Source organism: Anopheles arabiensis, chromosome 3 (genome assembly GCF_016920715.1).
Source record: "Anopheles arabiensis isolate DONGOLA chromosome 3, AaraD3, whole genome shotgun sequence".
NCBI classification, from domain to species: Eukaryota; Metazoa; Arthropoda; class Insecta; order Diptera; family Culicidae; genus Anopheles; species Anopheles arabiensis.
This window is the reverse complement of record NC_053518.1, coordinates 28,814,455-28,876,679: the sequence shown is the minus strand read 5'-3', so window position 1 is coordinate 28,876,679 and position 62,225 is coordinate 28,814,455. Positions and strand designations below refer to the sequence as shown.

The window sequence follows — 62,225 nt, the reverse complement described above, 5'->3', positions numbered from 1 at the left end:
ACCTGCTCTACCCCGCATAACCACCAACGCACACACAATTAACTGCTTGTTAGCAGCTTCATAGAAATTAGTTTATTTTTCAAATGCAAAGTATTCATAAAGTGCACTCTTTGCCAATTCCAGCCCATGAAATGCTTGTTGAGTAACTGGTTTATAATGTTTGTGGTAGTTCATTGCATTTCCAAGCACTTGTGTGCATTAAAATTAAATCAGGAAAAGTGTCCAGATGCATGCCTTCTCATCCTTTTCACAAAAGCATTCTCTTGGGGGCCATAAAAAAAGATGTCCACATTGATGCTACTCCATTGCATGTCGACTCGATAAGATGCAATGCTACTTGAATCGCTGCAACCAGTCACCGGGGAGCAGAGAAGAAGCAAATTGCATTGATCGCTTCCGCCCGTGATTGGCGAATGATTTTATGTTTCCTGCACGGATGGGCACCAATCCTTTCAGAGCAGATCCACCACTCGGTATGTTTCAAGTGCATCCACGCTCCGTCACATGTAAATGTAGTGAACGAGGAAGGCACGTAGTTCGTATTTTCTATTTTTCCCTCGCTCCTCATCATGCGCAACTGGTCCGACGAAGAGAAAGGACGAGGTGAAGTCTTTTTCGCTCGAAACGCTTCAAAGCCTTTCGCTGGCAGATGCTGGGTACGGGAACGCTTGAATAAGATGTTCAACATTAGCAGGTTCGTTGGCAAATTGGATTTTGAACTTAAAATGATTAAATTTCGACGAATCGCTCTATATTTTTTTCGCTACACTAAAACTGTCTGTCAGGATGTCAAGAAATGCAAATCTGTCATTCGGGTTGCATACCTTCAGGCGATTTTTCTCTGCATGAGCACATTCATTTCCGTAAAAACATCCAAAACGAAGTGAAACATAATTCATTAATATCCTGTTTTTTTTTTTGTTGATAATAACACGACTCACCTGTTTAACCTACACCCTGCGGCCACAAATGTTAACAGCTGTCCGCACCACACCACACTATGCGGGCCGGTTTTTTTATTCACAGCCCCAGAGGGGTAACGGGAGCAGAAAAGGAAATTAAATCACATCACGATTGGCTCATCCGTTTGATGCTTTTAAACGGCGTCCGATCGAGCGAGCTGTGCCGAACGAGTCCCCTTCAATAAATGATGAGCTCAGAAAGCGGAAAGCGAAGAAAGCTGGCTCGTAAATCTTGCATGGCAAGCGGTGCCATGGCAAAATAAAAAAAAAAGCTTGCCAAACGGTACAACCACTACTTCCGCCAGCGCTACAGAGCTACAGAGTTGCGAAGGAAAATCGATAAACTCCAGACCCAATGGAAGGGGCTTCACTAGAAAAATGATTGCAAACAGACACACACACACACACTGACACACATTGATAAATATAGTGAAATCGCACGAAGGCACACAAGGCGCCTCCACACAGCTCCGGCACTGCTGACAGCTCCTGTCCCGAGGCATTGCATTGGTTTGGGCGTTTTTTGAAATTCACCTGATGAATCATTCAGCAACTGCTGACAGTCATTTAGTACCGATCGCCACAATTGATTGGGCAGCGAGCCCGAAAACGCTACGGGAGCTAAGGTGGGCAAACCCGGCATCCAATCAATTTGTGCAGCGTTGTTGTCTTCGGCTACAACATGAAAACATAAATTCAATCCATTTTACAAGCGAACGAGCGGAATGGTGTCTTGCTGTTTAGGAATAATAAGTGATAATTGAATTGCTTGTGGAACAGTTTTTTCTTGGAAACAAGATTACAAACTAATCTACTTTCTCGCGCACACGAACTTTGAACATATCCTACAAAACATGAAAGTATTTTGCATCTCGCCTTTAATGTCGATCTCGTTTGCCCAAGCCTAATCCAATAGCGTAAATGCTTCCCAAGTTCAAGCAACCGCTGAACAAACAAACGGCAACAAAAACGAACTGTTATAAATTTAATTCAACTTGGGCCGGGAACGCTGCCCCATGTAAACCCTTCTTTGGTTTTTCATCTGATTGAGCCCGAGCCACAATTTATCCATCCGCACCACCTCTCGCACTCCCATCGTAGCTGGAAGGTTAATTAGGGAATGTAATTAAAAATCCTTTTCAACACCACACGGGCGGCGGGGGGCTTTTGCTGGTTAGCCACATCCATCCGGAAAGCCGGAAGAACGCATTTCGGCAACTAGTGCCCCCCCCCCACCCGAAAAAGATGAAGTCACCTCTTTTTTGTTGGCAGCATTCGAGTATTCAGAGAGCATCGGTACAGCAACAGCAAAAAAAAACCTCCAACAGCTATGAACCCTTTCTCCTAGGACGGCAACCTACAGCATTTGCAGCTTTTGCACCCAACGACCCAAGGGTTTCCCATTTTTCTTTGATATTCAATTAACACAGTCTTGAAGACTGGTTAATTGAATGAGGAAGATCGGAGCACAGGGCTTTCGGGGAGACGTTTTGGTGCAACAAAACATCAAATTGTAACTTAATTCTTCCGCTCTTTGAAATCAGTAAAGAAAAGGTATCATCCTAGGAAAAGGAAGGATGTAAAATCAGTGTCCCGTTTCTCGATGCTGGCACAATGTCGTAGGAAAACCAACGCGTTTAATCCGTTACCTTGCATAAAAGAGGATTAAGCCTTTATTTCCGTCGTCGATGGGAAGTATTACCAGGAAAAGGTCACGCGAAACATGGATTATCTATCGCCTCCATCCCCTAGAGAGTACAGTGATACACAAACTCACACACACAAAGGTTGTAAAGATCGGCAGAGAAATTAAGGGAAACATATTTAAACTGTCTTCCAACACAGTGAGTGTTTTTCATCTCCCCAGAAAACTGTTGCACATCGTTGAGCTGCTTATTTCCTTATGAAATGTTTCGCTCTTTGCACCGAAATTTCACAACCAACATGAAAGCAAACATGAAAGCAGGTTGGTAACATTCACGCTAAATGTAACCCATCAAAGTAAAATCAACCGAACAATGCGGTATACTTTGAACGCTTTCGCTGCTTTCTCCCATCGCTCGCACCGGTAATTGCTTTGCAGTGCTACCTTTGTCTGACAAACCCACCCACTTGCCGGTGAGCACACCGAAAAGACGCAAAAGAAGCAAAAGAAGAAGAAAAGCACGGTATTTTATGAAAAATATCTCAACAGTGAAACATAATATCACTACAAAGCGTTTCGATGCGCTGCCTCGCCGCCACCGGCATCGACGGAAGCGTACCCAGCGTGAAAAGAATGCATAAAGCAAAAGGGTTCGCAGCAAAGGCAGAAGCAAAAGCAAACAAAAAAACTACTCCAAAAGGATTACCAACCTTCCTACAGTCCTACAGTAGCAAGTGCCGGCTAAAAGTGGTGGGTTTCGATTTCAACTGAAATGCATCGTGAAAAGAATGAAAGAAATGGAAATGGGGGATGGATCCGTACCGGGCTGAAGGATGATTCCGATACCTCTTCTTTAACTCACTCAAAGCCACAAAGACGGGATGTGCCACAGCAGAGCTTCTACTGGCGGGTTGCGAACAAAGCTGAGAAACAAAATCACAGCCGGCAAAACGAAACGTGAAGTGCTTTTTGCGTTGTTATTTCACTAGCTAATGTCGTCGTGCTTGACGAATGGACGTGATGTGATACCTACTTACCATATATTGCCATTCATTTCCATTTCTTTCGCCTCGATTCGATTGGTCTATTTGTGTGTGATAAGTGTCCAAAAAAACAGAACACACCTTTTATTTATTTGCAGTTTATTTTCTTCTTTATTTTCACATTCTCCTTTCCGTATCGCCCGGTTGCTTCCCTTCTTTCGGTTTTTTGTTCCAGTACATTAGGATTCAAGTTTTTCTTTTACAGTTTTTCAATGTGTTGTGTTTTTTTTTCTCTTTTTTCATCTTCATCTTTCTCTTCTGTTTCATGTTGCTTGTTGCGGAATGAATTCAATGTAAAATATCTATTTTTATATGTATATACGTTCTACGTCCTTCTGGAGACGATTATTCCATGGTTGTTTTTCTCTCTTAATGCATTCTTTTATTATTCGTTACCTGTTCTTCATTTCTGGCTTTGCCTTATTCTAAACGAACAGTGTGTGTGTTTGCCCCCATTCAGAATGGACGCACACCGTCCACGGCCTTTGGCCAATCTCGGTCGGTCGCCGGCGGTCCCGTTTGCGTGAAAACAGAGGAGCAGGAGAAAATGAATATCAACCATGTGGCTTCATCAATTTTCTTCCTACCTGCTTCTATGAATAAATTTCAGTTTATCAATCTAACACTCTTGTTACATTCACCTTCGGTTTTCAAATGAAGAAATGGGCGTTCGATCCTTCGTGTTATTTTTTTTTTTTTGTTTATCCTATCGAGAGCCATATTTTACTATTTACAAGTGTTTATTCAATCATGTTGTGTCGTTTGGCGTGGATGACAAACAAGTTCATTTCTTCTTACGTTTAGTTGTCAACTGAATGGAGCCTTGCTTTCTTTGGAAATTAGAAGAGTTTCAGTTTTGAAATCCCATTTTGAAATATAAAACAAAGGGCTTGCTTCTCTCCTCTCAATACGGTGCGCACTTGTACACAAGAAAAATGTGCCTAGTTTTTCATTCCCAACTCTATCGCTGTTACAAAATCTTTAGTCATGGTTGCCAAAAATTTTAGCCAAAGTCATCCATTTTATACCTACGCAGCTTAGTACTCTGCAGCTTACCAGCGGCAGCACCAACAACAACAACAACAAAAAAGGTACAAAAGCACATCTCAAAACAACAAAACGACACAAAACCCGCCCAGTCCATCCAGTGCGGTGGACAAAGCGAAGGCCAGAACAACAACAAAGGAAAGCAAAGAAGAAGAAAAAGAAGAAAAAAATACTCACAACAGCCAAATACCTTCGCCGCACAAAGTACGCTACATTCATTTCGGAATAATTTATCTTCACGAGATTTGTTTTTATCAGCCCAGGAAGGGCTGGGTAGCTCAGGCTCTCCCCTGGCTTGAGAGGCGCACATCGATCGTCCTTTATGTCCTTGTTTGCCGAAACACGCTCGTTGATGTATTATTTTATTTTATTCAAACCTCCCATCGCAACAAAAGGATTCCACCGTGCGTGTGTGAGTGAGCCAGAGCGAGAGAGAGAGAAAAGGCAGGTGGGAGCGAGCGAAAAGTAACAACAAAAAAATAACCTTGACACGGAACAAAGGTTTGCAAAACCAGTTGGCCCGAAAAGCACCGGTGCCCACTTGCCACAACTCGGCTTGGCACGGCTTGCCAGTGAGGGCCCTTTGCGTGGCCCTCTTGCACTGTCAAAGATGAACGGACCTCATCTGTCTTGCTCTTCTGCCACGAGTTGGCGTGGGAGTTGCGTGAGTGGAAGAAGGGGGGGGGGAAGTATGCGAATCAGCACAGCACATGTAGTAGTTTGCAGCATGATGAATATGTGTATTTACAGATTCGCATGCCAAACACACAAACGGTGGTGCTGTGGTATGGGCGCTGTGTACACGTGCGTACACCAAACCAAGCGGCTAAGGAGGGCGGTTTATGTAATTTCCCGCAATCGTTGCGTAAACATACACAGGCACACATGAACACGGCACCGTGGGCTTGGTAATCGGTTTGCAAAGTAATGTCAAACGCGCAACATTGTGCAGGTTTGCAGAATAAATCAAAAACGTGAAGCGGGGAGAAAATGCCATTATTTGTAGATTAAGGTTACCCTTTCGCCCTTTTAATGCTTACTGTAGCTTCGGAATGTTTCCTCTCCTCGTGTTAAACTTATATTAGGAAGCAATTCAATGGGAAAATCTAATATGTACACAATTAGTTAGCTACATTACTCTACAACTTCAATCTCAAACAAAATGTCAATATTATTACCTTTACAATTTAACATTAATGCATATTCTACCATAAATGGCATCATTCGCGTCCAAGATAACATAACATAACAAATATTGTTTATTTCTTCATTTCGGTATCAGTTTTGGTTGGAGAGAGTGTAAACCGATACGCAATTAAAGCTTTTATTGTTATTTTAAACTTAATTCTGAGACTCCTTTTAAATCATTTTGTTATTCTTATCTGTAAAATTTATTTAATTTTAGTCCACACTGCATAATTAACAGTAAACAGATTTAATTTAATTGTTTGAAATGTTTGCAGCAAGAAACCCATTCTAATAAGTAGACAATGAATTCATGTTTGCATACATTTAGGAGTACCATGTACACGCTAACGTAAGCTCTAGCCTCGTTGAGCTTACGTTTCAAATTCAATTTCAAATTGTATTGTTTGGATTATTTAAAGAGAGCTCCTTTCAAACCAAAAACTTTGTACGACACATTAAGGTTATAAACGTATCAACACACACAATTACACCCTCGCCATTTTAAATTTATCTGCACATTTGCAACGAACACTCTCACGCACGAACACTTTTCTGTGAAATAAACTTAACAAATTTCAACTATCGAATTGCAGTAACCGTCGTTAGAACCCATCGGTGCATAAATAAACCTCTCTATCTAGCTCGCTCACACTCTCTCCCTTTCGTTCGCGATCTCTCACTCTCTCAATCCTTACCTTCGCTTGGGCAAATGACATCGATTGACATGCAAATGAATTGCTGCGGGACGAATCTTATCGCACTGGGAATGCCCGCACCGTCGCCAGCAGCACCAGCAGCAGCAGCGCGAACGTAACGACCACGGCACTGCTCCCCAATCCTTTGCTGCCCTGTATCGCGGCCGGATGTTCGCCTGCAGCAAAACGGTCGGAACGTTGAAGAACAGACCACCGACCAATCGAAATGGTGAAGAAAAAACGGGAAAGAAACACATTGAGCGAAACGATTTGCAACTGCGCAGCGCGCGCGACAAATGCAAAGATAGTAATTTCAATCAAGTAAATCTAGACGGCTTGCGAAGGAAGCGTTACCTAATCTTGCACCCTGCCACAGCATGGTGGGGCTAAGGAACGGGGGGAGACAGTCACCACTAGGCAAATTGCCACTTACCATTAAGCACATGGACGTGCACCGTCATCGGGTTGGCGGTCGAGGGCAGGCACGTGTACTTGCCGGAGTCGGTGCTGCGCGCCCGCTGGATCAGCAGATAGGAGGTCGTTATGTCGCCCTTTTCCGTGATCACCGACACACCGCCACGTGGCGAATCGTAGTTGATTTCCTGTAATGATCGAGTGAAGGATAAGGTTAGTGCGAAGGGGCCCGTTTGCAAGCAAATGAGCGCCTAACAGCCAAACAGGAAAGTGAAACCCAAAGCCGAGGGAGCAAACTCTTATCCGGCTTCTGCTGAAATTGTGCCCTTAAAATAGAAAGATTCATACATTTCCGCTGTGAAACGCCACAAACAAATGTGACACCGAAGAATGGCATTTTCCAACGTGGGAGTTGCAAAGTGTACAATGACAGCTAAGGCAAATGAACGAAAAAAGACTCCCACCTCTAGTTAACCTTGAAATCGTCATGGCTTCTGCGTCATCAGACAGAGGCTCCCCCGAAAACCGGCAGCCATAAAGTCACCGGAACAACTCGAATTCGTTTGTTCTATTTTGAGCGGCATGAAAAAACATACAATACCAGCGGAAGTGTGTTTGTTCCATTCAGGCTGCTCCAGAAATAGAACACACAAGGCTTTGATATTTTGCAAGACACATTTGCGGGGAGGGTTTATCATATGACCGATGGTTCTAAGCTACTGAACGTGATCATAAATTCAGTTCGAATCTAACGGCTGACCTCCGTTGAGGGAGAGTGCTCTCTAGAAATTACAAAAATTCTGACAATTTTACTCGGAGTAGGTGTTGCTTTGTAGAGGAAATTATATGGTTGTGATCCCTGAAGCGTTGGGTAAGAATCGATAGATGAGTTCTGTTAGTTTTATTCTAGCTAAAATATTGTTTCCTCGTGTAAAATAAAAACAAACATGCCTTTGATGTTTGGACCTACAAAAGTATTTCTAAACCTGACATCAATAACAATGTGTCTACAATTTAAGAGTGAATGATCCAACCGCTTGCCACAAGCGGCATAAATGATAATATTTGCATACACTCAGGCGTTTTAAACAATTCGCCTTCATTTCTGCAACGCGTGCAGCAAACGATTGATTTTTAAGAATAACTTATCAAAATTGTCATTACAGGGGTTTCCAGGTGTTCTCATAGCAGTGGGACACTTTTTTCACTCTTTCTCAAGTGAAATAAATTTCTTGTAATGGGAATTGGACTGTATAACACCCTTGTCTGATAAACCCAATTCGTTTATCAAGGAGCCTGTCCAAAACGGGTGCAATAGAGTGCAATTTCCAACATATGAAGTTCTTCTTCTTCTTCTTTTTGGCACTACAACCGCTGGCGATCAAGGCCTGCCTGTACCCACTAAAGAAGTGGGCTTGGTTTTCAGTGACATATTGTTACCATAGCAGGATAGTCAGTCCTACGTATGGGGGCACGGTCTATTCGGGGCTTGAACCCATGACGGACATGTTGTTGAGTCGTTCGAGTTGATGAATGTACCACCAGACCAGCCCTAAACATATGAAGTTCATTTCTCATAAAAAAGAATGGGAAGGAAGTGTCTAATAATTATGAGAACCCATATAAAACGCAGTATATCAACGACCTTTTATTCAATTATTTATCAACTAAACCAAACATAACCAAGTATCTAACAAAATTTTCATTTGATTCGTGATGCACGCAGCTTAAATAAACATTTACAATCAAAGCACACGATCAAACAACCAAACTGTACAATTTCTGCACAAATCGAATCAATTAACGCTCCGCTTGCTTCTAATCTAAGCCGTATAATTGGCAACAGCTCGCCGCAAATGGTGCGTTATTAAGCACTTGGCCCTATCCAATAAGCAAACAGGGTTTTAAGCATTTTAAAACTAAACACATAAACGATCGGCCTCGTTGCCTGTTCGCAAAAACCCCAATTGGCGCTGTCGAATAATTAACCATTCCATCGCATCACCAGCCGCTGACTCGGCCACTGGATGGAGTGTGTATACGTGTCTGTGTGTGTGTGTGTGTGTGTGAGTTGTTGCAGCACCTGAAACTGTAGCCCCGTGCAGCGGACCCGAACCGAACGCGCGTAAATTGCTTCATTTAGTCAGCCTTAAAAGCAAACATTGATCACACCCAATCGCATGCCTTCTCCTCTCTCGCGTAACAAAGTATCGTTTGGCCGTTCGTAGCGGCGAACACGAAACTGCACTCTTGGGGCTGAACAGAAATGCGCGCGTGAGCGAAAAAAAAAACACACACACACAACGAAAACAGAAACCAACATTAACTCAGCAAATTGGTGCAAATTATGCTAACGATGGGAACGCATTAAATCGAGTTTGCACTTTATGGGTAAAATGTATCATGGAGTGGAGGGAAAAAAGTGCAGCTTCGTGAAGTTCTGTTTCCTTTTTTGTTTTGCTTTGCCTATCATTTTGTGAAGAAGCACCGTATCGTTTTAAAAAGCAACGTGAATAGTTTGTGTGTTCTTCTCCAGCTTGAGATAAAGAAATTATAAAGAAAAAATGGTAAAATAATATGTTAAACGACTATTTTTGAATGTACAAGGTCATGTCTTCAGTTCATCCAGCTATTGGAGCAACTAAACGTTGGCTTATTTAAATTGTCATGAATTTAAGATAACTTTGTAAAAATCCATATAAATAAGTTCTATTGAGCTCTGTTTTAATTCATTCAATTAGTTTAATTTAATTAATGCTTACAAATTCATTTCCCAACAAACGCCACAAGCTGCTGCACTTACCTGCTCATTGTGGGTCCACTGTATCAGTGGCGGTGGTTCCGGAAGATGCCTCACAATGCAGGTTAGGTTCACGGTCGACCCGGTATCGATGTAAAGATCTGGTCCGCCGATAATGGTCGTTATGGGTTCTGCAAAATTCGAAACACACCAACATGAAAGCGAGATACAATTTAAACTCCAAGTAAAGCTCAAAACATTTTGGAGGGAAGGTCGCACGCTTAAGCTAAACGTTCGGGTCGACGGGCCACTTCATTACGAAACGCTTTACTGTTAATTATTTTCCACCTAAAGCCGTGCCCGTGCAGCCCTGCCCCGATGCGGAGCAATGTTTGCTCAAAGTGCATAATTTATCAATCACACAGGGAAGTGCAAAATGGCTGGCCGGTGCCCCGAAGCCGAAGCAGGAAGCTATAGATTACATCCAGCTGAGAGGTGTTTATTAATTTCTCAAGACATCCCCCACTTGTTTGTGTGGGTGTGTGTGTTCATGTGTGTGCAAAAGCTTTATTAGCTGAACGATGCAGATTTCCCGCTCCGGGAATGATGGCAAGATGGCTAGCCCGGCTAGAGCAGGCGATGTCGCAGTACGGTAATAATGGTGCCACCTTTCGATAGCGTCCAGACACCAGAATGTGAAGGCGAGTAAATCTTGCCGACCTGTTCCCCCACTGCTCCATTCTGCTCAGCCAGCCCCGATCCGATGAGATAATTTATGCGCCAGCCATGCAGAGGCGTGCCTGTATCCACCAGCACAGCCACCCAACCCAGCGTGCATCCCTGCGTGTACTGGAGTACTGTTTGGTACGCTTTCCGGGAAAACGGGCCCGGCGAGCAGGAATTCAAAACTGTTGACGCACACAACAATGATGCTTTCTGGCAGCGCGGCTGCTGGTGAACTTGTGGGTGCGTGTACACGCGTTCCCCTAGGATGCGCCTGGGAATACGCTCGCGTAATGAAATTCCACATCAGCAGTCGCGCGGCACATTACTTCGGTCCCGGCAGGACCGTGGCGTACTCCCTGCCAGCCACCGATGCGCGCATGATGGATGATAATGGTCTATGATTTCCACCGTGAAATCGCTTATCGCTTTTTATTAAGCCACTAAACGGTTGGTTTCTCGCCGCGTATGATTTGGACTTTGGGACGCAAAGCCAGACGGGCAGCGGGAGCATGGTTTCGATCGGTGCTGAGAGAAACTTCTTCGCCGTAAAGAAGTCGGAATTTAATGAACGTTTAATTGCTGGATAAACGGTACCGATAAGGTACCGCGGCATCTTGGCAGGGCACGTGGGTGCGTTCCAAAGGCACCAGCGTAAGCAATATAATTAGTCTGTCAATCTTGGTGGGATGGTTTTGCGTGTTAAGATATAACAACAACAACAATAAAAACATCCATCAAAGCAGGCGACGAACCTTGCGTTGGCAACAAAATGTGTGTGGATTGCTTGTTAGACTCCCCATTTCTGATGGTTCCAGGAAAGCATCACACTTCTTGGCGTCTACGAAAATACACCCCTCCCCAGACAGCGAAATGGAGCGAGAGAGAGAGAGAGAAAAATATCTAATCAACAAATGCTCGTGTGAAATTGGTTCTCGATTTCACTTTCCTCGTATCCCCATTTCCCACTCTACTCCCAAGCATAGCTACTTCCCTCGTTCTGTAATATAAATGGATACCCCATCCCGTGCCCTCTCGAAGGCAAACAAAGCTCCCCCTTTCAACACCCATCCAGCGCACCATGTTGTACTGCAGTTTCGGAGCGTGGGACCTCGGGAAATGCGACCAGAAAGTATTCATCACCAACCTCCCTCCCTCCCGAAGGGATCGAAGGGAAAATATCGATGTCGATACACTGCCGCCGCCGGTCGGATCCGCCGGGGGAACCTCGTCCGGCAAACCAATAAACAACTTACCGACAACCGACAGCATCATGGAGTAGCCGACCGGCGGTGTCGTGGAGATTTGACACTCGTACACACCGGAGTCTCGCTGCTGCGGGTACAGGACCTGTTTGTAGTTGGAAAAAGAAAGAAAGAGAGAAAAAAGAGAGAGAGAGAGAGAGAGAGAGAAAGAGAGAAAAAAGTTCATGAACAAAAAAAACAGCACTCTGTCACAATGTGTATGTGATTTTTGAAGAAAGCGCCACAGCAACAACATTCAACCAAACTAAGCGGGAAACGCTTCTCCACAAAATTGACGCATTCGGTCGAAAACAGAACACCGTTCACGCTCGCTTCAACAACACTGGGTCCCATGGATGGCAGCCAACAAGGGGAGGGAGTTGTTATCCGCATCCGGCGGTACACCGCAGGGACTCACCCTTCTCCTCCTCCGAGACACGAGCCCAATCGTCCACGATAAGCTATCAAGATTGCGTGTTTTGGGGTGGGGGGGGAGGTCTGGGGCGGCAAGAAACATGATACGATACGATCGGATTTCATCGGATTGGAAGTTCGGTTGTGGTTTTTTCAAAGTTGGAAGTTGGTCGCTTTTTTACCTTCTTTGGTTTGGGGGTGGTCTTCACTCTCCCCAAAGGCTTGTGTAGGGGTTTTTTCGTTGTGACGGAAGGGTAATGCTGGACGGATAATTGAGTTGCTGGGTTTTGTATGGTTTACTCAAAAGTGTGCCTGTGTGTGTTTGAGAAACTTTATCCTCTTTGCTGTTCTTCAGAAGCTACACGTGCGAAAAGAGATCAGGGCTTGTGCCGGTGCCGGTATATCTGTAGGCGCAGGCACGGCTTTTACAAAGCACACAATCCAATACACCCATACTGATGGCTTCGGGGCCAGATATGTTCAGGGTGTACCGCGTTGGCACCAAAACACGCAAAAGGAATCTAACCAGTTGGATGTGATTGTTTTTGGCGAGCAACAACTTTTTTTTTATTTAATGTTATCTGCTTTTCGACTGCTTTGAGTGAGATGTTTGTAAACGGGGAGGAAAAATGTTGATTTTATTCTTCTATACAAGTTTCATGCCGCTGACACATTGCATAACGGTAGGCGTTTATGGAATGGGTGTAAATATTCAGTGATTCAGTTGAAGGAAACAAATACGCCTACGTGTATGCAGTACAAAACACAAATATTCTAAACCTATGCAATCTGCGCGATAAAACACGCTTACTTGTCTTATTAAACGAATTGGATGTTGTTCATGCTCTATCAAATCGAATAAATAATAATAGTAATAACAAATATTGAACCCAGAAATTAATCAATAACATTAATACCCGTAGCAAACCCATTAGAATCCGTTCTAATTTCTGCCCATTCCGTTCCAAGATGCGGCTGACACTGCCAAAAGTTCGATTATGGACCGTTAATAAAGATTGCTCTATTAAAGTGCACGAATTTACTTCCCCCGAAGAGGGTGCGAAAACCTCGAAACGAGCGGGCATTAACCACATTACCACCCCATTGAATGACCAAATGTCATGTAACACGCTCCTAATCCATCCACTGATCGGATTTGAGACCGTCGAGCTTTACCCGAAAGTCCTGCCTAAACACCCCGGAACACAACCAACGACCCCACGACCACACCCCATAAACGGCCAGATTACCGACCGCGGGGCGAGGCGAGGAGGCCTAATGAAAATCTTAACCGAACGTGGCTCCGACGACCTTTGTCTTGCTCCAGCACATCCGGGAGGCGGCACTCGACCGTCTTTTTATGGCCACAGTGGGAACCATAATTTGATGCGGCATATTGGCGCCGGGGACTGCTTTTATGCCGTCAAATAACTTACATCTAGCTCATTATCATGAATAGTAATGAGCGTTGGGGGGGGCTGTAGGGACCGGGATACACACACTCTGGGGAGGGCCCAGTGTCGCCGAAAGCCACGCAATCTTTACTCCTCTCGCTGTGCTGCCAGCAATGGCTTACCTTCAGCGACCAGTCGTCCAGCTGGGGATTGTGCACGCTCTGGTAGCGCTGGTCCGACGTGTACGTTGCCTTGCCGACCGTCAGCAGATGCAGATCCCGATGCCGTATCCAGGACACCTACAAGGAGCACAGGGAACGACACGAAAAAGCGGCTTAATTAAATCAACTGTTCTTCGCTGACGCGGAGGGTTTTTTCTTCTGCTGCTCTCCCACTCCACACACACACACACACATCCACCTACCGTGCGGTTGCCGAGGTTGCGCACGCGACAGTTGAGATAGGCCGTGTTGCCGACGAGCGCGGTGACGTTGCGGGAAGCCGAGATGTCGAAGTAGGGCCCCCGGTCGAGCGGATTCTTTGCCGCGTCGTCGTCGTCCTGGTCGGCCTCGTCGAAGGAGGACGTCTGGAAGTAGTGCCTCGGTGGTGTGTACGTGTGCGGTTCGTCGATGTCGACCGACTGGGAGCGTGAGAACTGACCTGCAGCAAAAATAGAGCAACAAAGTTGGGATTTAGAGCAGTTTCGCGGTGCCAGCTTCGTTACGGGGGCCAGCTGCCGACAGCGGATTACTTCTGCCCAGTGCCTCGACGCTGATTGGCAGATTGATTTGTTGTGTATTGCTCGCAGAGGGACACGGGAATGGAGCTTTTGTTAAGATGTTGTTATGCTTGCTAGACGTTTTGATTGGTTACACGTTCGCTTCACTGGAAATCTTGTACATTAAAGCAACGTGCTACATGCAACCCATGTTTATAGCAACTCTGGAGTAAAGAAAGATGCTTTATGCTGCGGGTTGCATAACAAAAGGCCTTTGGAGAAGCTGTTATTAACTAAATTTGATTTTCACACTACCATTTTGTATCTTGTTTCTAGCAATCTTTAGCTAATTTTAATACAAACCATTATTAGAAGAACTAATAAAACACAAATTATGAAATTGCATACTTTTAGGCGGATAATAAAACCCACGAAGGAGGAATCTTCATTTATTCCACAGCTTGATTCAAAACGAAGTAAAAATCAGGCTTCACAATTTACTTACCGTAGCTGATGTTGAGGAGAATCATCACAACCGCTATTTGCTTCATAGTTCCCATGTGTAACCCCGATCCATACTCTGTAACGAAACGTAAATAACATCCATTCAGTAAAGCAGTAACGAGCATCTGCTAATGCAAATTCTAAAGTGCAAACAAACAACGCCAAACCGCGACCACCAACACAACCGCTCGCATCTTACAAAGCGTGCCCCAAAAACAAAACCATAAGGAGACAGAAATAAAGCTGTCGTTTCGCGGCAGGGCGGAGTTGGATAGGCACACGCGGCCCAACGGTGAGCTGAATTATTTCTACCCCGACCCTACCAAACTGCAACCGTTCAGCAAACGGTCCTGTGCGGAACTCATTAACACAGCGACGATCGTTTTTTGCAGTGACGACGGAGGGAAAAAAGGTGGTAAGGTGGTTCTTCCACGGTCTTCCACTGTCTGCTTGTGTTTCCCTAATTTATCGCTTGCCATTTCCGCTGAAATACGGTTGAAATGAGCACATTTTTCTTTCCGCCAAACCGCTTCCGAAACGCTTCGTGTCAAGCGTGAGCCGACAGGCGACAAGCAAAACAAACAAATTCCAGCCTCGCGTGGCGGCAAGAACACATTTCTAACAATAAAAATAACGACGGTCGGTCGGTCGGTGTGAACCCTTCGAACGCAAACGCTCGTCACGCGCCCGGGATCGACACTCGGGACTTAAAGAGCAGCAGCAGTAGCAGTTTGAGGTTTCTGAAAGAAGGAAAGCACCACGAAGAATGGTTTAGCCGGGAAACCATTCTCCTTCGAAGGACGCTGAAGCCAAGCTTACTGTTTGCAATATTTATAAGACGCCCTGCCGTTTTACACCTGCGACATTGGAACGCACCGAAGCATTGGAACACCCTGCTCACACACACACACACACCTCTGGGTGCTGTTATTGTACCTCCAACTCCACCAAACCTGAATCTCGTTGGCAGAAGATACCTCACAAGCAACCATCCATCGGCGGGTTTCAGCACTTTCCGCTGCTTGTTATCAAACCACGTCTTGCGTTGATGTTTCACTGTGGCATCCCAAACAAACGAGCGAAAAGCTCTCTCCCTTCTCTCTCTGTCTGTGCCCAAACCCAATCTTCTCGTGGGGTGCTGATGATGTTTTGCTTTCATTTGCCATCGCTCAATCCACCGCTCACCCGGCTTAGTGCGCGTTGCAAAGATTCCGAAGTCAAAACCGTACCGTGCCGTAGAAGAGAGCATTTCTTTCACGTGTTTTCGTTGCTTTCTTTACGCCTTACCGTAGCAGTTTCTTCCATTCTGGGTGGCACAAAAAAACACACACACACTTACACACAAACGAACACAACACAAAAAAACTGCACGGGGCGAGCTTTGGAGCTGTGAAACTGCGTCCGGAATGCTGAACAACAATCGCCAGCACACGGCCTGACAGCTTACACACAGTGTTACAGTGCGAGGGCCTTACAAATAGCTTGCATCTTGCTGGGCGGCAAACGGGCTGTGCAAAGCGAAGCGAATTTTGGCAAGCTTGCAAAGCTGCTAAAGAATGTACCGCTTCGGTGAATGTTTGTTGTTCGATGGTATAGGTTTCTGTATGTTTGTGTGTGCTAGTCTGGTGAGCTTGTTAAGCACTGGTGAAGGTTTTGTTTTGAAAGAATGCTGGACATTTTTTTCCAACACGAAAATTTTATAGTTATCTTTTTGCCTTTCAAAAGGAATGAGGAGGTATTGGTACGGTAGCAATCCATAAGTAGTGTTTTTGTTGTTTATAGCTAAAAGCATTTACACCATTTTTTGCTTTCGAGATTTGCTAATTCTTCTGAATTGCGCTAAGCTAATCATCATTACTGCTGAAACTTATTTATTTATTTTAAACATCAATTTATTTGATATATCTCCTTGACTTAAACTTAAAAAAACATAATGTAATTCAAAAGTATTGATATTTTGAAGCATGTTTGATGATGATAAGTCCCACCTCTTACCCCAACATTGGTTTGAGAAGGACGGAAGTATCTGTAAGATATATTATTCTGATAGAAATGAAGAAATAAAATATACAAGCACGTGGTGGCATCGGAAAATCCTCAGCGTAATCCATCGAGTCATACACACACCCAAGACGACATAGTTTCATAAAGAAAAAACGGGTCATACTCCATCGAATAGAATGGTACTCTCTAGCATCCTTTAAGTAGCTCGCCAAGAACCAACTAATGGATCTGGCGCACCTCTTATCAGGACACAACTGCGACATGTGTATGGCTAGTTCCACTGATACCAACTACTGGCGCCAGGGTCTCTGGTACCAACAGCCGGTTCTAGGGCTACCTACCTTCCCAAGCAGATGAGCCTAATGTATCTCGAATTAGGCACTTACAATCATCAATGAGTGAATCCTGCTGTGACCCCCAAACTACGTGCGGACAGTAAACTCACTAAATAGATTCCAACTGTCCACCTGTACACGCGCGTGACTCAAACCTTTGTTGTCTCTTTCTTAAATATGTTTTTTTTTTAATTTAATGTATAAAGAAATACTTGTCATCATCATAAGATCATGATGACAACTGCTTGTTTAATAAGGTCAAAAACTTTAAAAAAGCAAAAACTTTTCCAAGGCCTTTTTGTTTCGCGTTGTTAAATTTAAATGCATCATCCTAGAATAAAACCGATCACTACTGAAGCGCTTGTTTATAAAGCTCAAATATGATTTATAATTAGTTTCAATGATGTTTGAAACAGCGAGTAAATTTTACTAATAACACCATGTTTTTGTAGCACACATGAAAACATTATGAATGCTTTTAGGGGAATACATGGAACTGCAATCGTACACAGCTTCCTTAATTAATAAAAACAAAAAATTACCCTACGAACACAATTTATTTATTTATTTCTTCCATCATATGATCCTCCAAAGAGAGAAAAAACACACCCCCTCACACCAAGCGGTTACAGCGAATGCAGGGCAAATAAATGAGTTAACTTTTTGCTCCACCCGACCCGAGTGTACGGCTGTGGCGGGGAAAGTTTTTTTGTATCCCTTTCCAGAAACGCACGGCAAAAAATTTCCCTTGAGAGCAACGGAGGGAAAAATACCCCTCGCTCCCTGGAAAAAAGCGAGAAAAGTGAAAAAGTAACACGGAAAGCAACAACGGAAACAAACCAACAACAACAACAAAACACCCCATCCGCCCAAGAATCCATTACGTAATCGATCGAAGGTGCACCCTAGTACTTCTCAAAGTATAACTAGTGCCAGCTTACCAGAGTCCTGCAGTTCCATTTTAAGTGTAGATACCTCATTGAAGGAGGAAATTAAAGGTATCCCCGATAACCTTCGCCGGATGACAATTCCCAGCAAATTTGTGGAGAAACATGGCCATGCTAATAGTAACCATTTTTATACTGACGGATCCTCATCAGAGCAGGGCATTGGATTTGGTGTATACAACACGTGCTCCGAAGCATTCTTTAAATTACGCCAACCATGCTCAGTATATGTAGCGGAGCTCGCCGCAATCTTTTATGCCTTATTATTGATAAGTGCATGCCCAGCGGATCAATATGTAATTTTTTCAGACAGCTTAAGCGCTATTGAAGCATTAAAATCCGTAAAGGCTGTTAAGAGCCCAGACCATTTTGTGAAAGAAATTGTAAAGGTTTTAAGCTCACTGTTTGAAAAGTCGTTTCGCATATCGTTAGTATGGTTACCTGCTCATTGTGGTATACCAGGAAATGAACAGGCAGACCATTTGGCCAAAAGGGGAGCTGCAGAAGGGTCTTTCTTTGATAGGCCTATCCTTCCTCATGAGTTCTTGCAGGCCCCACAGGCGTTTTGCATGGCACGTTGGCAAAATCTGTGGGACTCGGATGAACTCGGAAGGTTTCTGTATACAATCACTCCTCGTGTAAGCTTGAAGCCTTGGTTCCATAACACCCCTGGCGATCGTGCGTTCATTCGAATGATGTCTAGACTTAGGTCTAATCATTTCGCATTAGGCGCACATCTCCAGCGTATAGGACTGGTCGACTCCAAGGTATGTGGCTGCGAGCTTGGATTCCACGACATGGATCATCTTTTGTGGTCCTGCGTGGAATACGAGTCTGCTCGACCTGCTTTGCTGGACGCGGTCGAAAGACTAGGAAAATGTACTGATATTCCGATTCGGGATATATTAGCGGCATCGGACTGGGAATTCCTGAAGGCCATATTCGATTTCTGTAGAGAGAACGGCTTAACTGTGTGACTTTCCTTAAGCAAAATGTCTGTGAACCAACCAACATTGTTGGCAACAGCAATCTTGCATCCTATGTTATTTCCTCTTGTTTGTCTATGTGTTACATGTTGTACATCGCTTGTATGTTTGTGATGGATGAATGTATGCATGAATGTAAGAATGAATGAGTGCAATGCGTATGGCTGAGTAATCGGCATTGACGGCAGACAGAAGATCCTTGCTCGAACGATGTTCTTGCAAGGATTTACTAGATAACTGGAACGATACAGACCCCCGCCATGTCACTCGGACCACTGAAGGAAAGGACTACAACGATACAGACCCTCGCAATGTCATTTGAGCCACTAAATGGAAATATACTCGGACCGCTTCTGATGGATGGATCCCACGAAATGCTTGGAATCCACACGATACAGACCCCCGCAATGCCATTTGGAACACTGAACTGGAATAGACAACCTCGAAACCCGAATGATGTAGACCTTCGCCACGCTTATAGGACCGCAAAATCATGGACTGGATTAATTAAAACCAAACCGTCCGAGTACACCCGGGATAAGGTGCCCTTCCATGGCTCAGAGAAGGAAATGTCTCCCTGCCAATATGGATTGTAGCGCCATGAATTACATTTGTATTTTCTACTCTTAAGCAATACGGCCTTTTTGGACCGTTACTCCTGAATAAAAAAAAAAAACACCATGTTTCTGTAGCACACATGAAAACATTATGAATGCTTTTAGGGGAATACATGGAACTGCAATCGTACACAGCTTCCTTAATTAATAAAAACAAAAAATTACCCTACGAACACAATTTATTTATTTATTTCTTCCATCATATGATCCTCCAAAGAGAGAAAAAACACACCCCCTCACACCAAGCGGTTACAGCGAATGCAGGGCAAATAAATGAGTTGACTTTTTGCCCCACCCGACCCGAGTGTACGGCTGTGGCGGGGAAAGTTTTTTGTATCCCTTTCCAGAAACACACGGCAAAAAATTTCCCTTGAGAGAAACGGAAAAAGCGAGAAAAGTGAAAAAATAACACGGAAAGCAACAACGGAAACAAACCAACAACAACAACAAAACACCCCATCCGCCCAAGAATCCATTACGTAATCGATCAGTGCAAGCATATTCGCACAAATTTACACCCTACCCTGGGTTGAACGTTGGTGGTGGAGGGAAACTTTTTTTCTCTTCAACGCAAATAAAACACCCCAACGGACCTCACGAAAATCCATGACCGATCGACCGTTTGCCAGCTTGCTGGCGATGATTAATGGTGTGCCGGTACCGTGTGTGTGCATGTGCGGGCTCCAGTTTTATTCTCGGGTCTCTAAGGGCCTTGCTTTTTTATCGTGAAAACACTAACCCCCCCTCTAGTAACAGATTCAATTGGCACCGTGTTATGATGGGTGTATGTGTGTGTGTGTGTGTGTGTGTGTGTGTGTGTGTGTGTGTGTGTGTGTGTGTGTATGTGTGTGTGTGTTGGTGAGAATAAAGTGAATTAACCAATGAGGCACCAGGCGGCTCCATTGGGCTCGCAAGCACTAAGAGAAGCAGCGAAAAAGGATTTGAGTGCGAGATTTGTCCCAATGTTACGAACACAAAATACAAACCACTTGGAAACTACCACCGAAGCGTGTAACGCAACTGTGCAACCGATTGTAATATAAAAAAGAGCGGCCCAACCATTATTAAGCTAAACTGATGTCTGCAGATGGCAGCACCGATTGTGTGTTTCCACTCTCGTTTGCATGCGGATGAACGGCAATCGAAACGAGCTTCCACTCGTTTTACAATCGTTTTGTGTGCGATAGTATGGGTGCATCCGTGAAGTTTGCTAGTTTATGTGCGGATATCCGCAAAGACGTCCCAGACCGCGGCAACAACACCAACAACAATAACCAAAAAAAGAAAAGGCTCCTCACCATATTCCTCCGGGGCTCATCAAACAAAAGCTGAAAGACAGCTCCCGAAAATTCCTGCTCTATGTGTGTGTGTGTGTGTTGTGTTTGTGCCCATCGCAAGCCACCGCAACCGCAGCTGCGCTAGGACTTTTCGTGCGCTGAGTATCGCTAAATTATGAGACTACGCGGGATACACATCCCTCCAGGCCGCGGTCGGCCATACGCACCCGTGTACAATTTGTTCAATTATGAAGGTCTTTTCGCCACCCCCTCTCCCGGGGCGCTTGTAATAAGGAGCCCCCGAAGACTCACACCCTACACTTGCTGGTGCTATCTTTAGCCCCCCACCCCCTTCCTCCCTTGCCCATAGCGTGAAAACTTTTCCTCTCAGTCACTGTTGTAAGAACCCGGGCAGAGGAAAAAAAAAGGTCATAAAAGGTTGCCGTTAGATCGGTGCGGATATCGGAAACAGAGGCTATCCCTGCGCTCGCTTTTGGACACCAAAAACCCTCCACCTCCGAAAGGGAGAACAAAGCGCTCGAGCCCGGCAAACATCAAACGAAGATTTCACCCTCCCTCCCCACGTGTTTCCAAGGGGAGAGAAAAGGAGGGTGAAGTTTTGCCCCAAATTGATACCCTTGTGAGTGAGCAAACAAGGTTTAACGCAAAAACAACAAGCCTCCCTCCTCCATTCCCAGAACCCGTGATTCTCCACTCACACACACACACGCACACTGGATAAGGGAAAAACTTTTGAAGCTTTCCAGATGCGGCGGCTCATCCCTGGCTGGTCTCACGCCGTATGTGCTGTTGCTTTGTTTTTTCACTCTCCCACCCTGCAACGGAACGGCTATCTGCAGCGGCCGTCTCCCGTACATTGTAAATGATGCTAGGGAAGGGGGGGTGGGGGATATTTCAGCCCTCTCCAGAAGGGCCCATCTCATCTAGCAACGCCAGGTAAGAAGGTTAAGCTTTTTTGGTTTTGTTTAATCTCATCCCGGGGATCGTGTTGCTAAGTGAACTTCACTTACCGTGCTGTTTCGGGAAAAAACACGGGAAGCAGGTGTGCCTGTGTACCGTGTTGCTCGACCGGTTGTACAAATAATGTTACTTCCACTTTCGCAGAAGGCGAGCGGAACACACAAATAAACAGCACACGTAAACATGCAGGTTAACACAAACACCTATGGCTAACAAGGCACGCGATTCTAAGGCAGCTAGCAACTGCTGCAGGGTCGTTGCGTAGCTGATTGGTGTTGGTGGACTGAAAAGCGTTATACGTACGTATTCTACCCAGCTCTATGCGGATGAAATATGCCTGCGGAGAAACGGTTCGACTGCCGTAACCAGTAATTCAGGAAGTGCAAATTGCTCAACTCCCAGACGCACGCACACACCTGACTGAATTTTAACTTTTATTCCGAGCGACCCATGCTCGCCCGAGGGCTATTGAACGTAATGCTATTTATCTTTTGTTCTGGCAGAGCTTCGCCATTTCAGCCCGCTTTTTTCCCGGATTTTTTGCACCCACATGAAAATGGTGCTTCAAATTAAACGCCGCCCCCCCAAAACGAGTGCAGATGGAGCCAATTTACTGTCACGGCTTACAGCAAGAAGCCTATTTTACAGCCCATGTGCATGCTGTGCTGCGTAAAGCAGGTCGAGCAATCAGTAAGTGAAATTGGAGCTCAAATAGCGAAGCTTTACCTTCAACAACCCTTTTCCGCATATGTGGCAAATGTTCAAACAAAACGCGTTTTTCCTACTCCTGAGTGAAACAAAAGCCACGCGAATGCTGCTTGTGTAATGTACCACTTCGTGCCAGATTGTACGCTTGATGGTACTTTGTAAACAATTTATCATCCTGATCCGTGTGCTGCTTTCGGATTGTGTGCGAGGAGTGTGAGATAAGGTCGGTCGGAGTAAAGCAGTGAAATGATATGACGCTTGAATGACAGCTTTTTTTGGGTGGGAAATGACACAGACTGGCAAGAGTGTATGGTAGACGCTTTCACACACAGTCAACAAAATTAGGTGACGTGGTGGGAGTTAAAATCGTTTTAATCCTGGCAACTTTTCATTCAACTTCTAACATAAAATAGCATCATTTTCCTTAATTTTGCCTCTGTCATAAGAAGCTAACGTTTTGCCTAAAAAAACACACGATTCGCTTTACAACACTCCAACGGACGAACATAAGCGATGCAATAGGATTACGTTGTAATGCAAATTGCCTAATGTAAGGCGCTTAGCCGGTCTCGTAGTACAGTCGTCAACTCGAACGACTTAACAACATGCCCGTCATGGGTTCAATCCCCAAATAGACCGCGCCGCCATACGTAGGACTGACTATCCTGCTATGGGGGGGAATCAATTAGTCACTGAAAGCCAAGCCCACAAGTGGGTACAGGCAGGCCTTGACCGACATCGGTTGTTGAGCCAAATAAGAAGAAGAAGAAGGCGCTTACAAATGGTTTCATTAATTTCATCACTGAGCAAGAGAATTATGCTAAATTATACTTATATGAAGGAATGCTTTTGCGTCAAAACTTGCGAAGAACATTGTTTTAGCAACATATTTTTACTCTTTTTATAAGCTTTAACTTACTTTTCATGTGCTTTGATTTGCTTCCTATCATCAAACAAACCAAGAATCCTTAGCTGCTCAAATCGCTTAAACCTCGGTTCCATTTACCATAAACTCAAGTCGTACATCGCCCGCCCACTGACCGTATGATGAATGGTGTGCCAATTTTGACCTTACCGAGATTTACAACCGCTTGCAAATGGCGTCCGCTAGCCTTCCCTTGCGTTAAGATTTATGTCAGGGTTACGCCGAAGCCGAGCAGACGTGACGACCCGAGCAAAAGGAAGACGTCTGATGGCAAATAATGCTATAAGTGTGACTAAATATGCCGATGACGGCAGTTGGGCTGGCACCAGACGTCGTCTCAACCTCACAGACAACTCACTCTTTATTACAGCAGCACCAACAAAAAAGGCATTATTCTTGAAGCAGTGCACGCTTCATTCCTACGCTTTCTCACACACAAAAAAAAAGCCCACGAACATTTGAACGAGATTAAATTGTGCCCAATTTCAACCGAAACGCACGCCCTTCAATCGATACACACTTACCCGAGACAAAGGAAAAACAAACAGAAAATGCCCCACTCAAATGGTTCCCCGCGTTTATTTGCCCACCATAATTACGTCTGACGGCCCAGTTTAACGATGCAGTGGGAACGTTTCCTTTTTGCGAAAGCTTCACCACTGCTAACGAGCCGTCGTTCGCGTCGACGTAAAGTTACACGCTAAAAACGCTCACTCTTTCGCGGTTTGTTTTGTCGTCTTAAGTTTGAATCATTGCTTGGGCTCATTCCCATTACGAAAGCGGCATTTGCTGGGTGAAAGGGGACTGGAAACACCAGGCAAGGCTTACTACGTAAGTGGACGTGTGTTTTTTCCCTGCCATCCAAAGCCTGAAAGCTTATTTGAAATTTCAACACGCACAGCTACCATAAGGACGTTCAAAGAGAAGAAAAACGAATAGAAGAAATAAAACGGATGAGCGAGAGAACGATAGAGATAGAAAGAGAGGGTAATAGCATTTACTTCACGCAGTTATATTAAAGGAATCGTTGTGAGCGCGAAAGCAGGGCACAAAAACATTTCCGCTGAGTTTTCGCTGCCCTTGCAAAAAGAGTAAAACAACAACAAAAAACACAGTGAAAGAAAGAAAAACAACCCCACAAACATCCGGCAGCGAAAGCAAAAATCACCCACCGAAGGCACGGCGCAAAGTTACGCTCCAGAGCGTTTGCAACGCGTGCGAGGCAGCGAACAAAGTGGAGTACAGCCGTAGCCGTACAATACTGCTTCCCGACGGTGGCTACAGCAAAACTTCCGACCATGTATCGGATACTTCCGGAGCCGGTTTCGCTGACCGTAAGAAATCTGATTAAAATGGAACGTTTTAAGTATCGAGCCTTTGCGAACCGGGCGTAGCACAGAGCAAGAGATAGAGAGAGAGAAAAACAGGAAATTCAATCCGGTCGCCTCCGTAACAGCAACCGGAATGGACAGTGAGTTGAATGTTGATGAGCTTTCGAGTAAGTAGACAAGCCGGCCGTTGGAAGATAGGTTCCGATCTGGTAACTCTCGTTTAATGATGTATCGTTGAATACCCAGAAAACTGACCCGTGTGTTGTGCGATGGCAATAGTGCTGTGAATAACAGACCACTTGCATCGGTGGAAGTTGCTGTAGTATTGTCCTCTTGCAGATGCCCGTAGTGTAGCTAGCAGTAAGCAAAAGCAAAGTGAATTGAGATGAATTTCCAATTACTGAGTAGTGTGCATTGAGTTAATGTTGAAGCAATTTATGCTCTTTGCTGGTATCATCCTACAGGTACTCTTCGATCGTGCGTAGGCTCTAACCATGTCTGGAATTAAAACTACATCCTGCGTCATAAACAAAAGAAGAAGCAACCAATCTTGTGCTATGATCATTTATTTATCACTCCTAACGTAGATTGAGGGGTATCTAGACTCGATTACAATTTGAAGTACAAATTGTATCAGACCTAAAGACTTTAACCAAGATCTGGGAGTGCATTTGAACTTCTTTAAATTTGAATTATACATTGCCTACTTTTAGGCGTATCGCAAAACATTAATTCCAATCACGAGTATTTGCTCGTTTTTATTCACGGGAACAATATTTATCATTCGGGCTGAACCTATTTGACCTTTCTGTTCCACCATGTTCGATTACATCATTTTTGTACGAACAAAGATATCAAGTAAAATCGTTTTGTTTTATTTTTACATGTAGCTTGGTAATATCGCAAAACCCCGAATTAAAGGTTTATAGCCATTTTATTTCTATTTAAGAGTTTTCAAAGCTAAAAGTTCAAAGCTATTTGTTTAAAAAACGTTTGCGCTTATGCGATATACGTGTTTTGCAAATGCAACTACGATCACAACCAAAATTACATACTTTTAGGCGTTGCTCGGCTCTAGGTAATCACAGGAACATAGAACATACATTGGAGTTTTCATGAGAAGTCTTCAAAAAAGAATTCAAAATAATGTATCAAATTGCTTGAATGATACAATTGATTTATAATTTGCCAAATTGATATTCAACAAACTATGAGAATATTTTTTAGCCGATTCGCATATTTTTCTGCAATCATTTACGATAGTCATTGGTCGAAATTAAATCAACATTGCATACTTTTAGGCGTTATGCACTTATCAAAATCATTTCACCAAAGCACATCCATTTTCCATTCCATTTTTCAACGTATTCAAACAAAGCTCTGTACGATTTTAAGTTAGTGCTTTAACATTTTTGGAAGGTCTACGGGGAAACTAAAAATAGCCTCTTAAATTTAATCTCCCAAACTCATGTATCAACAATATGCTGCATGTCTACAAGCGAAATACTACGAAAACAGTAAAACCCCGTCTCAAAATGCTTTAAATTTCCCGCAAACATTCCTCCACCCTGTCCAGCATGTGCAGGCAATCGTGCTAAATCTTTCATCCCTTCCAAAAAAAAAGCTACTTACTCAATATAGTGCCCCATAAACTACTAATTTCCCTTCTACGCAAAAGCAAATACCACCGGCCGCCGGCTAAGTGAACTTAGCTTTTTCCCATCATACAGCTCATTAATTTATCATCAAGCTAAACCGGTAGCTCCGGGCGGTACGCTTGTGCTTCGGACTCCAGGCCAACGAAAAATCTACCTCCAACAACAGCAGCAACAGCCGAGCACCAACATAAACCTTCCCAGCCGTGCGGAAATGGATTAATGGTGCCCGAAACTGTTTCCAGCGACAGACGAGTGCGAGTGAGTGAAGGAGCGATTTGAGAAGGGGAGAGTGCGCACACAAGAGCAGCACACGAAAATAAAAATAGCCCACTCGATGGCGCCGGGCCTTTTTTGTGTGTGTGTGAAACGTTCCGGCATGCTTTCGGACGTGTTTTTGTTCCTTCGTTTGTTATAACCTGCCTTATCTAGGTAGCGTCGTAGGTGGGCGGGCGGGTTTCATCGAGCGTCCAAATAAAACCTGTCCGGTAAACCACGTGTTCGGTTCGGATCGATAGTACCACAAACCCACGCACAGACGATGAAGTGGGCAATGGGATTCATTGGAAGCAGTACCTAGTCGTCGTTCGGGTTTCAGGGGGAGTACAGCATGAATTAATTTTGCATCACATCTGACGTCACACACTGCCAAGAAATGGTAAGTACATGTTGATGGCAAACAAAGCATGCCAGCCACACCATCAAGTGTTACAGTAAGCTGTGTGCAAAGTTTTCCCACTCCTTGCACCATAATTCTCAGAAACATAAAACAGCAAAACAGCTCGAACGCTGGCAGCAAATTGTTTAATGCAATCTTGCCCACAAAATTTTCTGTGCCGCCAACTTCCTGCCCGTTTAGGCGGCTTCATCGTGTCGGCGCGCGCTCTGATTAATTAAATTCTGCGCGCATAATTTCTAACCGCGCCCATAATTAAGCAAGCCTCTGCCAGCCCTTCGGGCTACTCCGTCTCTCACCGCAACCATAAAAAGTGTAACAAAAAACTTGCCCTGCTTACATAGCTGATCGTGCCGCAACATACCTTTTTAAAAACTGCTCATGTTAATCGCTTCCACCACCACCACCACGGCTCGCTATAGCTGCAAACGGCGGCGCGACCTAAACGGCGCAGTTAATCCTTGAAACATCCATTATCCGTTTCCTTCACTGTTGCTGGTACCCTTAGCCCAGTGCTTTGCACCGGTTGAATGCGTCTCGCCAATGCTCAATAGGCTCTACACCACGTCCAACCTCTTTTCACTTTTTGTTTTGTTTTTTTTTTTTTTCAAAACTCCGGAAAACAACGCCAAAGCAACAAGCACTTCCGAACACACACACACCAGCACCTACACACTTTTAAAACTTGGCCCCTACACTCTTTCCCTCACACCTACAGGTTGAAGGAATTTCCGTTCACTCTTCACTTTTTGTTTCCGTTTGCTGCAACAAAAAAGGGAGCAAAAAAGCAAGCAATGAAACACGCTCACAACACACAAAGTAGATGACAATTTACACCTTCCTGCGACAAAACGGCGAGTGGGAAGGGCGGTGGAAGGAATTTAACTGGTTTGAACTTTCCTTTTCCGGACTGTTTTTTCCCACTCTTTTTTTTCCTATGTTAATACTTCCTCGATGGGAATGTTACGCGTGTGTACACCCTGCTGTGAGTATCGAACGAAGCAAGAAAGGCTGGACCCGAAAATCCGTTGGACCCGACCGGGCGATCATTTTTCCACCTCAATTAGTTTGACGGTGAGGCCGCTCCCTTTCCCGCCAGACGCGTTCCGTTCTGCATGAGCGACGAAACGGTTGCCGGACCTTTTTGGGGGTAGCAAGAGGGCGGCATCCTTAGCCATTGTTGTGGATTTTTCCTGACCTTTTGCACTCCTTTTCACATTTCACACTCGTTCGTTCGCTCTTTCTGGGGGCACTTTTTCATCGACCACGCGCCCGTTTCGCAGCAGCAGTGGGACACGGTTTTGCTCGTTTTTTTACGTACGAAACCCTACCGAGCCGAGCAGGCAGAGCAAACAATGAGAAGTTGTTGTTGTTTTTTTGTGATGCTTCACCCTGCTCCGCTTTATATTTATTATGATTTGGTGGAAAATCTAATTTCATCAATTCCTGGAAAATAACGAACATCAGTTGTCAGCGGCTCGTACCGCCACGGGCCGCTGCACAGCCTGTACGATGCCGAAAGGCAGGGAAGATGTTAAAGTGATGCCACCGCTTTAAGCCACACAAAACGTACGCCACGACACGCACACACGGAAGACGCTACAACTCAATCAAAAAAGAAGCAGCCACCCAGCGGACGTGAAGCTTTCTTTTCCCCCGAAGCACGAGCGCCAGCCAGAACAATCACGACCGAGAATCACTGAACGAGCACTTCGCGGAATCTGCACCACGCTTCACGTCACTCGATCAGCTGAGAAATCAAATTTTCCCACATTTCCTTGCCTTTTTTTCCGACAGACGGCGGTGACGGCGACGTTCTGCTAACGCCCTGCGGCAGTTTCGCACAGGGAAAAAAGGCCACCTTTAATGTTGCGCGCTGTGGCACGCGGCGCGAGAGAACGAGAGAGAGAGAGCGAGCGAAAGAAGGGCCTTGCTGAGTAGTGAGACGTTCATCCGGTTTTATCCGGTTTGACAGCTCACCACGGTGAGCGGTATCCTTTCACAATTCAACCGTTCGTGGTGTAGGATCGGTCTGGTGGTTTGGTAACACGAAACTGGTGCTTGTGGGTGCATTTCTCATCATTTTTCGTATCGCAAACATTGCTCACCAAGGCTGAGGTTCATTTGGTGAGCTGATGGTTCGTGCCGGTGCGCATGAGCTTTGCCTGTTTACGACGTCGGATGACACTTCGTAACGAGCTGTTTACGGGGCGGCACAGCTGGAAGCGCACTCTGGCGGGAAATGTACGTACTAGCATTGTGTTAGTTTACGTATCGTTTCGGATTGTTTAGAAGCAAAGGATATGAAGGACGGTAATAAGTAATAAACTGAGATAACCCGATTTGAAAGAATGGCATATTCAGCTAAGGCATATAAGTACATTTTGGAGGAGTATCAAGATCGAAATATAAACTAAATAAACATGAATGACAATGTAAGAATAAAAAAAAACAATTTTCTTATTCATTACTACGCACTATTATAATTATTATTATTAGTAGTAGTAGTAGTGGTAGTAGCAGTAATCAGAATTTATTGTCATTTATATGATAGCCTACATAATAATTCCTGGATTATAATTCAATTTGAGTACTCTTGGATGGTTTCGAAATTGACATCATAAATGACAAAAATTAACAAATAACAAACAAGTTCATCAATTTTAACGAGCAAATAGAAAAATAAATAAACAAACTGAATAAAACTTCCACTCTTCAATATGTTTATCGCAAGATTAACATAACATTACTTTCACTAACGCTCAGACAATATGCATCACAAATGTGTTATTTTATGGTATTATTTAGAGGAAACGTCTTGAAAAAACTTGTCACTGAGATATATGAAAGAAAGCATAACGATGAAATGAAGAATGCAAATGATAACGTTACATACCAGGTAATTTATTTAATACACCTATACACATACACCTAATTATTTTAAAACAAAGGAGCTTAGCCTTCAAAACTCTTCTGGAAATAATAGTCTAACAAAAACTTTACAATGTAGCAAATGAAATCCAATTCATTTCAAATTAAACAACAATTGCCTCTTGAGATATAATTCCTCCATTAGAACAATACTGAAAATAAATGCCTAAAAGTATGCAATTTTTGACTAATTTGTTTCTTCAAGCTTGTGAATTGCCATCGTCAATCCAGAGCTGTGCTTTAAATAACAATTATGGATGAAATGCATGTTAATTAAAAGCATCCTATTGACAGTTGCCGTCATGAGCAAGTGACGATGCCTGCAGGCTAGAGCAGCCCCGCATCGGACCAGAAGGTAATAAATAACCAGTTAGTGCTTACGTGCTGAGAACATCATAGCGTTGTAGTTTTATGACGTACTCGAGTGGCAGCAGTCACTTCAAAGCAGGAGTTTCTCTCCCACACCCATCATCATCTTGCGTTATCATCTTTGTTCGCCAAAGGGTTCTCGATGGACTGGCTCGGCGGCATGAAATTAATATCAAAGCACCCCCAGAGCTTGTTGGCCTCAATTCGCACAGCCCAGGCCCCGTTCTACATCCTACTTTCCACCAACTACCCTACTCCTGTCTTGCCAATTACGAAGACACAAAGGCACAAATCATAGATCGGGCCCGGGCCCGCAAGCCAGCAACAACACCTGGCGCGCTCGGGCAAAACCGGCCAGGCAGAACATAATCACCGATGATGAACTGGTGACATTAAATTTTGAGACCGGTCGCTGCTGATCCAATTAGACAGAACAGCAAACCATCCGCCTCCAAGTCGCCCCCCCCCCCCCCCGCACTGACGGTGGCGCGATAACAAAAGGACCCGCGAATAAACATCGAGGGCCTATTGCTGATTAGTTCGTCCAGGTGGCAGCGGCATTCATTCTGCCCCGTGACTTGGCAAACAGTGTGATCGCAGAAACCGCACCAACCCTTTCGGGTCGGTCGTTCTGGGAACATGGCCGGTTTGTCGGAGGATGCAAGGGACGGTTCCCCACTAGCTAACAGTGGTGCCATTGATTGCGGTCGTTTCGCGTTGTTGACACTAATTGAAGCAGTGGACACGTATGAAGCCAACCTGGGGGACTGATTCCCCTTTGCACACACTAGTCGCTCTGGATCATGTCAAACACAAGGTGGAAAACCCATTAGCGGATTGAGACACCGACCGAAGAGTTTATTGACTCAAGCAGCAGCAACAAACAGCCAGTCAGACAGGGATCGAATCTTGAACCCGTGCTGGGAAAGTGGGATGCATAAGCATAATCCGGCATGTTAAAGCGAAGCGATTTAAATAGCCAAATGGAGTTTTAGGGACCGGGCGATCAGCCCTCATTTGTAATGCAAATGGGAACCGCACGCGCTTAAACAAACACACAAACAAACATCTTGTGCAGCCGTTTTTATTTATGATCCGTTTTAATGATGAAGTGTTGCCCTTTTCTTTTTAGCAGCACGCCATTTGGGCCCTTCTTGCCATTTCTACCATTAAATTACATGCACCAGTGCAGCCAGCCGGGCACGGTTTACTGCCACATGCATAATTTTCGTTGATTATTTTACGATTCGGAGAAATTTTATGTTATTTTTTTTCGGTGTGCTTTCTTACTGCTCGGAAACGTCTGGGCGTTTTGTAACCGGCGAAAGCTCGGGCTCGGGCCTTTGCTGCTGTTGTTGCTTGATTGCAGTCACACATCAAACGGTGCATGTGTGCCTGACGGGGCTAATTAATATAGCACCAAACCGTGCGGCCCGACGTCTGCCCGTCTGCCTGTCTGGCATGCGCTAAGCCCCAGCGTACAGCCCACTGTCCCGCTGGCCCCGTTGCTGTGAGCTACACCCTGGCTAATGAATAATAAAATGCTAACCCGGTACGGGGAACCACAAGGCACGGATCAGCATGCAAGCAACACATTAGCAGGAATAGATTAACATTTGCAAATGAATTTTCCTTTGTGCTAGCCATGGGCCCTGTACTGCACTGGTGAAGGTATTTATTTTTAAAATGGGGAATCATTTTTGTTACATTGTAAAGGCTCCAAGGCAAATGATAATGATTATGATGAAACTCTATCCGATCTGCCGATTGTGCGAATGCCAAATACAGATGGAAAGACATGAACCGAGAATCCTCGGTGTGAAAACAATTCGACCGAAGTGGCAAATTTCTTGCAACAAAAGTTACAAACACTGCCACCAATTAGGGTAATTTACACCCATAATAACGATTTAATCGGTTCCAAGTGCTCTTCACCGTCGGCCAATTGTTACTTCTGGTGGTGCTGAGTAGTTTGTTTTTTTTTTCTCCGTACACCAGGAAACCGTTCCCTTTTTAGCCGTCTATCTATGAAGGTTTGATTGTTTACCGCGGAATCAACGCGGACGCCCTCGGACGGTTCACTAATTAGCGGCAGCAGCAGCAGCAGCAGACGGCGGGTCCGATGAGTGAATGCTAATTTATGTTTATGCAATTAGAGCGCAAATCCGAACCAGTTGGTTACAACGTAACGACCTGCCCAGAACTTACCGTAAGCAAACAAACTGCGCCCGTAAAAGCAAATCCTGCCACTCGATGTGTACTCCGGAAAAGTGTGCTGCAGGTAGCGGGATTAAAGAACAAGCTTTCATCTTCAACAAGCAGAGTGTATTTGTATTAGAAAGGTTTAGCTTTTACAGCCTTGCAAAAAAAACAACCGCTTAAAAATGGAACAACGAATGAGCAAATGCAAAAAGAAGCGTTTTATTCCTTCCCAAAATTTCTTCCCCGATAATCCTCACCCTATTTTCAAGCGCCATACTTCATCGCGATCGTAGCCTAGGAACTCGGGCAGTAGGAAACGCTTGAATTAATATCCGACTGACGTCTAATTACACCCATCGAGCGAGACGCAAAGGGACCAGAGGGTTGGGGGGAGGTATCGGGGTCGCAGGAAAAACACGTTCCGGGCAGCTCATTTAGCGCGGCTCAAACCTGCAGCAAAACCCGAGCCCGGTTGCCCCGGACACTAATTCCAATAATCCAACCGATAATTGCATTAAAACCGGCAATGGCTAAAGAATGTATGCGAAATACTGGTCCTTCCGGGTGGGCAGACAAAAAAAAGGACAAGAAAACACAATCAGTTCCGCTAGAATGCCGTAGAAGTGTGAAAGCAGTGAAGGAACAAAATAACGTCGACGGAGGAAGGAAAAAAGTCCACCGCCCAAAGGAAGCATAGAACGGACGGATTCGATGTCTGGGAAGCGAGATAAAATTTAACAAAATTGCTCCACAAGCGGAAGCAAAAAATAAGGGTCCATTTTATCAGTTGACAGGCAGTAGTGGTACGGTGATGCATTCGGTAGGGGTAGCAGCAGAAGCAGCAGAGAACAAAAAAACAATTCGCCTTCAGACGTTTAGACCTTGATGGGGCGATGGTGGTCGTTTGGAAGCTGGATGTTAAAGTTCCCGGGTTCGATTTGTGGTCGAATTTTGCGGATTAAAATTCTCAATTATTTCGTAGATTAGTAGATTCGTGACAGTTTTTTTTTTCTGCGGGTAGCCCGCCGAACAGGGGAATGTTGATTTAGTGCTGCTTTGGTGCGAGCCAAAAGAAATGGGTGCAATATTTTTAGGGATAATTTTTCTTTCAAATTTGCTGGCGAGATTGAGCACAAAACAATGGCAAATGTTTGTCGTTGCATTTTATAAGATTTTTTTTATATATAAATTCATTGCAATCCAGGTTGTTGTTTTGCGTTTGTTCTATCGCACAGACAGTCTTTATTTGGAAACATGAGCCAAGGAAAAACAAATTACATGGAAACTTTAATAAGGCACTACACGACGTCTATCTAAAATCAGCATAAACCAACGATTTAGCAAAATTATGCACCTAAAGCAAACAAGTTTTTGACATTAGTTGAGCTATTTGAGTAGACCTGAAAAGGTTAAAAACTTAACAGATTAGTGTACCGACAAATACTATTTGGTGCATTTCATACTATTTTTAAAAGATTGAAAAACAATCTTTGGGACCCTTCACGATTCTAGTCAGTTTTTTGTATAGAGTTTGACAGTTGGAGGCTGAAATCATGTAAACTCTTCATACAAAACCACACATAAAACTAGCTTCAATTTTCAGTCTAGATTATTCTAGCCTCAAAGCTAGAATTAGATTCGAATACCTGCTCGAAAAATGACGAAACAAGGTGTTGTTTACTTTTATCCCAAGGTGCATTAAAGAGATCTAGAATCAAAGTGTATGGGTGTCGAGGTGGTCTCATAGCATGTTTTTTTTATTACCAAGATTGAATACTACTTTTTGACAGGATTGGCGAAAACTTTTGCTCAAACAAGCTTTCTGGAGGCTTGACGAATACTCAAAACACTCTTAAAATCTTCATTCAGAAACAGAAGCGATAAAAATCAGCCTTCTAAATTCATACACCTTGGAATAAGCCCACCTGTATAATGTACCCACTTTGATAGATGCTCGAAAACTGCTATACAATCCAAACAGCTGACAGGCTGAAATTTCAGCCTACGAACTTAAAACGGTAAAGGCCCCTTTTACAGCATTCAAAAACTTTTAGTTTCATGATTTTGAGATTGTTCTAAAACACTTTTCACAATAAGACTATTAACGCGACAATTTATGCGCATTTCAGACAAATATTGTTTTATTTTAGTTGGTCTTTTTGCGTAGACATTTCTTCAATCAAACATTCCGAGCAAACTGTTTCGTAAAAAATGATATCAGCAGAACCTCAGAATATGTTGATTTTGTACCTCAAGTCATACAATACCCTCAAACAACAGACAAATATGTAAAAATGTGTTACTTTTGTTTTCAAAATCATGAATTTGTCTTTTTTTATAGTATCTTCCGAATGTGCGATTCGTTGCACTCGTCTCGCTGGAAAAAAAGCTCAAACTTTCCAAAATATTGAATAAAAATTTGAATACCACGATGTGGCGCACACGCGCCCCGATTGGGCTATGAATTTCAGATGCCGTTCTGCAAGACCTAATAAATTAAACATTTGCGATGCCTTTTTTCTCCAAAGCACAGTAGCCATAACAGTGAGACGAGCTACCCCCGAATCCACCCGATATCCTTCAGAATTCCTCCCTAACCCCAGCAGCTCGGACTGGTGCGAGCTGCCAGAAAAATATGTCTGGCATAAAATCAATCGAGCAAATTAGGATCGACCCAGGGAGGAGTGCAACCACCACTCTCATAGAAATTCCTACTTTATGCTTCAATTGCCTCCATTTCGTTGCGTTCGAACGCAAGGTCTTGCCACTGTAGCCGTACGGGGTGAACAAATCAAAGCAAGGGTACGTGAAGAAAAAGGGCAAACACGCACAAACACACACACCCAAAAAAAACCCTCTGTCTGCTTCAGTAAGTATCCTACCCACCCACCCCAAAACGAACCCTCTCGCACAGAGCGCGCTCTCTTATGAAACCATCGTTATGATAATCATTGGCATAAATCAACAAATTAAGACTTTTATCTCCGCTTCCCAAAACGCGCCCGGGCGAACAAACGCCGAAGCGAACGTTCTCGATCACCGGGAAGACCTCGCAGCGACCCCTTTGCTTTGGGTAGCATTCGCGAACGGGCAGACGCTTTATGCAAGTCTGCCTACAACGCCCACAGATAGAGCGCTACCAAGCAAGCCACAAGCCCCTCGAGCAGCATAACCATTCGGCACAATGATCATTTACCCGCAATATTGCTGACCGTAGCCAAAAACTCGCAGCCATCCTGGCTGGGAGGGTGAGTCTCGCTTGCTCTCAGCCTCGGCATATCAGTACGGGAGTGTCAACACTCCGCTATCGTGGAATAATAACAGACAACAGCAGCAGCAGCAACAGCAACAACAACATCAAAAAACCGCTGGCTCGCCACCAGTCGAGCAGCGCAAAAAGGCACTGATCCGGGGCAATTCTGGATAGAGCAAACAAACAAATAATCAGAGCAAAAAGCGCACCAACCGGCACACGGGCCAGGAGAAGGCCAATTCGGCAGCTCACCATCCGAGGTGCCCTCGCCCCAGCTAATACTTATCTGCTGCCAGTCGGCCAGCAGCCTCGACATTGTGCGCAATCGTTCCGGTCTCGCTCTAGCGCTCGCCTACAAGCCCGCAAACCTCAAAGCCTCAAATGAGCGAGATGACGGAGTGAGGTGATGTCGATTTCGGGATGCTCTGGAGGAGGAAGACCTCCTGCCGGCATTCTGGCCGTTGCTCTGTGGCGATGTTTGACTCATTGCCGGATGGTTGATTGTGTTCTGCCTGTCCTTTCGCCTCCATTTTGACCCCTTTTCGTCCATCTACACTTTTGCTGTGTTCGACAATAAGCGTCTTGTTGTGGCTCAGAACAGAGCGCTCAAACCGACGAACAAAAAGAATCACATTTTACGGGCACTCTTCCTTCCTTCCTTCCCCCGAAAAAAAGGTACGGGCGAGGGATAAGAAATATATCTTATCGTTGAACCCACTTATCAATGCCGGGGCCGAAAACCGGCCACCAGCAGCCGGCAAAGTAGGGTGTGACGAAACCAGCACGGAAAGGCAACTAAATATTGTAGCGAACGGTTGGGCAAAACACACGAAACATTTCTGGCGTGTCGCTCAATTCTAGCTCGAACGAATCAAGAATCCTTTTGCGAAGCCCCAAACAACTGAGGAAAACCATCAACATGACACAAATAAAATTCCCTCCTCATCCCGCACACAATAGGGCTCGGGAATTGATACCGTTTCCCTTGCCTTTTCCGTTCATTGCTCTTGCTCTCTCTTTCTCTCTCTCTCTTTCTCTCTCTCCCTTTCTCTCTCTTTATATAGCTTGCTAAAAACGCCGTGAACAACACGCGTGCCTGCCGGATAATTGAGTTTGCAAAAGCCCAGCTCCCGGGGTACCGTGGGGCCTGTGGTATCGATGGCTACGTGTTCGATTTGTCAATTGTTGTGGCGTGTTTGTACATGAGCCGGGACAAACGACGCGCACACACACACATATGCACACAAATGGACCTTGAAAACGCGCTTGGAATTGAATTCTGGATTCCGGGTGATAAAGGACTGCAATTTGCGCTGTTTGGTGACAATGATGAAAAGCGGGTTTCTTTATGTGAATTAGTTGATTCATTTGATTTTGTATGACGGTTTTGCCAAACAACAACAAAAAACGGTACCGATTATGATTTTTTAGCTCGAGGAATGTTAGCTAAGATAGTAATCAGCTGCGCATGGTATTGCATTGCTGCATATTTAGAATGATTCATTGTTGTTTGCATTTGTAAACAATATATAATTCATTAGGCTTAAAAAGTGGACATTCCACATTTTATTCCGCACTGCATACCTTCAGGCTTTAAATATACAATGAATTGCATACTTCTAGCGGGTTTTCAATATATTTGTTAGCATTGCATAGTTTCAGGCGTTATAAATGATTTTTTTATACATTAAGGCAGTATAATAAAACCATATTTTAAGCCTTTTTGCAATGTCAACTACGGTTCAACACTTCACGTCTTACGAGTTTCATCGAAGCCTCATCATTTGAGCCAACTAGATGGTTTTGAAGGTAACCCGATAAAAAAAGCTGTACCCATCCTTAAAAGCTGTGCCATAAAATAAATTACTTCACTACTTACTCTGATTTAACATCCAACTAGTACTGGTATCTGAATTCATTAAACGAACCGTTATTACTGCAACACCAGCACAGACCCCTTTTTCCAATCGTTTTACGCTACAAAGAAACCGAACATCAATTTCTAGTGCTGCTTAACGACTGCTAAACCCACAGAAATGTTAGCGCCTCGCCCATACGGGCACGCTAAACCCACACACGGGCGTTCAATGTTTCATTAAACGTTTTACGGCGGAGAGCAAGTTGGTGCAGCCCGGCAGCCCATCGATAACGCTCCGAGCGCCGAGCGCACTGTTTAATTAAACACCATCGATAATGACCGTAATTCACAGCACTACCACTGTCACCCGGCATTCCATAAAATGACTTTTCCCGATGACCCGATAACAGGCCCCAGCCCCTGGGCAAGATAGCTGAAGAAGCTGGAACGATTTCGAAACTGCACCATCATCAGTATCATCGTCCGCACCCAAACGGCCATTTCACTTTCGCCATGGCCCCACGGGGCACACTGCAGCGTGAAGGTTAACACAGCAGATCGATCTGCGGGCACTGCGGGCATCGCTAGGATCAAACGACTCGTAAAAAGCCACAACGATGCTTCGGGTTGTTCGGGTTTCACCATTACCTTTCTGTCGAACCGACCGCCTTAACCGCCCCGAACGAGGTGTTAATTGTTTGCGTGACTTCTTGGTCGGAAGGGGAAAACACCCCTAACCCTGTCGGTCGTATTGAAATGGCCCTTTTCTTGGTGATGGTGAAAAACCGAATCTAGTCAATGAGCGGTTACGATTCATGTCAATCGTTACTGCGAATCGGATTCGCATTCAAAAACCACCGATCATAAATGCCAATACACTTGACCCTTTCAAAGCAAACGCAAATCTACAGCGGTTAAGCGGCTTTGCCACCGTAACCTTCCTTCCTCGCTCCACCCAAGGTTAATGAAAACGCTTAGTGGCAATAAAAAAGGCTCTCCCCATGTTCCGGGCAGAATTCCACGGAATGTAACAATTTCCTTCGCATGAGCGAAGCCAATCCAACGCAAAACGATAATCTGTTATTCGCTTGGCATTTCCTTGAAACGGTTCACGAGATTCCGCCTCTGCCGGGGTGAGGTTGTTCTGTCAAATTCGCCTTCGCCTGAAGATTCGCCTCCGTCGCTCCGTTGACGCGTTATGATGACGACCGCTCAAGACGAATCGACCCGTGTCCGCTTGGTGTTTCCCCGCACTCGAGTGCCCGCGAGCTGAGCTAGCTTTGGGAGATTTTGTGTCCGCACTGCCAGGAGTTTTGCCCTCTGCCGAATTCACTGCCGATACGGTACAGCGCTCTTTTGCCACCATCGTTAAGCCATCGCTTTCGAGCCGCTTTGGCAGCTTGACAGCAAAGCAAAGCTTTTACGGGCACACCGGACACAAATCCATCCCAGCCGTCCATCCATCCCAACCGGCAACCGGTGTGACCCACCGGTGTGATTTATTCAAATTTTACAAATGTATGCAAATCCCGAGCTTTGTAAGCTGCTACCGAGCAAAAGCCCGACCAGCAGCCCGTTGAGAGAGGGGAGGTGGGCGCAGTTCGTCCAATGACCGGCGTTGGATTTGTTGCATTCATAGCTCACTGTGTCTCCGCGCTTTAGAACTGGAACTGGAACGAGGAGGGAGAAAGAGAGAGAGAAAAAACAGAACAAAAACGGATCCGCTGCTCGGTCCGCTTATCAATCAATTTTCATTCATTGAAGCGCTTCCAACCGGTTGAACCGTGAACTCCGGACAGGGGCATTGAATTGAAGAACACACACACTGAGAGACTTTGGGGAAAAACACACAGACCAAGTGGGAAAACAGGAGGGAAGGATTAAAATATAAGCTTCCCGGAATGCCCGAATGGTTTTGTTGGGGCGCGAAGCGATGAGAGGATCGGCGCCGAACCGACCAACCCTCTATGCAAATTGTGATTGTGATTTGAATGGAGCTGTGAAACTAAATTTTACCCTCCGTGAGATTAAGAGGCGGCTAAAGATAATTATAATATTTGTACCGAAACCCGATTGAATGGCATGGGTTCCGCATTGACACCGGTGTGGCGGAGGGGAGCCGGGATGTTGGGGTGCTTATCCGATTTTATTATGATTGCCTTCTTTTCAATACGAAAGCTCACGGAGGGCGGCCGATGCAAAAAGACATGAAATATCGCATTAGTCACAGCTTACCATGAAAAGCGCACAGCAATTGTATTCCAATCCAGTAAAAGATGCATTGTGTTTCGCAGATTGCAGTCCTTCAGGGGTTGTGTGATATTGCATGCTTTCAGGCGAGTGAGCACTGTTTGAAAAAGTATTAAATTCAAATTTGTTCTATACCTTCAACATTTGAGATCTCATTTTATCTTTTATTGTTAAGTTTTTTTCCTTCATGATTCATCCAATTGAGCCGGTCTCGTAATACAGTCGTCAACTCGTACGACTTAACAACATGCCCGTCATGGGTTCAATCCCCAAATAGACCGCGCAGAAGAAGATTCATCCAAAACTCGCCTTATTTATGAATTCCACTTCAAACTTATTGCACCTCAGATTACGTTCATCACCATCTTGTTAGCACGTACCGAGAGCTAAATTACTTTTGACCGCGCTTCAGCAAGCTTTAGCAACTTCTTCCATACTTCGTACCGCGACACCGGCAGCTTCAACAATGTAGCACCTCACCTGATGAAGACGTTGCGCTCTCCCCGGCCCGTCTACCTGCTGCTCCAAACCCAACCCCCGTTTGCTCGGCTGAATAATTCATTCCCAGGCACTAACGGGTGATGAATTAAATTGCACATCTAATGTAACGCCAATCCACACAAACCCATCCGCCCCCTATAGCGGTAGCTTCTCCATGTAGCTACCCAACCCTTTGAAAAGTCGCTCCCACTCACCTGCGCCCGAATGTATGCAATCGTGTGCTGCACGTGCTTGTCTCATTTTACGCTATTAAATTTCCTCTCCACAGCCACACAACTGCGCGTGTGGTAGCATCGTTGCATTTAGATGCTGCAACCCATGTATCTGCATGTATCCCTGGGCATGTTGCATGTTTGTGTGTATGGGTGTGTTCGGTGCGCCATCCTCTACAAAGTAAGGGGAAAAGGAAGACGATGCAGCCGCGCTAAATTGTGAGATGAAACGAAATTAGTTTTTGCCCCGTCCATCCCATTTTGTCCTGTTTATTACCCGTGAGTCGGTTGCTTTACAACGCCGAAATGAGTATGGGTGTGTGTGTGTTTGTATGTGTTCGGTACAAGCTCCCAAGGTACATGGTACGCGTATGTAAGTGTCGTCTGCAGCAAGCGTGTTTTGAGTGTGAAAACTATTTGTTTAGATTGTAAAAAAACTAAATAGTGGAGCTTCACACCTGTTTGCCCTTTTGAAAGTGCCTGCCACGTCAATGTGCAGTGTGCAGTCAATGAAGGGTGTTGCAAGAAAAACGCTTCTTAAGTCTGTTTTGTTCTCTCTTTCATTTATTTGCTGCACCACAGCTTTTAACAGGATTAAACAGCACACAGTCATGTCCACAAACTGCATAAAGATCTTGATCCCACCCCTTGGCACAAGTAATGAACCAGGTATGGAATGGGTTTCAACACACTTTCACATACACACAGGGGTAACGTGACAAAATCATCAAAAACAGAATCACCCAGAACAGAGCAGGACGATGAAGGCGAGGCGAGCGCTCGAGCAACAAACAACTATGTTTATGGCTAAACATATTTCTACCACTGAAAAACCGCAGGATATTTATGTTTTACCACGGCACCCACACCCACACATACACTAAGCCAACGGGGTTGTCTGTCTATTTGTGTATGTGTTAGGTGAGCAGAAAAAGCTTCGTTAGTTTCGAATAATATTTAACCTACACATGCTGCCCTTCCTGGTGCTGTGGATGATGAAAGTTTCACGCAAAACAAAACAGCTCCAAGCTCTACCTTCCCTCATACAAACATCAACACATACAATAACACACACTCACACACTGCACGAAACCTAACCCTGTTCGCTTTATTCCTGTTACTATCCTTACAAGCAGGTATCCAGGACTTTTTGTGCTTTATGCTTCCTCGAGCTGTGTGGTGTTGGGAGCCGGGAAGCCACCAGTACCACCAAACCGTCCCAAGACAAGGTGTACTCTTCACGTGCAGATGACATTGTCGACCCAGTGGAGGTGAAATATAGCTGCGTTTCGCACGCTGCACTTTCCTGCGGCGGGATATGCCCGGAGGAGGTAGGAAAAACTTTAATTTCCATTGTTCCCACAGCAGAATGAACTTTTATCGAACACTCAAGAGGACGCCAGGAAGTCATGTATGTGTGTGTGTGGGGAAAGAGATGCTGGAGATCCCCTTTTTGCTTTGTAATGATTTTTTTTTCTTATAGGTTCTTTGAAAGAGTGAATGCAATCACCGGAGCATGCTGCCAGGGAGCAAATAACAACTATGCACTTCTAGTACCTGTACCTCGGAGGAATTGTCCCATTAAGTCTGATGCTGCATCGTTGGTACAAGAGTGTAGATTTGCAGTTTCGATTGTACTGCTGCCTGTAACCCCTTTTACTCAGGAAGCATTCACGCCCAAACAAGCCCTCAAACTTTCTTCACCCAGTAGATCATACTTCCACCGGGCTAAGCTGAAAGGCAACGCCCCAATCCCATTCTTTATGGTGGTTGCCTCACACACATGCACACACACAAATCAATTCTTCTTATTACTTGCAAATAATATCACCGGACCGCTCGATTAATGCACAACTCGTCCCGTTTTGGCAGTACCGAGCATCCGTTTGAAAGGGCGCACACAAGCGCCTCGGAAGCTCGGAAGCCCTCATCGCTCAAACCGGTCAAACATTCGAGCGTCACGCATCATTAATTATCCAATGACGAATGATACCCAGTGACCGGTGCCCGTTGTTGTGCCCCACCAAAACCGAACGAAGCTGAAAGGCGTGGTGGTCCGATTATACCGCTGGTCCCTTTGATTGTTCAAAGCCGCTGGTATGAGTCGTCCCAGTCCATTTCGGCAACACTGGGGAGGAGTACTGGTACTGGTGCATGCTTTTGTACGGGTAGTCCTCACTCAGCACACCCATTCCACCGAGGGCTTTAGGAAGACGATCAGAATAAACATTATTTCAACGAGCAATCGTTTATCTTCCCTAATCGCAGCCATGACTAACGGATCGCACAATCGCAAACGCTTCTATTGAAGAAAGAGCAAAAAGATGGTGGTTTTGCGTGTGGTGGAGGTAGTGTTGGAGCAAGGTGATCAAGGGTTTTGCCTAAAGACCAAGCTTTTAGGTGTGCTTCAGGCTTTTTTGCTTGTCCTTCCCATTGGTTCCTAACTAACTACTCCAAGACGCAACCGCAAGCTGCTCTAGTTTCGCTTCGGAGAGAAATTCCGGTTCGAAGGACCAAAAAATACCGAATGCCGTCCGAGGAGGAGCAATGGTGTGCATGGGGGTAGAAAGCAATAAAATTAATGGAGACTTATCACTTACTTCAAGTGTTCATCCCACAATCGGCAGAGATTGATTCCGATGTGACACTGGTCACAATGAGCAAAGGTGTGTGCGTGTGTCTTTGGGGAGTGTAGGAATGTGTCGTCGAGAGTCCATTACTCAATGCAGACGTTCAGATTATAAGGAACTAGCGCAAACTGGAATTGCATGAAACATTGTCCTTACCTCGTGACTTTTTCAAGCATGACTGAGGTCCATACAAATCGAGAAGAATACGTTTATTGAGCATCAAAGCTTATTCTACTATGAGTTCAACTTTTGAATCGAAAATATTCTTTCAAATGAAATCGTCTTCTCAAATAATCATCAAATAGATGTACAGGTAGGAAGAATTATAACATTAAATTAGACTATTTTACAGTATACACAGCTACGATTTCAATGTGTTTGAAGTTGAAGTTTGGAACAGTGTAGTTAGAACATGAGATGAATGTTTCTCTGCGGCTAATTTCTGCATGTGCGTTTTTGCGTTTTAGTATCTTGAACAATTCACAGAAGCAATTAACCAAAGCACTGCATGATTCATTTTATCGCTAGGTTTTCTGAATAATCGATAGCAAAATATATTTAGCTTCACTGCAATCGGAACTGTAGGTTCTTTCAACATCAGCCTTAGAGAGACTTTGCTGTATCATCTCAACCGTAAATGTGCATTCTAGTAAACAATCTGAAAGCCACTTTGCCCAGCTCTTCCATCATACGCAAGTTTTGAAGTGTTATCGAATATCATCGCCTCACTGCAAACTTGCCGGCACAGTTCCGGAACGCACATTACTTCCCACAACGCACACCCCCCCCCCCCCGTCCAGTAATGCACTTTACCCCCACACCGACGTGGACAGCGCCAATGTCTTCGATGCTGTCACCGGTAATCAACGGGCGGAACGACAGCGACCAACTTGCCACTTCCGGTTCCTCGGCGGAAAGCGGATGCGCTTCAGCCAACACCAGTCTCAACCAGAAGCGACAAAAGTTGTCCCCCGAGTTCGGAAGTGCAAATCAAAATGTAGTTCAATGTTTATGTATTTTGTATTATTCCATTGCGCCATTTTGCAGCGTTGAAGGAAACTTACTTACCATTTCCGGCGTCAAACGGGTGGAAAACTTTGCGTCTCGCTATATTGGCTGTTGGCTTTGCAAACATTTGCACTGTTGCGGAAGAGCTGCTGTTTTTTTCTGCTACTTTTGTATCGATGAAAATCTACAAAGTTGTGGCGCTGTGAGTGGCACACTTGGCAACGGTGTCGCAAGTTTTAGTTGAGCGTTTCGATTGAATTATGTCAATATATTGTTGGCAAGTTTGTATTGAAGTTACTATATACTAAGTTACTATAGTTACTAGTTGATCGATTCTTGCCTATTGACTGATTCCTGCAGTCTAGAGAAAAAAAGGTAGATTATACGTATCCTCATTAGCACTAACCAAACCGTTTATTCAGCTTCAATTGTATTTTTTCGAATTCTCGGGCATTCAAACTTCCCCTACATCGTTTGAAATCATCCGCTATAAGCCATACTATCCCACAAAAGGGACATTTCACGTTCACAACCAGTAGTCATCAAACACCAGCGAACCAAGTAACACCGCATCTTCACCCCTAGCTCCTTGGCTCAAAGTACAGCAAAATGCCATCCTTCGGTCGGGTGATGAGCTCGTGCTGTATCAGCTGCTCCTTTCGCGTCTTTGCCGACCTGACGGTGAACCGGCGCAAAATCGACGACACCACACTCTTCTCCTCGAGCAGGGCAAACTTCTGCCCGATGCAGTTTCTCGGCCCCGCACTGAACGGAATGTACGCGTACGGGTGTCGGTTTTCCGTGCGCTCCGGCAGGAACCGGTCCGGGTCGAATTTTTCCGCATCGGGAAAGAACCTACGAATCGAAGCGGAATTCGAACGCATGAGACACATCCCACGCCACAGTCCAAACAAAAAAAAACTTCCATTCAGACCAACCACCAACTTACCGTTCGTCCCGATGGACGTGGTACGCATGCACACCGACGACCGTGCCGGCCGGGACGTGATAGTGCCCGAACTGTATGTCTTCGCTCAGCGTGCGGCCAAAGAACGACACGGACGGGTAGAGGCGCAGCGTTTCCTTCAGGCAGCGCTCGAGCAGCTTCATCTCGTTCAGGTCCCGCATCGTCGGGGCACGGTCCGAATCGCCAAAGATCGAATCAATTTCCTGGTGAACTTGATGCTGAATGTCCGGATGCAGTGCGAGCAGAAACAGTGCCCAGCACATGCCGGCGGTGGTCGTATCGTGTCCCTGGAAAATAGCAATTCCAATAGCACGCGCATAAAGAAACACGCAGCAGGGAGCTGGCGCTAATCAACTCCGGGCATGGCGTTGCCGTTCGCACAGGTACGGCCGTTGGCGCATTGTCACCCACCTCAAACATAAACGTGTCCACCTCCTCCCGTACGTCGTTGTCGGTCAGCAGATTGTTCTGCTCGTTGCTCTCCAGCAGCATGTCGAGAAAGGCGAGTCGTCGCTTTCGCTCACCGTCCTGCGCCATTCCATCCTTTCCCTGCGTGCGGAGTTGCTTACGCTCTTCCCGACGCTCCCGTATCACCTACAAAACGGGTCAGTTGTGATTTGCATCATTTAATGAGTTTTTAGTTACAGATTCCAGCGCACACACACAGAGCTACTTCATCAACGTCTCCGGTGCTTCGGTGGTACCTTGTGAGCGTATCCGTGCACGATTGCCAGCACCTCGTGGTACCGCTTGCCCTCCGCCGTTCTGTTCCACACAAAGTCCGTATGAAGCCAGGGCCGCAGCAGACGGTACTGTATCAGACTGCTCAAGCTGGACGAGAGGTAACGAAATCCGGTACATTAATCTTAGTTCTCACACAAACTCCGGGCCACACACACACTTACTCGTACACCGCCGCAACGTACGGATTATCCATGCCACTGGTCTGTGCGTTCACCTTCACACCCATGGCCGTCTCTAAGCCCGGGCACAACGGGAAAAATAACAACAAATAACATGACGCGTAAGTAGCTTCATCACACCTCGCCGACTCTCGACTCCATTCGACACAACTCACCACAGATGATATCCAGCGCTGCCTTCGTCATGAACGGGTACAAGTTGATCGGCTGGCTGGTACTGGTGGCGGCCCTGGCTGCCACCAGCTTCTCCACCAGCAGTGCCCCATGCTCGGCAAACACCTCGCAGAAGCCGTCCAGGATGTTGAAGTGAAAGGTGGGCGTTATGAGCCGCCGGTGCTGAAACCATCGATCATCTGGCAGATTGAGAAAATATCTGTACTTTTTTCTCCATTTTTTATCTCTCTCTTTCTTTCTGGATTTGTGGCATTGACAAAGATACTAACCTTTTGACGTTAACAAACCCTGACCGAGCCAGTCCCGGGTGAATTTGTACGTCATCGACTTTTCAATGTTCCGGCTAGAGGAGAGCAGCTTCTCCACGTACTCCGCCTTGTTGATTCTCACCTCCGGCACGAACCCGTTCCAAATGCGATGAATCTCCGGGTAGTCACGGGTGCGTTTGTCAATGATGTAGAAGATTTCTGAAGTGTACCAAGCATAGCGTTTTTATCTGAGCTCAAACGAACAGAAAGCAACCACCGTACCTTCCGACTTCTTCCCAACGAAGGTGTACATCGTTCCGATGATCGGGTACGCCTTGGGGCCGGGAATTTTGTTGATCACATCGTGCAGGTTGAGCCGCTTCTTGAACCATTTTGCAAGCGGTACCAGAGCGATCACCACCAGAGCAATCTGGACGAGCAGTACCGTTTCGCCCGTCAACATTCCGTGTGCAAGATCACCAACTTTTCGGGAATGTACAATAATGTCTATTATCTACCTATTACTACCGCACCGAAACAACAGCTGCCGGGAGATAAGTGGCCCAAAAGTGCCTACAGGCCCAAGGCTCGCAACCGACTGAGCCAATGGGCAGTGAGCGAGCTGTAAAGATATTTCCCATCAGCGTGTCACAGATGCTCAGGCTAACGGTTTGATAACTAGTTCATCTTCTTGTGCCTGTTGTGCTTATCATTTGTTTCCGGAGCGTTCCGTCGCCCGCATGGTTGTTGCGCGGGCAGACTGAGGAGATAACCCAAATTTAAAGACACTTGCTTGCACACCACACACCAATTGAGCCCGATAAAGGGCAGAGCACGATGGTCTAGAGGCGAACATTAGAAGATTAAATACTGATTTTGAAAGTGTAAGTCTCAGAGTTCATTCATGGTAATTCATAGTGTTGCAATATGTCAATATTTCAATTGAATGGAAAATAATATTGCAATTTAAACTAGTTTATTGATTTTTTTTTTCAGATCAACTTAAACAACCAACAAACTTTTATTATAGAGATGATGGTATAAGTTCCTAAGATTAATTTAAAGCAGGGGAAAAGATTTGTTTGGGAGATAAGCGAATATTAAAGAACACAGCAAACCCGAACAAAAAAATCCAATTGTTTTGGTAAAATAATTTAGTATTGAGGCTTTATATCAAATTTTTCAAACTTTCAAATTTATTACACAAATGCTCATTAATTGGCTCCCATTCATCCGTTAAATACAATGAATTTTGAAATGACCCCAACAGTTATGTTTTTGTTTTTATTCATTACTTAATAAACCACATATTCAATTCTATTCGTATTTCAAAGACGACGTGGAAGGATGTTTGAGCCTATGAAAAATGATGATAATAATTTACTTATATTATTTAGATGGTGAAAATATGAGTGGGACGACTTCATCCAGAATAACTAGAACGAGATTTCAATAAAACATCTTCAACGTCCATCCATAAGTCTAAGCTGAACTACTGTGCAACGATACACCCAACCCGTTCTGCGCGTCCATGTTTCATCGCGGCTTAAATAACAGGTCATAAAAATGCTAGACACGCGTTCTTCTTAGTTCCAAACGGTTCAAAGGTCTCATTTCAAGGTATCCAGCTAGGTGCCGCCACAAACCAGCTTAACCACGCGTACGAGATTATTATGCATAATTCCATGTTTTCTCAACAGTTGATTTATAGCTCGGCCAGTGCAGCGCGACAAGTGTGGTAGTGATTTGTACCAGTGTACTTTTATAGCCGTTGTAAAGGTAAAAACGTTCTATATGATTTTAAGATTTTTTTCTTACCCAAACCGTACCACGTATTGTGGTTTGTTCTTGTTGAAGCGGTAGTTAAAACTGTCAATCTGACTGCCCATTATGGTTATGCTCACAGTTCGCTGGACATTCCGATATTGATCGTTTTTTATGGTACTAATCGCAGCACCACAGGTCAAACTGTTTCTATTTTAAGAACCAGGTATAACTTTTTTGCTCAGTTTTACGTTCCATTTTTATCGTCATTGCTGTAAGCGAAGATAGAACAGAAGGAAAAATGCGTTACAGGCTTTTCATTTCAAGTAAGTTTCGTCAATAAATGTAACAACATGGTGCTAATAATAACTTTATGTAGTGTCTCGTATATACATTTAGGCGTTTTTGACTTATTCGTGTGATGGAATTGTGCAGTTTGCACGACATTTTAACCAGACATTATAAAATCAATACAAAGCATTGAGATGGCGTTGAGTGAATCCTCACCAATGCACCCTTTTCGGCTATGAAACATTAAAAAACTATTCCATATCCCTGGGGCACCTCTTTAAATTAAAAGCCCGCCCTGCGTCAAACGTCGGCCTCAAACACTTTCCAGTCCACTAACGCAACGCCAGCTCGAACACAGTTTGTCCCCTTGATCCAGCACCGTCTATCGTTAATAATCGAAAACATGTCCCGGTGAAATGGTGCAGCTTGTTTGCGGTGATCCCATCACATCCCACAATTCAGTCGACAGACCGTCAACCGTCCCTGTGTGTGTGTGTGTGTTTGTGTACGTCTCACACGGTTAAATGGAAAACCGTGTTCCATCATCGACTCCATAGTGATGGAGTCGTGTCAGTTTTGTTGCGTTTCTCTCCCCACGCCATACGCCCACGACACGGCCGAAAGGCAGCATCATTTTCCACCACTGGCGGATTGACTCGCACGGCAGCATTTTGTGCTCGATGGGAATAAACTGGCGCACAAGCGTTCCTAGCTTTGTGACGATTGGTAAGTGGGAAAATTTTGGCAACCGTGTAAGCATTCATTTCGGTACCATGTTTTCGGTCCACCACACTCCCACGTCCAAGTTGAACCAAAATAGCTGCATGTGACACATGTTGAATGTCTATTCCCACGCCAGCGCCAACAAGCCATCAGACAACCCGGCTCTAATTGATGCATCTTTATCAATCTATCCATCTTACCGTTTCAATTCCTTACACGTTTCTATTCATCTCTTAAGCATCCAGCGCATCGCGCGTGATGTCACTAGCACGGGCACTTTTCATGTTCACTTTACGCTGGCAAAACACGGCTGCCAACAAACACTAGATCAGGGAAAGACGGACTACCATCTAGCAAGCTAGGTAGGTGGGATATGATTTAACAAGGGCGAAGGGCCACAGAAGCTCCCACAGCTACACGCCAGCAAATCGTTCCGTTTTCGAAGCGACTGCCACCTCCAACCCCAATTCCTGCCTAAACACTAATTTAAATGTTACTGTTTCCGACAGCATGTTTGTCTTCATTACCAGCCGGGGTGGTCGGGCGCCTTGGTCCTCTTGGATAAAAGCACCATCCCGCTGGTGCTACACATCCATAATTAAGAAATTTAGTGTACCATATGCTGTGCCAGATTTGGTGCCAGCATCCTACTACCGGCCGGGCTTTGAAGATGTCGCTGGCAGCAGCCACACAGAGACACACACACACTCCGGATTGCCGGTTTTGGAGCATGCCTGAAGTGGTAAAGTTTACGCCACCGTCACCCAGTAGGAACGAAGGAACGAAAGTCTCGCCACTCCAAGCTCTGCCACTCAGGGCCAAGACTCGACAGCTGGTGAAGCGAGTCTGTCTTGTTCCCGAAAAGGACCCCGAAAGACGGATGGTCTGATTGTGACAGATGTATCCGGAAGAAAGCTTACCAGCTGCTTGCCACTGTTGCTACGGCACAGTAAGATCAAGATTAATTCCACCACCGGCGGCCTTGCGGCTCGTCGACTGTCTGTGGAGCGGGTCCTTCTTCTTAAGTAGCTTGATGAAGCGTTCCGCTGGGGTAGATTGTTTATGTGATGACGAATTAACACCGAAGGGTGCTACCGATGCCTATAAATAATGGCCGGAATGTGTTCCAAATATTAAGCAGCTCCCGGTTTCGTTGGCGAATGATTTATTTGCGCACAAAAAAGGAAGGATTGAGCTGAATGTAATCCATTGTAAGCGGGGGTAAGCTTAATAAGGCGTCGAATTGAATGGCAATTAATAACCAAAAATGAGTATTTGGCCAACCAAAAGAAAAGTTATTTCAAATGATTGTGTACTTTAAGGCGGTTAGAGTAAAAAAGCGCAATGAAGTCATTTGCACACTAATAACTTATATGCAATGCGCAGATGCAATGCTTAATGTATACATTTAGGCGTTTGTATTTTTTTCGATTGTAGTCGTGTTTTGCATCAGATAAAAGCAAGACAATTGATTTTTTGTAACTCCTACCACTCCAGTCCAACTGATACTATAGCAATCTTATAGCAAAAAGCATATCTCAGACAAACATTCTCACTCGTATACTCCCCAGTTGGAACTGCTTCGATAGCAACAATACGTTGCAACACAGCTCAAACCCAAAAACAAAAAACAAACAAGCAAAGCAAAACTGAAACGGACCATGAGTTCTGAACTCAATTTCAAATCACAAAACTCCTCGCTGTGCTGTCGGGGTCGGGGTTAGCCAAAAAACCGTCGCTTCCGTCGCCTTCAAGCGACACAACCGCAAGCTCATATTTTCCATTCTATATACACTCGGTCGAGCAGAAACTGTTCGCCCGTTTACATACGTGATCCTTCTGATTCAACCACAAAACGTCTAGTCGCCAACACCATGCAGCACTATTTCTCGCCCAGAAAACCCCATACCCCATTCGTGGCTGTGGTTCTGCCAGCCGGTTAGAAGAGCAATTGGACCGAACCGAACCAGATCCAGGTCCAACCTTCCGAATGTGCTGGCAAAATGAATCGTTCGCCGCACAACACTCAAGGCTAAAAATTCGGATCGTATTGTTTTGACTTTTGCATTTGTGCGGACCAAAAAGCGAAAGCTTAGCAACCGAGCCGAATCAAAAACTCCCTTTCCAAAGACCTCGGCACTAGTCAGGGAGAAGAGAGAGAAACCAACAACAAAAAAAACCAACACACACACCGAAACCTTACCCGTTCGTACGGTAACGGTACGGGCGCAAACCACCGAGGACAATCATTGAAATTCATTACGCAGTAATTTTCGAAATTTTACTGCGATTCCCACACCACCACCAGCGACGGGGTAAAGTTGGGCCTTCGTCGAAAACCCTCTGGTGCTGGGTCGACTGTTCCTTGCCTGCGGAGACGGCATAGTATGCCCAAACCCGCACAGGTCCGCAAGCTTCCCATCGGGCGCACTTCCTGCCGTAGAAAGGGCCCAACAATTTAGAGAGTCGAGAAAGGCTATAATGGTTTAATTTACGATCGTCTTCTCGCTATCGTGCGCTTTGGTGCACCGTCACTGCAAGGGGAAACCACCAACTCCAATAGCAAGGGAACGGGGTGTGTGTGTGTGTGTGTGCGTGTGTATGGTGTATGTGGGCATGTATTGTAGAACTATCTGACTGAGCTAGCTTTAGCTCACCAGCTTACCCATGGCAAGACAAAACGGTTCTTCAATGCTCCCTTCTGCTCTGCAAACCTCTGCTCCGGGCGGGCGGGCATCGCTTCAGATTGGTTTAAACAAAAGGGGTTTTGCGAAACTTTCGCCCCGTCCGACACCCCGTACGCCACCCTTGCACAAAGTTTAATTTGCATGCCAACCGTGCTGCTGTGCCTCGCCGCGTGGAAAATGCCTATTGACAGCTCAACTCTCCAGGCTTTTGCATCGTGTCCCACCCCGTGTCTTCCTGGGTTGTGCGGCACATTAAGAATATTAATTGAATTCAACGATTACGATTTATTTCTCCCCTCGTTTAGCTCCCTAACCCTTGCCCCCCTCCCAATCACCCTTTCTCCATCAGTGCGTACGCATCCGCTGGCCAATTTTCCAATGGCGGAAACTAATGTCGTGAAAAAGGGTTCCTAAATTAGTCGAACTCAATTCATTATGATGGCGTTTTCGGAAAAGCTCGCTCCATTTCCGCTGCAGATGAATCGTCCCGGTGGCTGCTCGTGGGCATATTAATTTCGACTGTAATCTGTTTAAAGACCATGTTGAGGCTGAAGAGAGACAGAGAGAGCGAGCGAGGGGAACACCACTATTCGAGCGTTTGAAATAGTTCACCCCCGCGGGGGCGAGGGCACCCACACAACATGGCAAAGGGCCGAGCGTGCCAATATGCTGCCGTTTGCTGTAATGGTTTTTCTTGCAAGAAACATTAATAGAATCATCGGCTTCAATTTAATGGCGAACTTCGGCGGAGTGAAAAATTGCACGAACGTGGGCAAAATCATTAAATGAGTGAAACGACCAGCCCCGGTACAGCTAAAAGATTTTACAGCCTATTACATTATTTGGCAAATTAAATGTGAAAAATTAGGCATAGAGATACATCAATCATTGTAAAACTGCCAGAATGGATCTGAGTTGTGTTAATTGTTAAATACTTCGCCATTTTTTGTGAATCAGAATCACAGCTTTCTTGGCTTTTTAAACAACCCAACATAATTTATCAGCAGAATCAGAAGTTAGAATATTTTGATCAGTTTCAAGACCTGTCTAGGCTTAGGATAAGTTCCAGAGGCGCTATGGGTTCAGTTACTACTGTTCCAGCATTGGCAGTATTTAAGGAGTGGATAATCTGTTTTAAGACCAAAATAGAATCATGATTAGTTCTAAGACTTAGGTAATTATCACTTTTCAAACTAGAACTGAACTGAATCTGGTTGAACTCCACGGACAATAAGAATTCAAGGTAATTTTCAGTTCTTATTTGGTATTCGATATTTGATATGTATTTATTAACCACAACGAGCCATATATGGCCCTTTCGAATCAAACCCAATTCCAAGAGCAGAACAGGTTCACTATCAGTGACAGGACAGCAATGAGTTCGGTGTCAGATCCAGGATGATGAATGACTTCATGATGGAATCCAGGACTGAATATGGTTTAACCTCATTTCCAGGATCGATATAGATACAGTATCAGTTCCAGTACTGTATTCTAACTTTTATATAAAAAGCAGTTCTATGAACTGAAAGAAGTCAGAAGGTGATTTCCGGAGAAGGTTCGACATCAGATCCAAGACCAGTGTTAGTTTCTAAATCTGTTTCTTTTAACGTGCACCTTAGATTAAAAGGGAAACTCCTAATTATATACTTTAGCCCACTAGTAAGGGCAAATTAACGGCTTGACGCGTTTTTCTGGGAAAACACTAATCATCATGTATAGATGTTCTGCATTCGGTATCTACTGCTCATCGCCTAAAAGTATGCAAAAAGCTTGCATAAGCAAATAAATGCAAAGCTTACAGTCATGCTGTATACATTTAGGCGCTTTGCGAGGCACTCAATACTTTATAATATACATTATTAAATATTATAATACACCATTGGTAATGTTTCCATAAACAACATATCAAACTAATAAAAGACCTTCAACCTCATCTCATTCTCATCCACAGCTGAAATTTACGATCAATGCCCGTGACACTATACTGAAGAAGCAAAAAAACAAGCCGAAGATATTGTCACGCTGTCGCTCTTTCGCACCTTTCCAGCCGTTCAAACACGTCAAACAAAACGTCCATCAGCGAAGGTTTAACACGCAAACGCACTTCGGGCAGGCGAAACATTAGCACGTAATTGGTGTGAATTGCTATAATGATGGCGGTCATTAAACGGTTGTCACGGTGTTGTCTCACCTCAACAATGGAGCGAAGCGTGTGCCTGTGTGTCACCATCTCGCTGATGGATAGCTGACAGATGACAGCCAAAGGTGCCGGGATCGGGAGGACGGGAAGCCGACGTAATTAAAAACACGCAACGACGCCAAGGGCTGCTTGTGTCAGCCTTAACGCTTGACCGACGATTGGCAATGACTTTTGCAGTGCTGCAATATTTAAATTACACAATATAATTATCCTTCAGACCAGTCGCCCGGTAAATGCTGTTCGTTAATTTGATTTAAACTGAAACTACTTTCATGCAGTTCCCGTGACGTAATGACGTCGAATGATGTTCGTTAAACTGTCCTCATGCGAAATATAAAAAGCCGTATGTATGCAATCATTGCGTAACACATTGTTCATCATCGCGCGCGCGTTGTTTAATAAAATGTTGGAAAATGATTTTAGTGGACAATCACAACCGACACGCTGGCAACAGACCGCAAACAAAAATTGGCTTATCATTTCCCTTGACTCATAAATCATCCAATTAAGACATTCATCGTGTCCCGTCGTTTGGAGACTGTATGACAGTTTTCCACTTTTTTTTTATTGTTCTACCTTGCTCACGCCCAGCATCACAGCATCTTTCTCAATCTTGCCAGACGGCTACCTTCACTGGCAGAGCGTAAACAATTTTCCATCCACTTTCACGAGCGTTAAGAAGAAAGTCATCGCCGCTAGGACTATGCCACCGCGTCCAAACCGGCCGGTAAATGGCCTATATTCAACTATAATCATTTCCGGAAATATCGTCCGCTCATGCGGGGTGCGGCAAAGCATAAATGCGACCCGGAAGTGGCCCTGGCACGGAATGGAGGCGTTGGCTTTTGCCGTAGTCACCACCTTCCACCACCCACCCGCCACTTTATGATGATGCTCCGGCTCAACGGGCGGAACGGAATAATCCTTATCGGGACGAACGACTTACCACTTGGTCTGTACTTTATGGTTTTCTTTCCATGTCCCCGCTCGAAAGGCCGGTGTCCGGTGCTGGACCGTTGTTGCACTCCCACACACGCACATCAACAAAAGGGGAAAGAAAAAACAAACCCCGCCAGAATGGAGCTAATAAAGAGAGCCATCCCTTGATGATGGGGGCTTTGCATCGTTTCTTATCCGCTCTTGGCGCTCGAATGGCCTTCTCCCGGTCATTGCGAAAGTGCCTATCGTACGCCGCAGATCACCGTAGATGAATAGAAGAGATTTGGGACGAGCGAGGCAAAATGGAGGACAGCCGGTAAAGGGAAGAGAAACACATTTCGGTAATATTGAACCCGTTGTCTAATCTGGAGAAAAGTGTTTACTCGCTTTGGCTTTGACCACACAGAACCGGAACACAAAACAGCCAATCGTTTCTTACAAAGAGAAAGAAAGAAAGTAAGAAAGAGAGAGCGAGAGAGAGAGAGAGAGAGAGCAGACAAAAAGGAAAGGAAAAAAATGTTGTGCTATTCTATCTATAAACCGGAAACGTACCATTGCTTCCGGGTCAAGGCGTATAGTTTACGACACGTAACAAAAATGCAAAATACAATTCAGATTTATTTATGAGCGGTGGCTCTCGTTTTTCCCACGTGCTTTCGGCTTATGAATGATAAACATTTTGATGAATAGTTCGTGTGTTTGCTTTTACACAAAAGTGGATTTTATGGTAACACTTTATATTTATCTAACAATAGAAATGGTTACTTTATTTCAAGCATTTTGCTAAAGTAGATCTTTTTGTTAAACTACTAAGCTGCGCGACTTGGTTACTACTGAATTAGAAACAACTTGGCTAAAAGAAAAATTGCATACATTTAGGAGCTTTTATATTTTTATTGTTTCCCAAGGTTTTTTGGTTATTTTCCGAAAACTTTTGGTTGATTTCAATTTTTTTGTGTGTATTTCCCACGATTTGTAAGGCGTCCCTCCTTCATTTAATGTAATGTATCTTTTGTGCAAAAATAAATGAAATAAATTATTTCTAGCTTTTATATTTCAGTAAGTCTCTAAAGAGTAATAATATATCACATTTAAGTATATATGAAAAATACAGAAACATAGCTAAACATATAACAACACTTTACTTGAGCTATAACAAAGCAATCCCAACCTAACACTTGCAACAATAAAGCATAATAATAACCACGCAGCCCATCAGGCAGCGCTGCTCCAGCGTAATCCATCCAGCCGTAATCTTTACGCCCAAATGTAGGCCACCGTAGATACTGCAGGCCATAACAAACATACACTCGCCAAACCCCCCCATTACTTTGGACACGGTTTTACTACCATCTCAACCCAATCCGTCAATGCCGCCCCCACCACACCATTCGCTCATTTACTCTATTTATCTGCGTGTCCACGGCGCTGACAATGCGCGCACTGCGCTGGGCCACAGCCAAGTGGTCAGCCACACCAGGCGTCAAACTGAGGGCACGGATCTTACGCATCGCTCGGGTGCGCTCTCGCTGCAACTGACGTTTCGCAAGGCTTCAAAAAATATACGCACTCGGGAAGGCTCAATTTTCCCTTTTCTCGTACCGCCTGCAAGGCAAAGGGGGGACGCCTCGGTACATGCGGGATATTGTGGACCGGGAGCATGCCTTTTTTCTGGACTGCTGCCCCTTGTTTTTTGCTTTCTTCTCGGCCCAGCGTGCTGCCACACATGCGCTTGACCTCATGCGTTCTGCCCAGCGGGATGCCACAATAGAGCAATGCCCATCAGGCACAAACAACCCATCAGGAAAAACGTCCGCCGCGACGGTTGCGCGACGGTGACAATTGATGAACTTCTGCCCTGTCAGCGTTGGCGGCGTCCCGTTGCCTAACGCACTACGTCGTACGGCCCAGTTCCTTCCACGGCCGGGGCAATCGTCCGACACATGTTTTAAGGCCCATTCTCGCCCAACGCATGCAAAATGGGACGTGCAATGGACGAGCTGATAAAGAGCCGAGAACGGGGTTTTTAGGGAATCAATCGGGAAAGAAAGGGATGTAGCAAAGGGAGGGGTGTGTTTTTTTCTTCCTAGGGGAGAATACTGCCCCTCTCCCGGGATGACGGGATGACGGCCACGGGAGGTCGTAACGTTTGCCTGACAGTGTCATAAATCAATCAGTCACATGCTTGGAATAATTTATGTTACTGCTGCAATGATTTTCTCTCGCCACCGAACGACGAACAGTGACGTTGCGCGGGGGAATCGGTTCATATAGGTCGGTTGCTCTGATCCCCGGGACGCGCTGTAGACGCGTGAATATGTAAATGATGCTGTTTTTTTTTGCTTGCTCCTCTTATGCTGCTTTTTTCCTTTGCAAATGATTTACATGTTATTGTGCAGAGTTGATGTTTTTTTTTTTCGATCAGCATTCTGCTGAGCTTGCACAAATACGTTTGATTTCATTTTTATTACACTGGAAGCCTGATTTTTCCTGACAAGCTCATGATGCAATCATTTCCTGATTGACGAATGAAGCTGCAAAACAAAAGTACTGGAAAAATGATGAAAATTTCAATACGATTGCAAAGCGTTATGCATTCAAGTTTATTAAAATCATTACAAATAAACTTGATATAAATAAACAAATATTACAAAATATTAATTACATTTTCACTGGAATGTGTTTACCAATCAGTGTGGTTACTTCTGTTGCAATCTAATTTTAGTTGAACGATGTGCATGTATTCCGTTACAATCTTTAAATTGGAGATTGGATAAATGTTCCCGCACGAAACAATCATCCCATTTCCGGGAAAATTAAATCAAACCAAGGTCCCATAACTCGCATCAAGCTAATAAGCCACAGACGGGCCAAACTTAACGGCAAACGGCTCCAACGCGCTGGCCAGCCGGCCCACACATGATAGCCACAGCAACTGTACAGCGTACAAACAACATTCCTCCCGTACCTCGTTACGCGCACACTCGTTATTAGCCACGATCAACGGGCCACCAGTGGGTCCAGCTGCGCTACTCCCAACCCCGTTACCAAAGAGTCATAAAGTGAAACAGTGGCGATTGATTGCATTTCACCGGCGCTGGCCCGCGGCAGACCGGAGCAGGGTTCGTCCGGAGCCGACCGTGTTCGCCTTATGTTTGGCAGGGTCGTTCCAAGCCGTGAGGTTTTGCTTTTGTTTGCCCTGGCAAAGGTTTCGATAAACTCCCCGAGCTTGTGTGCGTGATTGGCATAATAACGCCTGGTCAGATGAGCGTTTCGTGCTGCTGCAGCCCGTGTGCTGCAGTATCGGCATTGTCTGTGGAGTGTGTCGAAAGTGGAGGGCTTTTTTGTTTGTTTGTTGTTGCTGCTGCCGTACGACAGCACACGAACGAACGGTTTATGGCTAGGACGTCGTACAGTGAGCTTAAACACACATACACAGCAATAAGGGTTTGCAACAGTGAATGCTTGTTTGAAACTAATAGACTGCGAAACAGGTAAGGGTAAGTATAAAAATAGAAAAATTCTATTGTAAAAGGATGCAACAATTTCAAGCAATTGTATTTAACTCATCAACATGACAAAGTTAGAAGCAACAGATCAAAAACAAAAACCAAAGTGATATTATTTTTATATACTCTATTGCATAGTTTCTGGCGTTTTGTCTGGTCATAAATCTTAATAATACCCTTCAACAAAACAAATTGCATAGCTTTGGGCGTTTTGGCTTGTTTCTTATCAAAATTACCTTAAGTTACACTGAAAATGCGTAGTTTAATTCATTGTTGATTTAACCATGATACTCCTTTTTAACAGAACAAAATTTTAATTTTTGAATTGCAAAATATAAGGCAGTTGTGCCTTGCATTTAAGTTTAGAAGTCTTACTTTGTATTGAGAATTGCATAGTATTAAGCGTTTATAATTACTTTCATCACAGTGATGTTGCTGTACACTGGAAAACACATATTTTGAATATTATAACACGTATATTCGTATGATAACTTCCTAACTTCCTGTATTGTTCATGACAAAAAATATGTTTTATTACCGTTATAATTCTTCCAGTCTTATTTTACATTGAAATTGCATAATTTGGGACGTTTATTACACAATTTTACGTATTAATAATCTCACACACAGCTAATTGCCTTATCATTGTCATTGTGTCTGCATGCTCATTTTGTTGTCAAGTTGGGCAAAATTTGACAAATGACAGTATTACAAATAATTGTAAATAATTATCAATTAAAACCAACAACAATTGAAATTGTTTATGCATTAATGTAAATAGTGTTCAACTCGCCAAAACTTACCACCGAGAGCAACCCGCCCTGGGGCACAAACACGTCAATAGTTCCGATATGGAATGTAAACTAGATGACATCACGTACCGATCCGGCCGACCACCCTAATGTGACAGCCAGTTCCAGTAATTATCCTGATGTCAGGCACACATTTAATTACACCGAAGGCTCTCGAAGCGCACATCATCCACATGCACCAGTCATGCTGGTGAAGCGATAACCTAAATAATGTACACCCATCCACCCACCGGAGGCCCTTCAATTTATTCGCTCGCCGGCATGACCTGCGCCTGGGTACATCCGAAAAGCAGCCAGCAACCAGCCAAGGGCAAGCGGCGATTCCGTACAGGACAATACCCACAAGCGTTATGCCTGGTCCGTTCGAGCCTGGCATCCGACAGCACGTCCCAGCGAACACAGTGAACCAGAATATTACTATCAGCCCTCTCTCACTCTCTCTCTCTCTGTATGTTTTCCGTGCCGTACCTCTTTGCCCAATCACTGGTCAACGCACTCAAGAGTCAAATCAAGGATGCCGGCTAGGTTCGGCCAGCTTCACGAGGCCGCTTCCAGGCACGTTCTCGCACGCACACCCACACGACCATGATAAACAACAGATATGTTTACTTCATTATGGAAATCATGTACTGCTCGTGCCATCCCCATACTTACGCACGCACACATACCACACGACGAGTGACCAGTGAGGACTACCCGGAACGACCCTCGACGGAACTATCCCGTTTCGGTTGCGTTCTTACACCGAAATTCGTCTCCGACCAACAACAACGACAACTTGCTCGGTCTGTTACATGCTCTAATCATTCAACCCGTACGGCCAACCGTCGCCTGCTTGGACGTACTTGAAGGTTGACCTCCCCGGAAAAAGTGGTCACCAACATCGCTTCATCGCAAACGCAACGGGCCTGCCAGTGGGGCTGGAGGATACTGTATGATGAGATAAATTCAATCATTTAATTGAATTTCCTTCATGATAATGGTTGGGCGGCGTGGAAGGCAGATTTTTTGCACATTCTCGTTCTCTCTCTCTCTCTCTCTCTCTCTCTCTCTCTCTCTCTCTCTCTCTCTCTCTCTCTTTCTCTTTGCTGTCCGAGTGACCGAAATGCCCAAAGTCCTTTTGGAGGCCCTGGACTGGCGCTTCTTGCGCTGCCGGCACAGTGTTGGGTGCGTTTGGAGGAGTTGATTGAATTAGCTACGCTGGCGGGCCCGGTGCGCCTTTTGATGTTGTGTGGCAAAGAGTTTGATCTGCTTTGTAATGCTGTTAGATTTTTACGTTTGTATAGTGTTTTTTTTTTTTTCAATATACTTAGCAGCAAGTCTTCTCTGTTCTTCCTCGACTTCTTAGTAATGTTACCTTAAATTGTGGATACCAAGAATTCAAGCTTTAAAGAGCTCAACTCCAAATTTGAAGACAAACAGCTCAGTCTGCTTTGAAAAATCATGATTAATTGAAAGGCTTCCAAGCTAAACGACACTAATCCCTTCCCTGACCCGAAGCCGTCGAATGCGGCGACGGCTCATGTAAGCCTGTGTGTCATCCATACCTAATCCTGCTCCGACATTTTTTCCTCATTTTATCCATTGTTTTTTTTTCCTCTCTCTCTGCGCGTATAATCGTATCTTCCCCACACCAGATCACACAGGCAAAGAATAACTTCATCATTTCACAGCGGGAAAACTAGTTCCTGGATTCACCAAAATCCAGTCACACTGCCCAGCCACCCTCACGCTGCCTCTGCTGAAGCCTCACCGACCACTGCTGCTGGAAAGGATGTGCAAAATGAGTTGTTGGAGCGAAGATAAAAACCAGATGTCCACCGGATTATGCATCCCACCGATAAGGCGGGACATAATTTCGCATTCCCCCGCCACTGTTTTATGTCTTCTTTCAGGTCCCACCCCCATCACAGAGCCTTTTGTGTGTCGCAGTCCATTCGTCTGGACCATCATCAGCTCTTCGGTGGGAGTTTGTTTCGGGGAAGAGACTGGAAGACGCAGCGGACTCGCTCTCGTCGCTCGAGACACTCATCCACACAAAAGTGGTGGGCCACTCCTTCCTCTGGCCGAAAGCAGTAATTTGGTGTCTTTCGACTCCCAAACCCACCCGTAAGCTACTGGGGATAATGAACTGCTGCGCGGAAGTCCCGGCACCCCTGGCCAGATCAGCTCCAGAGACGCATCCACCGACACCCATTAAACAAAGTGAATTACCGGAACGGCCTTCTGCCAAGCACTGGCAAAACAAAGACTCGTGTAGCTCCGCTGTGGTCCAGCCCACAGGGTGGAGTGTGGCGTGTGAACCTTAGCAAGATCACGCACCTCAACCAAACGATGACGACAGTCATTATGATGTGCCATGCTTTATGACATGTCAATGTCGACCAGTTCTAACATAATGTTTTTCTTTGCCAGTTTTTTTTTCGTCCCGTCTTCCTTCTCTTTGTTTTTCATGGTTTCACAATTTCCACGAACGCGATTAAAATCGCGATTTGTAGCGGAGGTGCCAGAGAGCACACACACAAAACGCCCTGCCTTGGCACGCTTGGCCATCTGCGGGCGCACTGTGATGAAATTTTACACTGACTTTTACAGCCC

The 62,225-nt window shown here is 44.9% G+C and overlaps 2 protein-coding genes across 2 annotated transcripts; both read right to left on the bottom strand.

The window, feature by feature from the left end:
- Positions 1–3,865: 3,865 nt before the first annotated feature.
- LOC120902618 (zwei Ig domain protein zig-8-like) lies at positions 3,866–29,027 on the bottom strand. Its single transcript, XM_040311487.1, has 9 exons — positions 28,636–29,027; positions 27,538–27,935; positions 14,733–14,807; positions 13,934–14,169; positions 13,692–13,808; positions 11,714–11,807; positions 9,798–9,925; positions 7,014–7,182; positions 3,866–6,756 (listed from the first exon to the last, which is right to left on the bottom strand). Exons 3-9 carry the CDS (start codon positions 14,785–14,787, stop codon positions 6,638–6,640), a joined length of 918 nt encoding a protein of 305 aa, XP_040167421.1. The 5' UTR covers positions 14,788–14,807; positions 27,538–27,935; positions 28,636–29,027; the 3' UTR covers positions 3,866–6,637.
- Positions 29,028–44,774: 15,747 nt separating this feature from the next.
- On the bottom strand, positions 44,775–47,321 carry LOC120903528 (cytochrome P450 4C1-like). The gene is made up of 8 exons (XM_040313008.1): positions 46,982–47,321; positions 46,721–46,918; positions 46,433–46,630; positions 46,260–46,332; positions 46,059–46,185; positions 45,766–45,948; positions 45,337–45,641; positions 44,775–45,242 (listed from the first exon to the last, which is right to left on the bottom strand). The coding sequence occupies exons 1-8, from the start codon at positions 47,160–47,162 to the stop codon at positions 44,969–44,971; spliced, it is 1,539 nt and encodes a 512-aa protein (XP_040168942.1). The 5' UTR covers positions 47,163–47,321; the 3' UTR covers positions 44,775–44,968.
- Between the last annotated feature and the right edge of the window lie 14,904 nt (positions 47,322–62,225).

What these genes read in the sequence shown, in the direction of transcription:
- LOC120902618 (XM_040311487.1), bottom strand. Translation starts at nt 14,787, where the DNA reads ATGGGAACTATGAAGCAAATAGCGGTTGTGATGATTCTCCTCAACATC. An exon ending in GCAACCTCGGCAACCGCACG is followed by an intron (nt 13,809 to 13,933) that starts GTAGGTGGATGT and finishes TGCTCCTTGTAG; the next exon opens with GTGTCCTGGATACGGCATCG. An exon ending in AGTGGACCCACAATGAGCAG is followed by an intron (nt 7,183 to 9,797) that starts GTAAGTGCAGCA and finishes CGATCATTACAG; the next exon opens with GAAATCAACTACGATTCGCC.
- LOC120903528 (XM_040313008.1), bottom strand. Translation starts at nt 47,162, where the DNA reads ATGTTGACGGGCGAAACGGTACTGCTCGTCCAGATTGCTCTGGTGGTG. An exon ending in CGTTGGGAAGAAGTCGGAAG is followed by an intron (nt 46,919 to 46,981) that starts GTACGGTGGTTG and finishes GGTACACTTCAG; the next exon opens with AAATCTTCTACATCATTGAC. An exon ending in TGGACACGTTTATGTTTGAG is followed by an intron (nt 45,642 to 45,765) that starts GTGGGTGACAAT and finishes GCTATTTTCCAG; the next exon opens with GGACACGATACGACCACCGC.